The sequence below is a fragment of the Schistocerca cancellata genome, chromosome 10 (genome assembly GCF_023864275.1).
Source record: "Schistocerca cancellata isolate TAMUIC-IGC-003103 chromosome 10, iqSchCanc2.1, whole genome shotgun sequence".
Taxonomy (NCBI): domain Eukaryota; kingdom Metazoa; phylum Arthropoda; class Insecta; order Orthoptera; family Acrididae; genus Schistocerca; species Schistocerca cancellata.
Window position 1 is genome coordinate 15,696,730 of NC_064635.1, and position 72,089 is coordinate 15,768,818.

Consider the following 72,089-nt stretch of genomic DNA (forward strand, 5'->3'; position numbering starts at 1 on the left):
AATGGCTCATAACAAATTACGTCTGATTGCAGTTTCTTAATATTTGGTTCTGTAATTTTTTGATTACATCTCGTATAAGTGAACAATTGGCTTAGATTAAGAAGAAGCAGAGGTTCTGTAATTTTTTGAGTGCATCTCATATAATTGTTGGTGAACAGATAGCTTAGATTAAGAAGAAGCACAATGAGTTATTGAACTTGCTTGCCTATTGAATTGTCGCAGTGCTCGTTGCCCAGTGAAGTGTCAATTATTTAAGCAGAGCTCTGCCTGTAACTGAATAGGACAGAATCTCAGCGTAACTTACTGGAAGTGAAGTACCAGAGTCATTAATTCAATAGTATTGTGCACGGAACCGAACAGGGCACAATCTCAGCATAACCTACTGGAAGTGAAGTAACAGAGTCATTAATTCAATAGGATTGTGGCTGGAACTGAACAGGACAGAAACTCGGAATAACCAGCGGAAACAAAAGTGATTAGAGCATCAAAAATAATTGTGAAACAATGAAATATCGCATTTGCAAACAACTAGTATCTGACATTAGTGGGAAAATGAATGCTATGAACTATTACAATGGCTTAAAGACTGCAGATATTAGTGAACAAGAGCATTGATTGTTGGGGATAAAATTTAATGAGTGACATTAATGGACATTATATTTGTATTCATGTCTATATGTAATGTCTATATGTGTTCTTTATGTTACATATTCGTCATTCTGGAGCATGTGTGGAGACACCATACCCATCGCTGAGGCCGCAGCCCAAACAACCTGAGAGACTGCTGCTTCTATCTGAAGGGGCGAGTCATCTTTTGGCTGCAAGACTCCAGAAACGGAAACTGCAATCTGCGAGACGTTCCACGACGTAGGTGGAGGGCGTCGACGTCGGGAGTTCGCTCGCCTTGCGACCTAGAGGCCGAGCGAGAACGAGCAAACATTCGCCTCAAGTTCATCACTCAAAGACGCTACACAAGAAGCGAGCTGTCTGTTGATGTTAACCGAAAATTTGATCGTCAGTTTAGTCTCGAACATCGCGGAGGTCTACAAGCAGCATTGATATAAATAAGATGAAGAATTTGAAGAAAAAGAAGACCCTATTGCAGAAGATCGTCAGCTGCAGGCAATCCAAAGAACGCATTACGAAGCTTGACACTAGAGACGGAGAATTGGCGAATGGAAAGTGAAGAGAACGAAAAATCTAGTCACACGTCATGTGGCGTGATCATTCAAGAATCTATGCGAAGTGGGGGCCAGTAAGATCCATTGTCACCATGAGTATGCTGCAAATCATAAGAAGAGACAACATGAGTGAAATAGTGAAAATGTTGTGCTTAGCCACTGAAGAAGTGGCACAACATACACAATTATGTTGCAGACTAAAAACAGAAGCAACATGAGTCAAACAATGAAAAAAAAGTGTTGCTTAGCCATTGAAGAGGAGGCACGACAAAAGATGACATAGATTACCCATATTTCATATGTCTCACTGTTGGAGCTGCACAGATGGCCTGCAGAACCCAATGGGGAGGCGAGATGAATGGACATTGCAGACCTCACTGGGCGAAACAGCAGACAAGACTACAACCAAGTTCCAAGATTAGTAATGAAATGTTGCAGACTATACATAGACTGGAAAGTGTAATTAGCATAAACTGACCTATTCAGTAATAGACATAGAGTGATGATTTAAGTTTTTTCTAGTATCTAAAAAGAAAATTTCTGGTTAACTCTAAACTGACTTATTCCATGTAGATATTAAATGAATGAAATATCTAATTAACGTTAGCAAAAATGGAAATATTTAAGATTTAGATAATACTTTGAAATATTTAAGTTAGTTTGTAATGAAGAATCTAGTATATAAGGGACATGTAAAAAAACCTCTTGTAGAAGTTTTGCAATCATCTCGTATCACCCATATATACATATGTATGTGTATGCATAAATATGTAACATACTGTCGCTGCATCATAAAAAGGAAAGACGAAATAAGAAAAAGAAAATAATAAGATCCCACGCAAAGATCCAAACCCTGGTAAAAAATAAAACCGGAATCCTACGTCGACGTCAAACATAGTTAACAAAGAACCCCAACACACCAGGGGAAAATCTGAACAGGCGTAATGTTACATATCTCGTGGTTACCTTAAACGACGACAATTTGATTGAAATAAAGTAGTCGTCGTTACATATTTGATATTTTTTGAAACTAAAATTTATTCGATCTGGCCATGAAAATTCCCATATTTCATATAGAATCACGAATTCCAGTTTTAACGCAGAAAAACTACATAAAAGAGTATTAAGAGCCAATGGAATAGAGTATTTTATGCAAAGTAGCAGGGGGCTTTATTGGAAGAGTTTCTAACGAACGTCCCTTTTGTTTCACAAGTACTATGTAAACCCAACGCACGTATTCTTAATGTCTTTCGCGTCTGGGCGCCTTTGGTGTCCGGGAGTCTTTTGCGTTTGAGATTTCAGTGTCCGAGCTTTTAGCGTTTGAGTCCTCAATATTAGCGACTCTTAAGTTATGCGCTACTGCGTGAAATAGTTAACCTCACTAGAAGGTGGGCTAATTAAAAGTAAATTTCGGTTCTTTTAATTTATTGTCAAAAATACGAAAACTGACAAAACTGTGATAACGCTAACAACCAGACAACATCTCAATCGATAAAAGATTGATATCATTAATTCCAATTTCAGAACTTCAGTTGTTGTCGAAGCTACTATTCAAACACTGTGTTGCAACTTGACCCTCGATTATAGACCCTGTTTGGACATTTATTATCGGGCTTAAGTATGAACATTCAGAGAAGTGAATCGTATCGAAGAAAATGTGTTAATAAAAACCGAGTTAACGAAAAACCGTAATGTTCTACTATTTCGAACTGAGTATGAAGAGCAGTGTACCATGTATTGGATTATCTCTGGATAGTAACAATAACAGTAGTCTATTCCATATTAATAGAAAAGGGAATAATTTTCAACGGACAAAATATCGTGCCATGTCAAATGAACCATATGACCTTAGAAGGAATTAATTCGCATGTGCTACACAAATCAAAGGTATCAATTCGTTGTGAAACGCGAATCGGCCGCCTAGTAACTGTTATGAGCGTCTTTGGTGGCATCAGCTAAACAATGCAGTTAGCGATGGTAATAATTTGAATCTATTGCTCAATAAATGTTGCCTGCAATAGCAGATAGTGTTGTGTCGCCTTCCTTTGACGTATATCGACGATGTGAAGAATACTGGCTAGGCAGAGAAGAAAGGTCATTACTCTTTCGCTGATTGTTGTACTGCCAGTAGGCACCAATAGACGGCGTGAAGCTTGGCAGGCAGAATTGTTACACCAAATTCCTGTATCATTTCTATGCTTACAACACCAACATTTAGCATGTAATCCTTTATCAGATGCTATTGAGAGATGTTAATTATACATGTTATTATTAAATTATTACGAGAGCGCCAACGCTTGAACAGTCTGTCACTTTTTCTGTGTAAGGTTTTCTCTGTTGCGTGGTAGGAAAAGTGACAGCTCAAGGGGGAGGGGGGAGGGGGGTATGTGTATCGGGAATCTGACAGAGTTTCTTTAGAAGTGAGATGAACTTCACACCTCTCCACCCCAGCATCTCGCAAGTTGTTGCTGTTCTTTAACTGAAAACCTGTAATTGACTGATGAATGTTGTGGTAGAGAAAAATTGATTGGTAAAGGTGCATAACGGTGCAAAATATGACGTGAATTAATACTTTCTGTCGCCAGTCAGTGTACAAGATTCAATAACGGTTAAACTAAATGACAATGTTCTGACTGATAAGTCGCAAGCTCCAAATATTTTTCTATACTTACCATTACTTTCTAAGTGTAGGAGGAAACACAGGATTAAATGGTTCAGTTGAAGAAGAAAGAGAATACATTAAAAAAAAGTCGTTCCACTAAGTAAGTAAAATTAATGAGTACCAGCGTCCTTCACTGAAATTAATGAAATTATAAAAGGAAACAAAAACTCTTGTGCGGTTGATGGTATTTCAGAAATAATTCTGAAAAGTAGTTCCAGCTTAACAAGTAATGTCCTTAGTGACGTAAGCAGTGCATCACTGGCTCAGGAAATGTTTCAGGTCAGTTTAAAATACGCAATTATTAAACTATTTCATAAGAAATGTGACAATACAGACTTAAACAATTAGCGATACGATTATTGCAGTGCCTGTGTTATTCTCAATTACGAAGCAAAGTTTCTTTGGAACATGGATGCGTGTCAAAAGGAACAAGGAGTGCAGTGACTACAGCCGTTACGAAATAAATTAAATGTATTCGCAATTACGAATATGGACAACCATCAGCTGTATACTGGAATGACGACAGTGAAAATTTGTACCTGATTGAAACTCGGATCCGTATTTCCCGTTTGTCGTGAAGAGTCGCCCCACCGCTTGGTTACCCGCGCGCGACTGCCGGCCACAGCCACACTTCCATACGTCGTCAACCACGCGTCTCAAACCTGTAGTCCTGCGTCCATTAGCTACATTCCCGTACAGATGAGACAGTGTACTTGAAAATCAACTGCGCGGTGTCTGTGCATAAATAAGATACTGTAGTGCCTGCGTTATTCCGAATTACGATGCAATGTTCCTTCGGAGATGCAGGCGCGTTGTGGCCGTGTAGCCAAACGGTAAGGCGACCGCGCCCGCTAACCTGAAAATACTGGTTCGAGACCCGGTTGGGCCAGAATTTTCATTGTCGTTATTCCACTTTACAGCTGATGTTTGCCCATATTCACACCTGCGAATGCATTTATTGTAAACAATTATCGTCCACTATCCTAACTGCCATCTTTTTTCCGAAATATATTCAACAAAGTAATGTACTCAAGCGTAGTTCACACTTAAGTGGAAAACAATTTGTGCAGCATATCACAGCTTAGATTTCAGAAATGTTGCTGGACGGAGAATGCTATTTGTACATTCAATCGTCAAATAGTTCAAGGCTTAATAGTATATCGCCAGTTGGTATTTTTTATGATCTTTCCGAAGACATCGATTGTGTGGATCATGATACTCTCTTAGAAAATCTCAAGTTTTATGGAATTGATTGGTTTTACACACAGCTAGTGTGAACCATACTTGGCAAACAGAAAGCAAAAGGTTGTGTTTGAATAATTCAAACAACGACAGAAAGGTGGAGTTTTTTAGCGACTGGGATAAAATCAAAAAGGAACTCCCAATACGCTTAATTTGGGGCCCACTCCCTAAATATGAGCATGACCTTCCATTCAACGTTCAAGAGGCATCTGTGGTCTAGGGCTAAAGTCCTTCATCAGTAATCAAAGTGTCCTGGGTTCGAAACTCCCCACTGCTTGCATTTTGATTAATAATCAGCATTGGTGGCTGAAGATTTCTGGAATAAGAAGCCATCCTCATTCTGCCAACGGCCGTGTCAAAGAGGGTGGAGGAGATGACAGAGGTTCAGGGCACTCTCTTGTCCTTGTGGTGGGAAACTGCACCGAAAGGCGTGAGAAAAAAATTGAATAACCAATGAAAGAATAACGTTCTACGAGTCGGGACGTTGAATGTCAGGAGTTTCAACTTGGTAGAGAAGCTAGAAAACCTAAAAGGGGAAATTCTAAGGCTCAATCTAGATATAGTGTGGGTCAATGAAGTGAGATGGAAAGAAGACAAGGATTTCTGGTCAGATGAGATACGGTATATCAACAGCAGCAGGGAATGGTACAACAGGAGTGGGATTCGTTGTGAACTGAAAGGTAGGGCAGGGAATGAGTTAGTGTGAACCGGTCAGTGTTAGGGTTGTTTTCGTCAGAATCGGCAGCAAACCAACACCGACAACGGTAGGGACACATGCCGAGCTCGCAAGCGGAAGATGAACAGATAGAGAAACTATATAAGAGTACTGAACGGCTAATTCAGCACGTCAAGCGAGATGAATGAACTTCAGCTACTTTCCTCTTCGTATAATTGCTAATTTTGGAAACAAACATGAAGACCGCCTGACATAGTTTCCATATTTCCACTCATTAATGTGGTGTGGAATAACTTCGTGGGGTAAGTAATCACTAAGAACCGAAGTACTGTCTGCACAAAAGCGAGCAGTAAAATGACGTTTGGTTTGTGGGGTGCTCAAGTGCACGGTCATCAGTGCCCGTAAAAAGTGCCAAATTTTACACAGTCCAATTCTTTTACACACTTCAGTCTAGCCACTGTCGCGAATGATGATGATGATGATGAAATGATAAGGACAACACAAACACCCAGTCCCCGAGCAGAGAGCAGTAAGAATAATATGAGGTGTTCACCCACAGACGTCATGTAGGTACATCTTCAAGGAGTTAGGCATTTTAACTGTGCTGTCACAATACATATACTCGCTAATGAAATTCGTCACAAATAATCCAACACAATCGGAGCAGAACAGTGATGTAATGTCCGTACCTGTAACAGCAGAGGGAAAAAATGCCCCGTATCACCCAGACAGGTAGTGAAGAAAGTTTTAAATCTAATGTAACATCACTTCTCCTGGACAACTCCTTCTATTGCATTGTCGAATTTGAACTGGAGGCTAGTAGAAAAAGAAGAATCTTTTTAAATGGTAGTTGGGTAGTTGCATGAATAGAAATACAATGGAAATGTGTTCATTAATGTTAACCCTAATCATGTACACATATCCTGTAATGTGCCTCATTCCACATTATTTCGGTAACGGAATCGTTCAGGTGATCTAGACAACATATAACTAACTAGCCCCTGCTTCAGAGAGCAGTGGTGCAAGTGGCTTGTCCAGGTCGTCTTCGTTTTCTATACCGTAACTGTCGTTGGTGCTAGAGCGCGTCCCTTCATATTGCCGGCACAGTTGAGTACACAACAGACCTACTCACCTATACCCACACCTACCTTGACAATCTGCTTCCATTTGCAAGACATAAGCTGAAGCAACCTCTCCAAAGCCAGGGGTTTCAGTGCGGTAATGCAACATAAAGCCCTCCCGTCAGTCTCATATACTGCTGTACTACTTAGACCCAGAGCACTGGGGGTGAAAGCTGATAGAAAATGGGTTGGCCGCCAATACCAAACGGGAACACCAGGTTCCCGAGAGGCTGCTTGGGCTTATATCTTGCAGGCAGAAGAAGCAGTTTACCAAGGTCTGTGAGGCTATAAGTGAGCAGACATTGTGCCTGCAATGTGAAGGCCCACGCTCCAGCATCGACGTCAGTTTTGATGAAGACCTGGGCGAGCCTCCGAATGAAAACAATGGACTCAGACGGTTGCTGTAAAACAATTGACTCAGTCGGCTGGAGCCTTACGTATCCGTTCAATTATTCATTAATTGCTTCGACTGAAACCAGCCTGTGGGAGTAACTGAATGGAAACAATGGTATCAGTCGGCTGTAGTTTTACGTGTCGGCTTGATTGTTATTCATTCATTTTCTTTCGCATGAAATCAGTCCATGCGAGCAACCGAATGAAAAAGACAACACAACCCTGTGGTGTTTTTTGTACTGACTGAGTTATTCTTTCTTTCCGAGCGAAACCAGTGTTTCTCAGTTTTTTTTATCGCTTGAAGCACGTATTCACTGAACGCATTGTCTAGCAGTTTTAGTTGACTGAGCTAGCCAGTTATTCTTCTGAGAGAAAACAGTTTGTAAGTACTTTTATTAGGTGAATTTAACTAGTGACATGCAGTACAAACCGGGGCACACACACCCCCAGAAGGCAGCCCCACCCCCCAGGTTTGCGTGAAGACAGCTCAATGGACACGCTAAAGTTAAAATAAGCAATATACATATTCACTTATGGATGTGTGTGACGTCCTTAGGTTAGCTAGCTTTAAGTAGTTCTAAGTTCTAGGGGACTGATGACCTCAGATAGTGCTCAGAGCCATTTGAACCATTTGAACCATATTCATACCTTCAACTTTTGTTGTCCTGTCTCGCTCAGTTGCGTGTAATTTTACAGTACATTGTTAATTTTTACTTGCTGATCGTCTAACTGCAACGGTATGACACACAATTTTCGTGCCACACGCGTTTCGCCTTTACTCTCTGCAACGTATCAGCAGTGACCTGAAATATTTTTACTATTTGTTTACGTTTCGGGACAATGTATAAACAGTTTACGCGTATGGTAAGAAAATTGTAGTTATACGGTCAACAAGTAAAAATTAACAATATACTGTAATAAACATATTCATTTAATTACGTATTGAAAGACTAATCGTTCATTTCGTCATTTAGAGGTGACAAATAGATTGCTGTGCCAACGGCATAGAATGAAGAAGGCAAGGAGAAACCACTTCATTAAAGATCTAATTAGATTTCTCAAGTATCAACAGCCATAATATGAATATGAAACAAGCTCTAGTAAAAATGCAATCCGGAGTAATAGCCCCTCATTCGGATCTCCGGCAGGGGACTACCAGAGATCTCGTTTCAACAGTTCATAGGAAGAAAGGAAATAAAAAGAGCTATAGTAGAATTGGAACGTGGAACGTCCGCACCTTACTGCAGATGGGGAAGCTCGAAAACCTTAAGCAAGAAACGAAGAAAATGAAGTTGGATATACTAGGAGTGTCTGAAATGAGATGGCCTAACTGCGGAGATTTCTGGAGTGATGAGTACAGGATAATTCACACAGGAACGATAGAAGATAGACCTGGAGCAGGTGGGGTCGGAGTAGTTATGAGTCGAAAATTGGGGCAGAGAGTGAAGGGATATATACCATATGGAGGAAGGATAATACTTGTCAGTCTGGATACCAAACCTACAGAGACGGTTGTGATACAGGTCTATATGCCTACCACAAACCAGGAGGATGAGGAAGTTGAAGCTGTATATGAAGAGTTAAATGGAGCCATGAGAGGAATCAAAGGAGAAACAAACTTAATAATTATAGGAGACTGGAATGCAATAGTAGGAGATAAAGAGGTACAGCCAGCTGTTGGACGCTACGGCCTTGGTAAAAGGAATGATAGAGGAGACCGACTTATAGAATTTTGTAACAGGAACCAACTGATAATATCGAACACGTGGTTTCAACATCACCCCCGTAGAAGATACACCTGGAAGTCACCAGGGGATAGAGAACGATACCAAATTGATTACATTCTAGTCAAAAATAGATTTAGAAATCAACTAAAAGACTCTAGAGCATACGCAAGCCCAGATATTGTGAGTGATCACAACATGGTTGTTGCGGAATGCCGACTCAAGTTTAAATGCATTAGGAAGAAAATAGGAAATGGAAAACTGGATATAGGGAAGCTTGGAAACCGTGAGACGCAGAAGGAGTTCCAAGAAAGGGCTAAGGATCTAATTCAACAGTATCCTATAGAGAATGTAGAACAACATTGGGAAAATATGAGAGATGGCCTAATAAAAGCAGCTGAAGAGATAATTGGAAAACAAAAACCTGAAAAGAGGAAGGAGTGGATAACTGATGAAATAATACTTATGTTTGAGGAAAGAAGGAAGCTCAAAAATAATGAAACGGAAGAAGGGAAAACGGCATACCGAGTGCTTAGGAACAAAATCAACAGGAAGTTGAAGCAAGTAAAAGAAAGATTCCTTGAAGACAGATGCAAAGAAGTTGAAGACCTTCTGAAGAAAGGGAACCTTGAATTAGCATACAAAACAGTGAAACGCTTCTTCTCAGGAGGACAAAGGATTAGATGTAATGCCCTAATAAGAAAGGATAATAAGATGGTGTATAATCATGAAGATATAGCACTTACGTGGAAGGAATACCTAGAGAAATTATATGGAGGCAACGTACAAGATGACATGATTGAAAGTGAGGACGAAGTAGATAAAGATGAACTAGGAGACAGCATACTAAGGTCTGAATTTGATCGGGCACTACAGGCACTTAAGCACGGAAAAGCACCAGGAATTGACTCACTGCCTGCAGAAATCATCAAAGCAGTTGGAACAGAAATAAAAGATATATTGTATAAATTAATCTGCCAAATATATGATACTGGAGAGCTGCCTGAGGACTTCAAAAAGTGTATTATTGTTCCATTACCAAAGAAAATGCCAGCAAAATCGTGTGCACAATACAGAACCCTCAGCCTAACATCACATGCATCAAAAATTTTGACGACCATCCTCCTTAGAAGAATTGAAGGGAACGTGGAATGCATGCTCACAGAAGACCAGTTTGGCTTTAGAAGCCATTATGGCCCTAAGGCTCATAATAGAAAAAAGAATGGAAAAAGGAAAGGACACCTATATAGCATTTATTGACCTCGAAAAAGCCTTTGATAAGGTTGAATGGAAAAAGCTATTCCAGATATTGAGGGAAACTGGAGCTAAGTATAAGGACAGGAGAACGATATGGAACATATACAAAGAAGAGGTAGCAATAGTGAGATGTGGGGAACATCAACAACAAGCAAAAATTAAACAGGGTGTGAGACAGGGATGTGCACTCTCCCCTGTCCTCTTTAATATGTACATACAGAAAGCAATGGACGAGGTCAGAGAAAAGTTAGGACAAGCTAATGGAATCAGGATCCAGGGAAAAATAGTTGATATGCTGCGTTTTGCGGATGACATTGCTGTCCTAGCGGAAAATGAGGAAGAATTACAAGTAGTGTTGGAGGAAATGGAAAACAATCTTGCTACACGGTACAACATGAAAATTAATAAGTCAAAAACAAAAATCTTAGTTGCAAGCAAACAAAATAATCAAGCAATTACGAATATAAGGCTGAATGGAGAGAAGCTGAAAGAAATACAAGACTTTGTCTACTTGGGAAGCAGAATAACATCAGATGGTCGTAGTAGGAAAGATGTAATAAGTAGAATAAATCAGGCAAAGATTGCATTCTATAAAAGGAAAGGAAAGACCTTTGTTGGGAGTGTGCTTCTCTACGGCTGCTAAACCTGGACACTTGGAGAGGATGAAAGAAGAAGGATTGAAGGATTCGAAATGTGGTGTCTGCGAAGGATGTTAAAAATTCCATGGACGGCCAGGATGACAAATGAAGAAGTCCTGCAGAGAGCAGAGGAAGTTCCAGTTCTTTGGAAGACGGTCAAGAAGAGGAGAGATATATGGATGGGACACATTCTGAGACATGAAAGTCTTCTCCACACTATAACGGAAGGCCTTGTGGAGGGCAAAAGGGCAAGAGGCAGACCTAGAAGAAAGTACATAAGCCAGATAATGCAGGACCTAGGATGCGGAAGTTTCACGGAATTGAAGAGGCTGGCCGACAATCGCACTGAATGGAGAGCTGCTGCAAATCAATCTTAGGATTGGCAACTTAAGGAGGAGGCATTAAATTGTTCCAGGTGCACTTAACGCGTAACGAGTAAAAAAGCTTTTCTCTTGGGTGTAGTAGAGAGGGTTGAGGAAGCATAGTTCTCTTAGGGCTGCATGAAGTAGGAGGGGACAAATAAACATTGCCAAATTCTTGCGACCGTCAGCATTCCGTTTTACTGATGTCCGATACTTAATTAATTAAAAATTAAAAAAGATCATACGGCGGCGCTTGCCGCTCGCTCTGCGCGCGCTCCACGTCAGAGTCCAGCTGCTATTAGGGACAGGGTAGCAGCCGGCTCGAGGAGGTGGCGCCGTGGCCAGCCTACTTGCCGCAGGTTCCGCCTGTACTGCGCGTGTGCCGAACTCCGCGCCACCGCCTCGCGACGGCTGCTGCCCTGGCCCTGGTAGAAGCAGGACGTACACGTACGTCGGCCGGCGGCCACCCCCTCCCCCCAACAACGACCGGAAAAGACTGAATCAAAAAAGTATGTAAACATCGCTGAGTGAAAACATTCGTATAACTGACGTAACCAACAAATGCTTGTGTCACTCGAACCTGGAGAGTGAGTGTGGCCACAGACTAGTTAGTAGTTTCATTTCGTTGTTTTATTCGACTGATGAAACCGACTGAATGAAAAAACCTATCGGCTGAACAATCGATTGTTCAAAACAGTCGGTTGTTCCATCACTACTACATGCAAGTACCACTATGTGAAGTACCTGAGGCGACAGTAGGTATTCATCGAATTACTATACTCAATTTTTCTCTCTCATCACTTTTAATCATTCAACTACAGCTTCTTTTTAGCTGAAGAAGAGCAACAACATCTAATTGTTCAGCCTGCACCTTCCAGAGACCCTGATGCTTTCACCCGAACATTTCATTGCCCAAGTCCCTTCAGCTAAACCTTCTACTGTCCGAGAAACATTGCCTGGGCCACAGACAAACGAAGTAAAAGCACTGTGCGCATGACAGTTATCGACAGTTCACTATATAAATTAAAATTCCTTTGTACGCATATACTACCACTAAATTCCTTCTTTCTTTTCCAGATGGAGAATTTACGCGACATCGTGTGCTCGACATTCACTCATTTCATGTAACGCAGAATTTCACATCCATCCTTTTATTCACTGTCATGTACCTAATATGTTGTAAATATAATTTCTTGAAGTTTTCATTAAACAAGCTTTCCCATTAGTCCACTCAAAAGAGTCTCTTTTAATCGTAGTACACCGAAAGGCATTGCGTCGATGAGAGACAGAAAAGCAGGAGGGGTAGTTAGGCTGTAGGGCACAGGGAGCATCTTTCGTAAATTTCGCTTTGCTCGTCAGAAAAATAATGTTGCAGACGTCTTTTGTGGGAAACTTAATAAACTTTCACGTTGGTGTTGGGGTTTTGTCGACAACATGTATATTTTTCGAGCTCTAGCGGATGGGGGTGGGAGATTTTGACGTTTTCGCAGAAGGGCCAAAAAAAATCGCTGTTTTTCTGGACAGCGCCGATACTGCTGGTCAGAAAATAAAACCTCACTAGCGCATTGTGTAGGAAAATTTGTCTAATTTGGTACCGAGTGGTCATCTTTGAAAAACGTGCAGTTTTCTAAATATAAGCGAAAAAATGAAAAACTGCGAAAATTTTGAAGTTTTTTTATTGTTTTGTTGTGAAGCCGACCTCTTACAAGGCAGCAAATCTGAAATTCTGATTCAACACCCTAAAAAAGTATGGAACCGTTGACGAAAAACTTCCGCAATTTTGTTAGGCAAATGGCTCTGAGCACTATGGGACTCAACTGCTGTGGTCATCAGTGTTATATCCTAGCCAGTAATGCCAACCGAGCCCACTGCCAAAAGGTTGGCAGCATCAAAATCCGGACGCCGTCCGCATAAGCAGCGCCAGCGATACAGGAAATCGCCGCAAGTCTGCGCGCGCCACTGCTGGCTTCTGGCTTCTTAAGCGCTGGAGTCGCGAGCGCTAGGACAGTTCTGTATTCGCCGCTCAGTTGTATACTCGCCACCGATTTGTGTACTTGCTAGTCAGTTGTGTGTTCATCGCAGCAGAGTTGTTGTTTGTCGACAGCCGACGCTGACCTAGCCGCTCCGACTCGAACTAGACAGACTTCTGTAGACACGGAGTTCACTACTGTGTTTCTGTATCTTCGTTAATAAAGATAAGTACCGACTTTTATTTAGTCAGAGTGTTTGGGTTTTCATCTTTCTGTTCACTGTTCCAGCGGACCGGTCGGCCCGCTATTAAAAGTGTGGCGGTGACTTCGTAAGCCGTTTCTACAGCGAAGTGTTTGTCGCTACGAACGCCGCCACAAAAATCAGTCCCCTAGGACTTAGAACTACTTAAACCTAACTAACCTAAGGACATCACATACACCCATGCCCGAGGCAGGATTCGAACCTGCGACCATAGCAACAGCGCGGCTACGGACTGGAGCGCCTAGAACCGCACGGCGACCGCGGCCGGCGTAGGAAAATGGCCTTGACCTTAGGTGTTGCACAAACTCTGCGTTGGTGAACGGTTCAAGCAAAAGTAGAGCGGGTGCTTTTGGTTCTCTTTGAACGCAGAATTAATATTCATTTAGTTGTAACATGACGATCCATGGAATTGTTTCTGGTTGCATTGGTATGCACAAGACTTGTGCGACAGTTTAGTATCTTTTGCCTCATCTGGTTTCCCGGTGGCCCACAAACACAAAAGTATTATAGCTGTGTCAGTCATCCCACAAGGGTGCTGGACAATCGTCGTGCTTTCTTCTGTCTGTATGTGCATTCTACATAAATCCTCAGTTCATTTCTATGCCCATCGGAAGTGTTGAATGATCGGAATTAATATCAACCAATGGTTTCCTTTCAACAGACAGTATACTCCTCTAGCTTGCACCTAAGACCTTTTAACAGTATGGGTTCTTGGCACTGTGTGTGTCTCCCACTAACTTACAGGATAATCTCCAGTCCACCGACGCAAATCATAAGCAGTACAGCACTCCTTTATGTGTTACCCTTGCTCCAACCTAATAATAATCTCCGTCCATCGAATTCACTGACATTTTTACACATATTTGTTTGTCCTCTTTTCGTAGTTTTGTAAGGGCGCTTCTGTATGCTAGTAAAACTGAAATCGGTTCCTCGTACTCGGTTAGAAAGCACCCCACAAAGGCCCAAGTCAGACGTAGGAGATGAGCCTGTGGCAGTAAAACACGAGGGGACGGTTCTGACGCCGAATCTGAAGCTATGGAGACCGTCACAGTCGCATTTTCCGGGAGAAATACTGCCTCGAGAAAGAATTCAGTGATTATTATATAGACCTAAATTGTAGGTTGGATATTAATCTGGTTAGGATTAGGGCTACCCCCCACCCCAGCTACCCAACCAAAAATAAACAAAGAATTGTTTTCTGTGTGTAATGCAAAAGCAACGATGAATAATGATTTTGTAGAAGAATATTTCTTTTCTTGTTCGTCACCCTACTAAAAATCCTAAAATATTCTCCAATTTACGACTCAGCAGCCGAGTTTGTAGCTCGAACTGAGGGTTTACCAGGTCCACGTGGTCAAGGGACGCTGATTCAGAGTTCGAAGACCGGTGGCTGCTGCGCAATGCGCCACTCGCATTTTGTTGTGTCACTGCGAACCGTTGTTCTGATGGATTGGAAATTCCACAGTATCACGGCTGTGGCACGGTTTTGGTCGCTTCAGTGAACTAAGTGATGGCACAGGTTGCTGCGGATGTTCGCATAACTGAAATAAGAGGTCCAAAGTTGAGAAAATATATAGCATTCGGTCGCTAATAATGTCTTTATTGCAGATCTGGGTTTCAAGCACTGTGTGGCTATCATCAGAGCTAAGACATATAAGAATACATTATAATGATACATATGCATGAATGAAGAACATATTACAGTTGTATAAGATTTTTACAAGATGACAAAGCACGACATCTGTGAGATGAAAGCCCAATCCTCATTATTTCCTACTACATAGGTGGCCCCTACCAGACTATCTACGAGCAATGCCCCACATTCTTTTTTTTAAAAAGCCATTAATATACACACATAAAGTTTTGCATCACCTCGGTTCCGAGAGTTCCGGAACCTGTACAGAAAATTGGAATGGAGGTCAACATAAACGTTATTTCCGCCCTTTTTATTGCTCATGAAAACCACACATTGCATGCTGTACCACCATACAGCGAGACCTTCACTGGTGGTGGTCAAGACTGCTGCACACACCAGTACCTCTAATAGCCAGTGGCACGTCCTCTTGCATTGATGCATGCCTGTATTTGTCATCGCATACTATCCACAAGTTCATCAAGCCACTGTTGGTCCAGATTGTCCCACTCCTCGATGGCGATACGGCGTGGATGCCTCAGAGTGGCTGGTGGGTCATGTCGTCCATAAGCAGCCCTTTTCAATCTATCTGAGGTATGTTCGATAGGGTTCATGTCTGGAGAACATGCTGGCAACTGTAGTTGAGCGATGTCATTATCCTGAAGGAAGTCATTCACAAGATGTGCAGCCGGCCAGAGTCGCCGTGCGGTTCTAGGCGCTACAGTCTGGAGCCGAGCGACCGCTACGGTCGCAGGTTCGAATCCTGCCTCGGGCATGTATGTGTGTGATGTCCTTAGGTTAGTTAGGTTTAAGTAGTTCTAAGTTCTAGGAGACTGTTGACCTCGGAAGTTAAGTCGCCTAGTGCTCAGAGCCATTTGAACCATTTGAACAAGATGTGCACAGTTTGAGTCGTAACACGACGTCCTGTGGGTACACGAAAAGCATTATTCAACATGGTGGCGTTGCTGTCAGGGCTCCTCCGAGCCATAATCCGAATGTAGCGGTCATCCATTGCAGTAATAGCCCTTGGGCGGCCTGAGCGAGGTATGTCATCGACAGTTCCTATCTCTCTGCATCTCCTCCATGTCCAAACAACATCGCTTTGGTTCAATCCGAGACAGCTGGACACTTCCCTTGTTGAGAGCCCTACCTGGCACAAAGAAAACAATGCGGACGCGATCGAACCGCGGTATTGACCGTCTAGGCATGGTTGAACTACAGAAAAACACGAGCCGCGTACCTCCTTCCTGGTGGAATGACTGGAACTGATCGGCTGTTGAACCCTGTCCATCTAACAGGCGCTGTTCATGCATGGCTGTTTTTATGTTAGGGCAGGTTTAGTGACGTCTCTGAACAGTCAAAGGGGGCTGTGTGTGTGATACAATATTCACAGTATATATATATATATATATATATATATATATATATATATATATATATATATGTGTGTGTGTGTGTGTGTGTGTGTGTGTGTGTGTGTGTAAAGAACGGATACAGTCTCTGTGTACCTGAACATTTATTAGAGTAACGTGTAAAACTTAAAAGTAAATGGGTGAAACAACTAGTAGTCAGAATGCAGCCTGTACCAGATGGTTCTATGCAACTCAAGCCACAGAACAGTTGCGTTTCTTATTCGTATATCAAACATAACTTTTGAAAAAAAGCGTTGTATCTCCATTGAACTGATGAAAGATGCAGTGTTTGTCACTATATGGTAAAACAGTATTTACAATGCAGTCCGTGGCAGATGGTTCTGTATGGCTTAAACTACAGACCAGCATAACAGCTCGTATACAGAAGTGTTACGGGTCAGATAACGTCAATGATGGTGTTGTCCGCACTGCTGCTGTCGGGAGATGTTGATAAACCCACATCAGCAGGTGGCGTCCAGGAGGGGCTGTGGTGCGGTACGGCAGACACCCTGCTGCTGCTAACTCTGCATTCAGTGTGAGAATAAACTCAGTGTAAACATTACACCGTGTACTCTTCCGCGTTTGCTGGAAACTCATTGTATTTCGTTTCGCAGAGAGCGGAAGCTAAGCTGTCTCGAATGCAGTCGAGTGGGATAGTAAGGATACATTTCATGCTGAACTTTACACACACATCGACTCAGCGATGATACAAGACAACAGATGTACTGGTGCATTTAACTACCTAGCTGCTTTGTCCAGCTAACCTACAGTGATGTGAGCTGTAAGTTGCAGTTTAGACATAAAAAGGGACGAGCAGAGAAAAGGTATATAGTCTGTTTGAAATTACTTGATAGTTGACGTGCGTCACTCGCTGCTACGGCGTTGCCACATCGGCCGCCAGCTACCGTTCGGTTACAGGCGACACAACCGCGGCAAGGCACTTCACAAACGCAGGTAATGTGTAACGCGGAGCAGTGTTGTTGGAAGCGACTGCCGCAAGTTATGTCTGAAATGGGGGATGCTCTGTCGACAGGAGAGTTTAAGAAACCAAAGACTGGACTGCAGCAGGAGACGGGTTCTGTACCGCTGAAATTAAACTCATGTCCTAGGTGAACCACAGCCTCGTGATGTGAAATGTAACCAAGAAAGCAGTGGTCAACGATCTGCCGCAGAAGTAAAATCACCATCGCTTTGTTCATGGCTATTAAAGCTAACCTCTACGAGTAAACTCAAAGCAGAAAATGGTCAGTTTCAGCTCTAAAAGCAAACAGTAATTCCTTTCTGTCATTGTTTATCTGAGTGTAACACAAATGCAATGATCACATACGTTCAGTCATGGGTAAAGCAGGTGGTAGACTTCGGTTTCAAATGGTTCAAATGGCTCTGAGCACTATGGGACATAACTGCTGTGGTCATCACTCCCCTAGAACTTAGAACTACTTAAACCTAACTAACCTAAGGACATGACAAACATCCATGCCCGAGGCAGGATTCGAACCTGCGACCGTAGCGGTCGCTCGGCTCCAGACTGTAGCGCCGAGAACCGCTCGGCCACTTCGGCCGGCAGACTTCGGTTTATTGGTAGAATACTGGGGAAGTGCAGTCAAGGAGATTGCTTGCGAATCACTCGTGCGATAGGTTCTGTAATATTGCTTAAGTGTGTGGTACCCGTGTGAGACAGGACTAACAGGGGATACTGAACATATACATAGGAGGGCAGCACGAATTGTCAAAGATTTGTTTAATCCGTGGGAGAGTGTCACAGCGATACTGAAAAAACCGAACACCAGACTCTTGAAGATAGACGTAAACTATCCCGAGAAGGTCTGTTAACAAAGTTTCAATAAACAGCTTTAAATGATTACTCAAAGGACGTACTACAAGTCCCTACGTATGGCTCACACAGGTATCATGAGGATAAGATTAGAATAATTACCGTACGCACAGAGACATTCGAATAATCAATCTTCCCGCTCTCCATTCGTGAATGGAAGGAACCCTAATAACTAGTACAATGGGACGTACCCTCTGCCATGCACCTTACAATGGTCTGCAGAGTATAGATGTAGATGTACCTGAAACTATCCTCTCACTGGTTACACCAGCTGCTACGTTACGAATAGCTGAGCAGTCCTCGATGGCACTTATAGGTGACACAAGGCAGATTGCAGATGAAAAAAAATAATAGGTAGAAAAATAAAGGCAAATAAAAATGTCGATACGACGATGAAAATGACATAGCAAAGAATTACAAAAAAAATTGACTGAATGAAAATGATAATCAAACTCTTTTGATTTATCATCATCTTCATCGTCGTCACCATTATCACCATTTATTGCACATACACAGCGCGTTTAGGCCCACAGCAGAAGAAAAAATATACAATTACAAGACATATACAGAACATAACGAAATGATTAACACATCAAGTACACAAATCATGACAAAATACTTGTAACATGACAGAAATTTATTATAAGTTTGCCCGTTTACTTCTGTGTCGGGCGTCTTCAGTGCTGTCTGTTGGATCTGCTTCTTTCTGGGTCACTGAAATCCTGCCTCTACACTCGTTCGCGGACGACTTCTTGGACGTCTCCCAGTTGGCTAGTGTAGAAATACTCAGAGAAGTGCCCTCTGCTCGCAGAACATGTCCTGCCCAGTCTAGCGTTCTTCGTGCAATCACTCTTCCAATATTTTGGTTAGAATTAGAAATAACAAAATTTCCACCGTATGTGACAAGATTGGAACCTCCGATCTTCAACACGACTACTTTCTGCCAGAACCATTGCGCTAAAGTACAACAGTGACAGAAGCTATGTTTCTGACTGTGATCATGCAGTCGCAATAATGAATTACTTTGACGCAATGGCGTGCGAAACTTGCCTTCATACGAAGCATATCTCCTGTAAGCCGATCTCTGTGATCGTGATAACCACATACGTGACGCTGAATCGCGTCTTATGTGGAAGTATCCAGTGGTGTTTGGTTAGTACTATGTACGAAACGTGTGTAATTCATTAGCATCTTTATGTTTGTGCACGCTGTTTCTCGTGTGGTCATCATCTGTGATGAAATACGAAATTAAAGCGCCAGACCAAAGATTCGGGATCCAAACACATCAAGAGAGCATGTCGAACGAGGAACTGGAAGTCAGCTGACCAACTGTTCGTCACCGGCGAATGGTTCCTCTTTGGAGAAAATGAACTTCAGAGCGTGAACTGTCAAGTGTCACTTAGTTTTAATCAAAGTATAGCTTCGAATGTCGTTTGATTGTGAAACAGAATGAAACGATATACGGCGGAACTGCGACAATACGCTTGTTAGCTAACAAGATGGAAAACATAACATGCTCTCGTTCTTAGCTAACTTAATATTGTAATTAAAAACAAGAGTGATGAAAATTCATAACTTAAACGGAGCGTAATTTTTCTGCATGTTACGTAAGAAAGCATTGCAGGTATTTTGCCATATAGTTCAATATTGAAGCCACTGAAGGTATTAATTACAGACAGTCGTCTGACGTCTGAACTCCTTCCATGTCCAAATCTGAGGAGTGCATTTCATTACTGGAACAGTCATCTGCTACACTGATGACGAGGCGATCAACAGAATCCACGAAGGCAAGCAAGCGCCACACTTTCTCCTCTTCTTTTGTGATGTGCTGTACCACATTCCACCAGTGTTTGGCAGTGAAGTGTGACAAAGCTTCGTGCATTATCGCACTACATCAGCCAGTTTAAATGCCGCTACTTCTCACGACAAAGTCCTTAACTCGGCTCCAGATCGATTCTACAGTGTCGAGGGTGCAGTGGTTCTGTGGCAGCTGTAGGAAATGTAGTATTGCTTTGGTGTCCTCAATATTGTGAAAAATTTTTGTTTTCCTCTTTCCTACGACACTTATCACTCTGGCTCGTGAGAGATGACATGTGTGGTATAAGACAGTGGACATAGTCCAGATAAACAGTATCTAATTTTTCATTTTCCTGCAAAAAAAGAAAAAACTTTGATTGAAAAGAAACATTTTTGGTAGATAGTGTTCCAGTGTAAAGTGAAGCGCCTGCACGACAGGTGGGAACGTTAGAGCAGAGAGGGCTACGAAGAAGACGTCAGCCAATCGCACACTGACCGAACCCTCTCCAGGACGACAACGCAACGGCAGCGCCCTCTACACGAAGAGGACATAAGCTCCGCGCTGCCTGGCCGCAGCCCAGTTCTACGAGTTTCTGCAGAAGCGTCAAGACCAGCGACCTGGATAGAAGCATCCACTGTATTACCACACTTGTATTAGGAATTATATGTACTGAAGAGATTCCTTATTTGCATGTCGCCCCTTGCTTGAGACACATCATTGTAAATTCTCAAAGCTAAGTATTTTCATTGGTTCATCTTCTAATGAAATTCTTTAATATGATTTGCTTCAATTGTTGTCTATCGATCCGAGAAAGCAGGTTTCCTAAGCACCCCATATTTGATGAGTATGGAGGATACAGCACATAGGACCCTGATGTCAATGTCTTTGAGATGTCATGCTATTGGAGAAAATAATTTGATTAATTTGATATTCAGAGAGAGAGACAGATATAAAGTACTCCAATTAGTTAGCCTGGCCATATAACTATTTGCATTTAATTACGTTGTTCACAGGTTATAGGCCATTGTTTGGAGAGTATTTCTGTGTGCCGACGTAAATTCCGGGATAGAAATTTATAGTAGGAACTGCCACCCCCCCGCCCCCTCAATACCCGATTTTAAACTAACAGAACGTAGGAGATACCAAATTGTATGGAGCTAAACCCATGTGTCTGGTGTTTTTTTTTTGTTATAGAGTACATGGTATGAATATAAGCTAACGGCCTTCCCCCAGTGGTAACACTGGTTCCCATCAGATCACCGAAGTTAAGCGCTGTCGGGCTTGGCTAGAACTTGGATGGGTCGCCGTCCAGGTCTGCCAAGTGCGGTTGGCAAGTGTGGTGCACTCAGCCCTTCTGAGGCCAATTGAGCAGTAGTGACGTCAAGAAAACTGAGAATGGCTGGGAGAGCAGTGGGCTGACCACGTGCCCCTCCGTATCTGCAGACGTTGGCACCTAAGAGCCGAGGACGACACGGCGGTCAGTCGGTACCGTTGGGTCTTCCAGGCTTGTTTGGACGGTGGTTGTTTGTTTCCAGTGTGAATATAAGCTGTTTCAAAGCATCAGCGCGTTGAGTGTCTACCAAAAACTGGCTGTTCCAGATATCATTTGTTACAATAAAAGACAGAAAATTGCGTTTCTATAGCTAAAGGCCTGCCATATTTCATGCTTTTAGTGTTGTATCTTCTGTCCTATGAAACTACAGTGTGTCAATAATTAAATTTCCAGTTTCAAAACGCTGCAGACAGAGAATCAGTGCTCTGACTGACGTCAAATTTGAACAGCAGGGGGAAACGTCATGGGGGGAAAAAATTAAGGAAAATTTTACCAAATGGCGCTGTAAGCGTCAAAATGAGCACACCGACAGACGCGCCTGCGGAAGTGACACACGGCTGTCTCTCAGTTTACATGAGAACAGTGGCTGTGCGCCAGTAGCCATGCAGAAGTTCTGGACACTCGAGTGTATGAGGAAAGGCACTGGTCTGATGTCTGCTAAGGGTCTCGAGAAAATGATTACAAAATTCGGAAAGACGAGATCTTCCGAAGTGTAGTGTAGCAGAGGAAGGAAAGCAGTTGATCCGACGACTTTGAAGATATGGCCACAGCGATGCGGGAATGGTCGACCAGTGGTGTGCAAATATGCAGTGCACGAGGAATTGCCCCAACGTTAGACATGCCTGCGGGCACAGCGCAGAAAACCCTACGAAATACCCTGCATTGCTACCAATACAAAATCACCCATGTTCACTTGCCGGGATGGACAAAAACGTTAGCTGTGGAGTTTCTTGTCTGTATGCAACATTCTGTGGACAGACGAAGCCCATTTCTCCAAGGACATGTCAATACCCAGAACTGTAGAATATGGGTAACGAAAAATCCAGTCTCGCATCAACGGGTAACTCATCATTCTGTGTGGTGCGGGTTGACGGCATCGTTTATCGTAGGAGGGCTGCGTTTCTTCGAGGAGATGAGTCCTGCGGATCCTGTTATCTGTACTGTCACTGGTGAACGCTAGGAAGAGTCTTACATGCATACATACATTAATCCTTGTTCCATAGATCATGAATACGAGATTTCGTAATGATGTGGAACGTGTCACTTTAACATAAATTTTCTTTACACAAAATAATTAATTAATTTTTTTTACAGTTACTACTTCGTATCTAAGAATTAATCTGTTGAGTAGAAGGAGTTGTCATTCAGAAATTCTTTTAATTTGCTTTTAAATGTTGGTTGGTTATCTGTCAAACTTTTACTTCTATTTGGCAAATGACCAAAGATTTTTGTGGCAGCATAATTCACCCCTCTCTGTGCTAAAGTGAGATTTAATCGAGAATAGTGAATATCATCCTTTCTTGTAATGTTGTAGCTATGCACTTCGCTGTTATTTTTGAACTGGGATGGGTTATTAATGACAAATTTCATAAGTGAATATATGTATTGCGAAGGTACTGTGAATATCCCAAGTTCCTTAAATAAATATCTGCAAAGGTGATCTTCGGTGGGATCCAGCTATTATTCTGATTATATGGTTTTGTGCAATGAATACTTTCTCTCTTAATGACGAATTGCCCCAAAATATGATGCCACATGAAAGCAGTGAATGAAAACAGGCATAGTAGGCCAATTCACTGATACATTTATCACCAAAATTTGCAATAACCCTAATACCATTAGTAGCTGAACCTGACCGTTTCAGCAGATCATCGATGTGTTTCTTCCAATTCAATTTCTCATCAATGCACACACCCAGAAATTTGGAGTATCCTACCTTAGCAACAGACTTATGTTCATAGTCTATATTTATCATTGATGTTATGCTGTTTGTTGTACAGAATTGTATAAACAGTGTTTTCTCAAAATTTAGTGAGAGTACATTTGCAGAGAACCACTTAATAATTTTGTGAAAGACATTATTTACAATTTCCTCAGCTGATTCTTGCTTCTTGGGTGTGATTACTATACTAGTATCATCAGTAAAAGAACTAACTTTGCATCTTCATGAATATAGAGTGGCAAGTTGTTAATATATATTAAGAATAATAAGGGATCCAAGACTGAACCCTGTGGGACACCATTCTTGGTACCTCCCTAGTTAGAGGACTCTGATGATTTTTGTAGACTATCTGTACTGTTAATTTCAACCTTATGCATTCTTCCAGTTAAGTATGAATTAAATCATTTGTGCACTGTCCCCTCATACCGCAATACTTAAGCTTATCTAGAGAATTTCGTGATTCACACAATCAAAAGCCTTTGAGAGATCACAAAATATCCCAATGGGTGATGTTCGGTTATTCGTTGCATTTAATATTTGATCAGTGAAAGCATATATAGCATCTTCTGTGGAAAAGCCTTTCTGAAAACCCAACTGACATTTTGTTAGTACTTCATTTTTACAAATATGTGATGCTACTCTTGAATACATTACTTTTTCAGGAATTTTGGATAAAGCTGTCAGAAGTGAGATTGGGCAGTAGTTGTCAGCATCAGATCTATCCCCTTTTTATATAATGGTTTAACAATAGCATATTTCAGTCTACCTGGAAAAATTCCCTGTTTCAGTGAGCTACTACATATGTGGCTGAGAATCCCACTTATTTGTTGGGAACAATCTTTTAGTACTCTGTTGGAAACGCCATCAATTCCACTTTTGAGTGAATTTATTATTTTACTAATTTCAGTAGGAGAGGTGGGTTGAATTTCAATTTTATCAAATTGCGTAGGTACTGCCTCTTCCATATACTGCCTCCATTTTCAATGAATAGCTGGAACCTATTTTCTCTACAACACTTAAAAATGATTATTAAACATGTTTTCTACTTCCGACTTCTTGTTAACAAACTTTTCATTGTGTTTGATAGAAATAGTCTTCTTGTGCTCTTGGTTGCCCTGTTTCCCTTTTGACATATTATCAGATGTGCTACTCTCAGACATAATGCACTTCTGGATTTTTAATAACTTTTCTTAATATAGTGCAGTAGTTTTTATAATGTTTCACTGTTTGGGGATCATTACTCCTCCTAGCTATAAGATACATTTCCCTTTTCTGTTTACAAGATATTTTTATCCCTTTAGTAAGCCATGGCTTTTTACATGGTTTCTTATAATTATATTTCACTGTTTTCTTAGGATAACTGTTTTCAAATATACTCACAAAGGTATCATGAAATAGGTTAAATTTTAAATTAGCATCATGTTTCCTGTACACCTCATCCCAGTCTAACTGTTGCAAGCTTTCCCTAAAATTTTGATGTTAAATCGTTAATGGAGGACTGTTTTGCATTACTGTATGGAGCTATATCATATACTGTAACTAGCTGTGCATTGTGATCAGGCAGACCATTCTTAACAGGAAAAGTTTTTATTTGATTGAATTTATCTTGGTCTATGAAAACATTATCTATCAGCATGCTACTTTCCCGTACCACCCGAGTAAGAAAATCAATAACTGCTGTCAAATTGAAAGAACCAAGTAATACTTCAAGGTCAAGCTTTCTATCTGACTCTTTCAGGAAATCTACATTGAAATCCCCACAAACAATAATTTGATTTCCTTTGTCTGACAGGTAGTACAATAAAGAATCCAAGTTTTTCAAAAATAGTCGAAAATTTCCCAATGGGGACCTATACACGGCTACAATTGTAAAAGTGCCTTTATTTAGTTTAAGCTCACATGCACGTGCTTCTATGCATTGCTCTACGCCAAATTTTTTTGTTCCCAATTTTTTCACACTATGACTGATTTTAATATATACAGCAACTCCTCCTCTCTCCATAGTATCTCTACTTACATGTACTGAAAACTTATATCCACCTACATTTACCATTTCAGTACCTGTGACTATATGATGTTCAGACAGGCATAGTACATCTATTCCACCCTTAGTTTCTAAATCTTCCCTTTCCTACTGAAATGCAGGCCATGTCTTGTGAAGTCCCACCTACCAATACCATCAACAGGAACCAAACCTATGCTTGATAAAGTAGATGCCCGAAGCAGCTGATCTAGCTCCATATTGACCCTCCTGACAAAGTTGTTCAATTGGGGCCAGTCATACCGCATGGAAGCAGGAACCAAGCCAACATTTGTATGGTTCGTTGCAGATGCTATTTTTACAGGTCACACTCAATATTGTAGCCCTCATCCCTATCAATACTGTCAGGTCCCCAGAGGATTTAAGTGATAAAATGACATAGCTATTCATAATGTAAAGGTTCAGCCAGTATTTCTTACGCGGACGCCGCGCAGTACCACAGACACGGAAGGAAAAGTGTCACACAGTACAACTAGCCTGAGCTAGTAAACACGTCGAGGATACGAACAGCGCGTCTCCCGGACCTTGAAGGGTGAGAAGGAACTTTCCGTCCGGGACTGGGCCCGACATATCGAAACCAATGTAGGTCCACAGCGACGAAACGTCCGGGAAGACCGAAAAATAAGTTAGAGAAAGCGCATGCGAGGGCTGCGTCCGAGCAGGGCAGACCTTCACAATGGGTATTTAAGGGCATCCACGAGCAGCAAGAGGCAGAGTCGTCGCAGAAGTCGAAGAGGGCACAAGCAGCGCCCAAGGCCCGGCAGCATCGAGAAGGTAGCATCCGCTACTAATGAGTTTATAGTAACTGCAACTACGAGAAGACGGTGATGCTCTGGTGGAATCAACTACAACTGTCACTTAAGTAGAAGTTTTAGCGTGGAATAGCTTTGAACAGGGACAGTTTGTCTCTGTCTCAAGTAGCCTCTACAGCTAGTTCAGCAATAGAAGGAACAAGCCACTGGCTGGTGCTTGTCTCCTGGGGATAGTATAAAGGTCCTTCATATAAAGGAAGAGTAAAGTAGAGATTCTGGCTGAATCTATAGAAGCATACAGAGTAAGGGGAAGGGTCTGACACCTCACATGTTTTGTGATATTAGTTTAATAATTTACGTTAAAGGAAAAATCTCACCTTACTGTTTTTCAGTGCTGTCAATTCCCCCATTGTACCCGCTACCTATTGGAAGTATTGTATAAGGTATCTACACCTCCTACACGCCCTTAGACTGTCCAGGAGATTCTACTCCCTCTCATCTCCGTAATAAAGGCTAGTTAAAGGGAACCGCAAACCCATAATTGTCGTCAACGTCCCGATTGCGCCACGCAGGCTCGACCAACTCTATATTGGCATCCGGGACCTGTGCCGGGACGCGACAATACTGTTTCCCACTCCACCCACTACCACAACATGGTCCTGCTTCGTAAAACCTTTGCACAATGATCCTAAATCCTCTATTACTTGGCTAAGACATTCACTGGGCTTGAAAATACTTGTCACCTGGTACCTGTCACCTAATTTTTCCTGCAAAATCTGCCGCACACCTCTTCCGTGGCAACTACCTAACAACAGAACTTTCCTCCTACTTTCTACTTTTTTTGCAACAGTTAGTTTCCTAGTGAAAGTCTGTTGAGTGCTGACTACACTTTCATCTACTTGAGCCTCTTCCTTAGCTGACTGAGGTAGCAAGGCAAATCTATTGTTTGTGCCAATGATGAAACTGTCTGATACTGTTCTCTTTCTGTGGCCCCTGTTCGTTGCTACCACTTCCCACCTGTCTTCACCCTCCTCCCCCCTTAACCTCATCACTTCCTCCCTAGCACTATCCAGTTCAGCTCGAAGGGCTCTAATCTTTCCTTCCTGTTCCGATATTTTCCTACCCCTTGAACATAATCTGCAATGCTATGGAAGAGACCCATTTACTTCCCCGATTCCCATGCGACTACATTCACCCCAACGTAACCATCTGCCACAACAGCTGCACAGAACCCCAGAACTGACTTTCCTACGGCAGCTCAAACACTTCTCGCTCGTGGTTGTTTACAATATTTTTTTACAAAATTTATCTAGGCAGTAACAATAATATTCTTTTAACTACACATCACAAAAGCCACTAAAGTTATTTGGAACACTAATATATGTGTATACTATTAATATAGTAACGTAACGCAGTTAAACTAACGTTAAAAATCAAAACTTGTATACTTGAAAAATTAGGCCTAAGATTGTGTATGCGCGACACGTACTTCACGCGTTTCGCGTTTTACGCAACAACATCATTCCAACCTTTCAATAGCGTGGATGCGTGGGTAGGGTCAGTTTTATGCACAGTCAGTAAAGCGGCTGATGCAGAGGCATTTTGGAAATAGAAGAATTATCAGCCGTTATTTGCATGTGGCATGGCCATCCAGATCACAAAGGTAATCCGTCTGACTTCTGGCTGACAGTGCAACGTCCATCAGTCCCTGAAACGTGCTCGGTGTCCCCTCTCATCCCCTCGGCGTCCTCTTGTAGTGCTGATAATCAGCACTAAATTCAATTTTCTCCCTACCCTGGGGGGTCCATTACTATCTGCTGGCCTAATCCAATGTGATAAAGTACTTAGTTTTTCCCAGCTGGTCCAGAATTTCCGATACATTCGGGACTGGGAATGACTTACCTTCTGAAATCTTGCTTACTGTGTGATAATCAGTCACCAACCCATATTTTAGTTTCCAGTTGGCATCTGCTTTCTCCAGAACTAGCAGTACTGGCATTTTCCCTGGACTTCAGTGTTCTACAGTAATAGTGTCAATCAACATTTTTTCTCTGTGCTCACGTAATATCTTGTTCTGGGATTCCAGGATCCAATATAGTCTCACAGTTTTAACCTTGTCTGTAAGCTCAGGCAGTATTGAAAGTGTATGATTTACTGCCTTACCTTTCACATGAAGTACATCACAATATTCACTACACAGTTTTTCTGACTCACATTTCTGTTCTTCGTTTAGGTGCTCCATGTACAAAGCGTCTCTGGTTTTCGCTGTATGATTCTTCTAATCTGATGTCTGTCCCTTGGGTTTTATCACTCTTCTTACTGTGGCTTCGTTACGTAAGTGTTCAGTAACTGATTATAATGAACTAACATTATTCTTTACCTCATTCGTGTTCACCATACTAATAACACATTTACCTTGAGGATTTCGTACTAGGGACTCTGAAACGTATACATCCTTTAACACTTCTTCTTTCGGTCCTATTACCTCTTCCCCTTCCTGAATTGTCTCCTGTCTTTCCAATCACATTCTCCTGGTCTTTTCATCTCTATATACACTCCTGGAAATTGAAATAAGAACACCGTGAATTCATTGTCCCAGGAAGGGGAAACTTTATTGACACATTCCTGGGGTCAGATACATCACATGATCACACTGACAGAACCACAGGCACATAGACACAGCCAACAGAGCATGCACAATGTCGGCACTAGTACAGTGTATATCCACCTTTCGCAGCAATGCAGGCTGCTATTCTCCCATGGAGACGATCGTAGAGATGCTGGATGTAGTCCTGTGGAACGGCTTGCCATACCATTTCCACCTGGCGGCTCAGTTGGACCAGCGTTCGTGCTGGACGTGCAGACCGCGTGAGACGACGCTACATCCAGTCCCAAACATGCTCAATGGGGGACAGATCCGGAGATCTTGCTGGCCAGGGTAGTTGACTTACACCTTCTAGAGCACGTTGGGTGGCACGGGATACATGCGGACGTGCATTGTCCTGTTGGAACAGCAAGTTCCCTTGCCGGTCTAGGAATGGTAGAACGATGGGTTCGATGACGGTTTGGATGTACCGTGCACTATTCAGTGTCCCCTCGACGATCACCAGTGGTGTACGGCCAGTGTAGGAGATCGCTCCCCACACCATGATGCCGGGTGTTGGCCCTGTGTGCCTCGGTCGTATGCAGTCCTGATTGTGGCGCTCACCTGCACGGCGCCAAACACGCATACGACCATCATTAGCACCAAGGCAGAAGCGACTCTCATCGCTGAAGACGACACGTCTCCATTCATCCCTCCATTCACGCCTGTCGCGACACCACTGGAGGCGGGCTGCACGATGTTGGGGCGTGAGCGGAAGACGGCCTAACGGTGTGCGGGACCGTAGCCCAGCTTCATGGAGACGGTTGCGAATGGTCCTCGCCGATACCCCAGGAGCAACAGTGTCCCTAATTTGCTGGGAAGTGGCGGTGCGGTCCCCTACGGCACTGCGTAGGATCCTACGGTCTTGGCGTGCATCCGTGCGTCGCTGCGGTCCGGTCCCAGGTCGACGGGCACGTGCACCTTCCGCCGACCACTGGCGACAACATCGATGTACTGTGGAGACCTCACGCCCCACGTGTTGAGCAAGTCGGCGGTACGTCCACCCGGCCTCCCGCATGCCCACTATACGCCCTCGCTCAAAGTCCGTCAACTGCACATACGGTTCACGTCCACGCTGTCGCGGCATGCTACCAGTGTTAAAGACTGCGATGGAGCTCCGTATGCCACGGCAAACTGGCTGACACTGACGGCGGCGGTGCACAAATGCTGCGCAGCTAGCGCCATTCGACGGCCAACACCGCGGTTCCTGGTGTGTCCGCTGTGCCGTGCGTGTGATCATTGCTTGTACAGCCCTCTCGCAGTGTCCGGAGCAAGTATGGTGGGTCTGACACACCGGTGTCAATGTGTTCTTTTTTCCATTTCCAGGAGTGTAGTATCATTTCCTTTGGACCACAACCTTCCATTTATTTCTCAAGAGCCTCTTCTTCCCTGGAGTATTGCTTTAATCCGTTAATTCCCTTGCTAGCATGCTATTTCTTTAAATTACTACGGCATCGTTTCACCTCCTGGAACTCGTTCATGCTTTTCTTATTTTACTGACACTTTTTCGTGACTCTATATCGATCATATAGTTTTTTAAAAATGGCTCTCAGCACTATGGGACTCAACATCTTAGGTCATAAGTCCCCTAGAACTACTTAAACCTAACTTAACCTAAGGACATCACACACACCCATGCCCGAGGCAGGATTCGAACCTGCGACCGTAGTATAGTTTTTTAGTTACCTCCATCCTGGTTACATCTCGTCTTCTGGTACTGTCAACAACAAAATGTCATATCCATTCACTCTTGTTTCTCTCTGGCTATACTCAACGACAGGTCTCTGTTTTTGTAAGAAATTCCTATTTACTAGACCATTATTTGGTTATTCTTAAGTATTCTTAAGTTTATTATACCCAGTGTATTCATTGTATCATTTGTTATCCCTTTTAACATTCATACTTGTTACTTCTTTACTGGTATTTCTGTGGTTATTGCTTCTTCCTTGAGCAGACTGATATCAGCTCTTGTATCTACTGAGAAATTCCGTTCTCTACCGATTTCCCTGCAGTAAATCGTCAGTACATCGTTTTATGCCTCATAGGCTGAGAGACTGCAGGGCACTCTCACTTCTGATTTGGTGTAGGGAATACGATCTATGGCGATTTCAATTCATACATTGTGATGAGATGGTGGGCAGCAGTTTATGGTGTTGTTTGCGTGCTCTAGGGAAAGAAATACGGTAAGCTTTACCTGCGTTGAAAGGAACAGGGTGCCGACTTAAACGACTGCAGTAAAAGCACGGCGTTGGTGGCTACGACAAAGCGCGTTTTTTTTTGGAGAACAGTGAGGAGACATTTCCAGGCAGGCCGTGCTGCTGTCGCATTGTGCAGAAACACGTTAAGCTTTGGCGCCAGACGTCCAGGTATACAGCCTAGCGCCCAAAAGTCGCAGACAGCGCATTGTAGGCCATGTTAGCGAGCAAGCCTCCAAAAGAAGTGTAAACGTTCTGCAAACGTCCATGGGACAGGAAAACTGGCGCCCAGACGTACAGACTCTGTTTCAAAACATGTTTTGTCAATTCAATTTTATGGCCGTTCCCTGCAAACTTTGGAATGGACGCAGCAGGGGAGATAACAAGCTGTTTATGGAGGGCTGTGCTTTCGCCCTGTGTTGTGTTAACAAAAGACACGGCAAACATGTGGGAAAGAGGCCGCGAAGCTGAATTTTTTTTCCGTTTTCTGCCAATTAACTTTAAGTCTTTGATTGGTCAAATCGGTTTGCAGTTTAAAGACCATTCACCGAGGTTAGAATGCCGGGCTCCAGCTCGTGATTGGCTTGTGCGAAATTGGGGGAAGTCAAAAAAGAGAAATGTGCTTTTAGAACACAGGTGAGGAGGCAAAACAGAGAAAGGGAGATCGTCACTCTTGTACAAGTCTCTTGTGCTGGCGCTTCGCTCGTAAAGAACTGCAGGTCACTACCTAAACGGTGAGACTTGTGTCCTTTGCTAGGGTGCGAATTAGAGCCTTTGTGAGTCACCTTCTGAACCATCAGAGGTACTGCTTATATCATCACGGTCACAACGAGTGATGTGCGGGTGTACTTATTTCTCTTGAGTCGGCCGTCTAAACATTTGACGTATTCTGACACGCACAGTCGTGGCACGGAGTCAAATTGGTTTGGCAGACCAGCAGACGGGTCCACCTGCACACTGGAATCCGTCGGGGTTTCAGAGGCTCTTAGGGAAGTACCTGCGTTCTGAATTAACCGAACGTGAGACTGTGTACTTGCATTTTTCGGGAACGCCCATTTAATAACAGATTTCCGCCGGCCGTGACTTCAGTCACCGAATGCATCGTAGTGTGCCACCTTGATCAGTAGGATGGTAAAGTATTCGCTGCTGCGACGTAGGACTATAATATCTATTTCTCAGCACCTTGTTCTTTTGCACCATATTTTTCCTTTTTTTTTTGTATGGTAGAATATAGATGCTAGGTGGTGGCGTAGTTTGATGCCATAACCTGGATTCACGTGTATGAAGTGAGATGAAGTGAGTAGTGTTCTGGTTAGTGTCGTGTGTCGGTCCCCAGCAGATCACTTTGTCCACCATAGATCCCATTTTAGTAAGGCTTTCGTTAAATAAATATGTTTTTGTTTGATGATTCTTTAATAATTTTGTTGTCTTGTCTTGTTTAAGATCAATAAATCAATTGTGCATTAGACTACAACTTCTCCCTGAGGTGTAGTTAACAGTTCCTTTGCATTTTTATGGCAGTCTAGATCAGAAAGATAAGGAGTATCTTTTTCGTTTGGTGTCCACTGCGTGGATCTTTTACTTCATTAACAGTAATCGTCTTTCAAGCCGACTAACCTCACCTTGGGCATTTAATGGTGGCTGTGTATGACAGCTACCCATACCAGCTGTTTCGTTTCCTATTCTTTTCCTCAGAATCTTTCCTATATTTTCTCTAGACTGGGGCGCTGTGTCTTCATATTTAGTACGCCTACAACACATGGTTTTCTTTGCGTCCACTCCTCTGACAGTTTTCACATATAATAATGTCACCATATTGCAGCCATATTATTCTGCCAAATTATTCCCCTCGACGGTTGACTTTTTCCTTTCTTTGACATGATCACACTCTCTTCTTGTTGGTCTGTTTCCAATTCTTCACTTAAGTTAATGTTTACACCCTGACTGTGTACAATCATTATTCAGTAATTGGCTAACCCTTGAACAAAACATGCACACTTTGTGCCATAAACCATTCTGTGGGACCCTTTAGTTGCTCCATATCCATTACTCACTCCATGAAAGCCCGCAATGATTTGGATAGGTCGTCTGTCCTATTTCCCCAGGAGGCAATTGATCCCCCAGAATACTGTCAGGCTTGAAACATCCTACAAGCATTGAAATCTATGGTTCTTTTGTCGGAACAGTCCCCCTCTAAAATGTTTCTCACTTCGGGCCAGTTACCCATATTATCCAATACTAACAGTTTTGCTCTAGCTACGCCATTTATTTTCGATTTCACACATTGAAATAATAATTTTGAATCCTCAGACTTCACTACTCCAAAAGCAGCTTTCATGTTTTCAGTTCATTCTTGAAATTCTCGTTTGTTGCCATCAAACTTCTTCAACACTAAACTATTGTTAGACCAGTACCAATGCTACTGCTGCCGGAGAACGTCATTGTGTTACAAACCAGGGGATCTGATTCCTAATTCATCGCACTGGCTTGCCTGTCGTGCTATCTTGCTGCCCCCATTCTTCTGCTGACCTGCTGAGCTCTGCTCCACTGCTGAGTCTTCGGCACCGCTGCTCGCGTCCTTCACAGTCTGCTGGGCTCTTGAAGATGACGGGCCCTGCTACTGAAATGGGCTTCTTCTTCTTCTTCTTCTTCTTCTTCTTCTTCTTTCAGTGAGAGTCAGTGACACAACTGCTACAATTTGTTTCCCTTCTTACTATCCTTTCATAACCATCCTCATTATTCCCTCACAACAATTTGCTAATGCACTCTCCATATGCTTGACAACACATTTTTATGTTGTGTCCCGGCTCAGGTCGTCCACGTGTGCGTGGCGCGTTCAGGACATTGACGACGTTGTGGGTTCAGAGTGCTTTGTTATGAGCCTTTATAGTGGAGGTGAGAGGGAGAAAGTGTCCTTGGTTGGAGGGGGTTAGGTTACAGAAGATTCGGAACTCTCGCGCAGTTGGCAGGACTGGTTTTCTGAAGCAGCAAGTTATTACTCTTTCAATCAATTATTTTCTATAACTAACGCATTTCCCTAGTGAGGTGTCAGACCGAAACCCCTTAACAGAAGTTCAGATGCTTTCAATAATTAGTAGAATGAACTCTATTAGAGACAAATGGTTGACTGTCACTAAGTCGGCTGACTACTGACAACTTGCCCTAACTGATCACTCACTGACACTATGAACTACACAAGTATTCACAGGCACTTTTCCTGCCTCACAAGAGGCATGTACCAAGTAGTAACTTCTTCCTGTTCTTGACTGGAATTCCGCTATTCCAACTCTTTGAGACAGAAACAGCCAGTCCCTGTTTAGCGCTATTTCAGGGAAACGCTACTGAGCTTGCAGTTGCCGTGTGTCCACCGTCTTCTCGTAGTCGAAGTGTTTACTGCTCCATCAGGTGCTGCTGCTACATGATTCTTTAAATAGTCTTAATTGACAGTGGGTGATCTTTTCAGTCTCTTTGTGGAACATTCGCTTCGATCCTTCCTTCGACATGTGAGCATCTTAATGTTTGATTATCTTTCCAAATCGTTCTCGGGATTCTTTCATTATGCACATCGGAAAGTTTCCTATTATTCCAGTGACCTAGACCTTCGGCGCCGTTGGCAAGGTGTCAAGCTTGCTACTCGCTGATGCGTCTGACCAGCCTCAAAGAAGCAGATATTGTCCAGCTGTTTTGGGAAGCAATATCTGACCTCCGATAACCTTTTTGACTTATCTCTGTTATACACGTGAGCCATCTTGCATACGAAACCCATGTCACTTCACTGATTATGATCTGACACGTAACAAAAGTATGAAACATTTCTAAGACCAGGGCAATAAGGACACCAATGGCTCATTCAGCCTGCTGCTGTCAGTAAAGCACTGTACAGCTCGTTTAAATTCACCACACCTGAATGTTTAATGTATGTGACTGCTTCCTCAGATTTTAACACAAGCACTGCCTCTCCATCTTTTCGACAACTGATGTCTCAACCTTTAACATGCCGACGTTAATAGGCGTATGCATGAGTTGTATTCAGTCGTTGTCTTTCCCTCTATGAATTCTAACTCTATGAACTCATACTACATGGGTAATCCTATTGACGCCACGAATACTGCACTCTGTTGCCAAGATGTTGAACTTTCTGTACTTCAGTCACCACATGAAGCTCTCTGTGAGATGCTAGGCCTTCGTTCACACTAAAGATCCATTTGCAGTTAAATTGTAGGTACTGGTGAACACCAATATGCTGCTAACACCTTGCTGAAACTGAATACCCGGTAGCTGCTGCTGTGACTCTGCTACTACACAGTCGAACAGCACAAGCTCCGATAGCTGGGGAAGACACCTTGTGGACAATGACTGCTGCTGCTGTGGTTCAGGCACGAACTTCTGCGTCTCCTCATCTGAAACAATAACAACAGAGCCCTGAGTACAGGGAAACAACAATAATTACAGATACATGAGTACTGAACGTCTCCTTTGTACACTACTCGCCATTAAAATTGCTACACCAAGAAGAAATGCATATGATAAACGGGTATTGATTGGACGAATATATTATACTAGAACTGACATGTGATTACATTTTCACGGAATTTGGGTGCATAGCTCCTGAGAAATCAGTACCCAGAACAACTACCTCTGGCTGTAATAACGGCCTTGATACGACTTGGCATTGAGTCATACAGAGCTTGGATGGCGTGTACAGGTACAGCTGCCCATGCAGCTTCAACACGATAACACAGTTCATCTAGAATAGTTACTGGCGTATTGTGACGAGCCAATTGCTCGGCCACCACTGACCAAACGTTTTCAATTGGTGAGAGATATGGAGAACGTGCTGGCCAGGGCAGCAGTCCAACATTTTCTGTATCAAGAAAGGCCCGTACAAGACCTGCAACATGCGGTCGTGCATTACCCTGCTGAAATGTAGGGTTTCGCAGGTTCAAAAATGGCTCTGAGCACTATGGGACTTAACATCTCAGGTCATCAGTCCCGTAGAACTTAGATGTACTTAAACCTAACTAACCTAAGTACATCACGCACGTCCATGCCCGATGCAGGATTCGCGCGGTCGCGCGGTTCCAGCCTGAAACGCGTACAACCGCTCGGCCATCAGCGGCCGGCGGTTTCGCAGGGACCGAATGAAGGGTGGAGCTACGGGTCGTAACACATCAGGAATGTAACGACCACTGTTCAAAGTGCCGTCAATGCGAACAAGAGGTGACCGAGACGTGTAACCAATGGCACCCCATACCATGACGCCGCGTGATACACCAGTATGGTGAAGACGAATACACGCTTCCAATGTGCGTTCACCGCGATGTCGCCAAACACGGATACGACCATCATGATGCTGTAAAGAGAACCTGGATTCATCCGAAAAAATGACGTTTTGCTATTCGTGCACTCAGGTTCGTCGTCGAGTACACCATCGCAGGCGCTCCTGTCTTGTGATGCAGCGTCAGGGGTAACCGCAGCCACGGTCTCCGAGCTGATAGTCCATGCTGCTGCAAACGTCGTTGAACTGTTCGTGAGGATGGTTGTGGTCTTGCAAACGTCCCCATCTGTTGAGTCAGGGATCGAGACGTGGCTGCACGATCCGTTATAGGCATGAGGATAAGATGCCTGTCATCTCGACTGCTAGTGATACGAGGCCGTTGGGATCCAGCACGACGTTCCGTATTATCCTCCTGAACCCACCGATTCCATATTCTGCTAACAGTCATTGGATCTCGACCAACGCGAGCAGCAATGTCGGGATACGATAAACCGCAATCGCGATAGGCTACAATTCGACCTTTATCAAAGTCGGAAACGTGATGCTACGCATTTTTCCTCCTTACACGAGGCGTGACAACAACGTTTCACCAGGCAACGGCAGTCAACTGCTGTTTGTGTATGAGAAATTGGTTGAGAACTTTCCTCATGTCAGCACGTTGTAGGTGTCGCCACTGGCGCCAACCTTGTGTGAATGCTCTGAAAAGCTAATCATTTGCATATCAGAGCATCTTCTTCCTGTCGGTTAAATTTCGCGTCTGTAGCACGTCACCTTCGTGGTGTGGCAATTTTAATGGCCAGTAGTGTAGCTATTCACTGCTGTTGTTGGTGGCGCTTCATACTGTACGGACGTATAGACAGCAAATGACACCGCATAACCAATCGAACTATAAAAACTAAAATTGTTTGAAGGGTGGGGAGGCAAGCTCGGACGTCTTTGGCGCCCCAGGAGTGCATTGGTGTAACGTCATTGGCTACATGCAGAGTGGGAGGGATGATATTGGCCGAGCACCGGATGCAGGGGCAACCGTTCCAGATAAGCTGATGCTGATGTCATCGGTTCCAGGAATTCTGCTGCTGATGCAGCGACTTTCTGCCCAGAACCCCTACTGCCCTGTTACGTATGAAGTACACACTGTCTAAAGGCTGTATCTACAAATGTCATTATCTGATATTTAGCTTGACAAATTGTACCAAAAAACAATCCATGCTTAAAGTTCCAGTTTCTAATTCACATCAAACTGGAACAGCATATTATTGACACAGGGGGAAACGTCATGGAAAAAAAAAGAATAACGATAATTTTAATTATTGAGGTCAGCCTCAGCAACCAGAGACAGTGGTCATGTGTATATGAGTTGCAACTACGCGAATGTGTGTGTGTGCGTGTGTGTGTTGTGTGTGTGTGTGTGTGTATGTGTGTGTGTGTGTGTGTGTGTGTGTGTGTGTACGTGTGCCTTTTGTGCGAAAGCTTATCCTACCTGTTAACCAGTCTCTTTGATGTGCCATCTGCGACTCAGCATCTCCACTACATGGTAAGTAGCAATCCATCATTTTCATAACATTATCAGAATCAATGAAGGGCGATGTAAAACAACCATGTAGCAATGACCAGAGACTGTATTAGGTCCAGTAGCGAGCATCCAGAGGACAGTGTCAATCTGAGGAGAATAGTTGATATTAAAAATAAGATTTGGCAAGGGATACAGATTACTCCATGATTAAATTCAATCCTTTGAGATAATAACGTCACAAACGAAACGATAAGAATGTATAAAAAATGATAGTAGAAAGCTTTTCTATATAGAGGAGAGAGGTTCTGTAAACAAGAAAAGCCATGAAAAGGTCAATTACTGACCATGAAAATAGATTACTGAAAACACAGTGCTGGGGGTCTCAAAATTAAAGCACATCAGAAATGAAGAAATCACAAAAATAATGGAAAGGAGTTGAATGGAAGAGGTTAGTATCACTTAAAATGCATGGATGACAATAGATGCCTGAAGAAGGGCGAAGGTGGAACCCAGAGGGAAAAAGGTTCTGTGGTCGACTAACTGGAAGAAGGGTTATAAGTTTACTGACCTGTTTATTTTGATGTTCCATATTATGTTCCTCGATTGTCTTCTTACCTCACTGATTAATCAATAAATGCTTTGAATCGTTATCAAATAACTTGAAAGAACATAGATAATTTCAGTTTTACTTCACTTACATATATTGTGTCTCAAGCACATTTATGACGATCGGCTTGTGTATAAACTTAGAAATATGCAAGTCTCTTAAAAACAGTTCAGCAGCTTGCGTACACTCCATATTTAGTCTAATGTAAGTCTTTAAGTTGTAATACTGACTGTCCCCATTTGATGCAGATCGCAGATCCTCATAGCAACTATACTCAATAAATACTAAACTTTGATTACCTCTACCTTTCTATGTGTCTACAATATATACAAAGTGTAGGGAAGCTTTTGGATACATTCAAATAATGGTCTAATTATACATTCAATAATAATATAATATACACAGACAATAGGTAAAACATATATGCACTAGACAGGAGAGTTTTTTGTTTAATTGAAAAGTGTGTAATCCAAAAAAGACAAAATTACTAGTATTGTTTTAAAGTGTGCAATTTTGAATGTGTAATTTGACCTACCAAATATTTTCTGGAATCTTGTTATTTCTAATCTGAATATTTAATAAAGTAACATGTTATTTAGATGAAATTATAAATTTTTAGTTTCTTAGCTACAGAAATACACTATATTTGGGAAAGAATAGCTTTTGTAGATTTGAACATTCTGTAATATGTTAACTGCAAATAAGAATAATTTATGAAATATTACTTTTTCGGTAAAGAGAAATTATTTTTGAGAACGAGAATGATGGTTTTCAAACACGGTATGTCAATCTTAAACAGTTCTTAGAGGATTCGGATTTTAAGTGCATGTTGTTTGTGGATAGTGTAAAAGTTGAAAATATCATCAAATAAAATATGTATACTGAAACTAACTACCCCATTAGAATCAGTGATGTCAAATACTTAGTCAATAATAACTTTTACACAGAACAATACAGAGATTTCAGACATACATCATGTATTTGTCATGTATTTAAAGAAACCAGAAAAAGGGGAAAAATTTGTATCAGGTGTAGTGTAAAAAACAATTAGGACACCGCCACGTTGATACACTACATGGTCACAGATGTCAAGGAGGCAATGCTTTCCAGGAATCTCTCACACTGAGGTTAAGAAGACTGTAAACTATGGAGATTGAGGGGCAAGAAAAGGCATTAGCTGTGAACAGCTCAGAAAATATGTGATACATATCGTTCAGTAGTTACAGAGTATGCAAAGGGACTGAAAGAGCCCTACACTGGGCATCAAATTCTAGTAACATGGGAAGGGCGTAACACTAATTACATTTATTCATTTTGATATAAATGTCCCAAGACTGATTTGATCAGGCATACCCATGATTCAGTAATAGGGCATCTAAGAGGAATTAACTATTTAATCTCACCAATGGTAGAACCAGCCATGCGCGAGGACATATATGGGTGAGTCTTGACATCCTGGCAGTCGTCTGGTCGCTTAGAGACAGCTGGAGGCTTTTATGTCCACATCTCTGTGTACTTGCAGCTTTTCAGGTAATGCATGGACGCGCTTCAACTGCTCTCTGTCCAAAGTTTCCTACTTAGTCGTTCTTCAGTGAAACCATCACCCATTCACAGCTTCCATTTGGTATCTTCTGATAACTCGTACAGCGTCTTGTCTGCAGCAATGAGATTGCGGAGGTGGTGTCTCAGTTGTATTTGGAGGCTGAGGTCTGGTAGCAAAAACATATTTTGGGACCGAACGTTGGACCAGACGGAAAGACATCCATAATGGACTAGGAACTGAGGATATCACAAACGACACTATGTATCATAATTAATATAAAAATTAGATCAAACTGAAAAAAACCGAGAAGCATACAGACTGATATGACTCCAGAAAGCAAAGCCAGAATGTCATTATGCCTGCAGGATGTAGTATCAAGAATGAAGAAGTTTCAGAAACTGCAAGCAATATGAGAATAAAAATCAGCAGATTATGACTCGGAATCATAGCAGCTCAGTACGCTCTTTAACCTGACTCCTAGGATGACCTCACAATCTGCTAGACAGAACTATTTACAAGGAGCCCATGACTCTTCTGCTCAGTTTTGATCTCCTTCCACAAAGTCTTGTCTCTGAGTGCTCTGAACTTCTCATTGTATCGTGTTGTCATTAGTGGGCTCAATTTACAACACCCTTGAATGAACGGTAGGTGGTGGGTTTCTGTGCCCTGTCAGTCTTGGCGACCGTGTGCTAACCTTTCCAGCCTCCATGAAAGATCTCTGGATCTTCTTTTGCAGTTTGTGCGGTGCTTCTCTCAATTAGTCGTCAAATAGGACACCCCATTTATAGTGAAGGTCAACACTTGCAATTTGCACCTGCCCATTTTCCGTGGATTGGGGAAAATCTGACAGTAATAAGGTGTGGCTTACCTGTAACCCTTCTCTCCAGAGTACTGTGGTGCCAAGTATTACAGTACACAGAGAGGAAGCAAAACACAATCAAAAAAGTGCTTTATTTTCCATTCCAAATGGTTCAAATGGCTCTGAGCACTATGGGACTCAACTGCTGTGGTCATAAGTCCCCTAGAACTTAGAACTACTTAAACCTAACTAACCTAAGGACAGCACACAACACCCAGCCATCACGAGGCAGAGAAAATCCCTGACCCCGCCGGGAATCGAACCCGGGAACCCGGGCGTGGGAAGCGAGAACGCTACCGCACGACCACGAGATGCGGGCTTCCATTCCAAATATTGATATTTTTATGTACTCAATTTCTTGGACAAATAAGTTTTGATGTTTTGAAATGCCTGAACGACATTTTTCCATGTCTTTCACATCTCAGCAGTGTAAAAGATATGCCACATGAGCGCTCTCATGAACACTGGTTATGTATTTTGCTATGGCTATTAATAAACTCTGTGACTGAGTTCCTTAATTTTGATACTGTACGCCAGCGTTTTATATCGCAGTATCCTTCAGACTTTCACTGGTTTTTTCAGTTTTCATAGCATAGCTTTTGAGACTTTAGTTGATCATTTCAATTTTCGTTGTATAGCTTTTGGGGCTTTTGTTGGTCATTTCAGTTTTTATAGTGTAGCTTTTGAGGCATCATCTCTGTGTGCATGTAAGCTAGTAATTTCTTGCACAATTTACGTCCATATTTTTACTCTCATGCATTTTTTTAGCAATTATGAGGATGACTGCATTTATCCATCATCTTTTTTAAAATAAAAGCATTTGGAAGTTCCATCTGTTTCATCTAAGATTTAGCTGTCTTGTTTTATCTATAACCAGAAACCCATACCGTGTGTAATTCTGGAAGTCCATACATATTGTTGTAAATTCATTTGACGGCATGTCAGTTCTTGATAAACGTGTTTCAGGTTCGCACTATCTTGTTTGAAAGCAATAATGAGGTCTGTTATCTCTCATCAACCACTCTGGAATCCTCAAGTATGTTTGACTAAAATTAAATTTCTATCCCTATGGGATGACGGAAGCAGATATATTTTTGTACTCCATTTTGATTTTCTGATACGATGTTGTCGAACATAAACACAATATTCAGCTTTACTCTCTGTGGTGGTGAGACATTTCCATGTTTACTGACTGTTTTGTATGTTACACCATCAATGCCTGATATTACCTTTTGTAGTAACAGGTATTTAGGCTGAAATAATGTTTTTGAAAATACATGTATGATACCTCACAACTAACTTCAGGATGGCTTTAAGGGAAACACATGGAAGGTGGACTCACATATTCGTCATTTCTTGTTTCATGTAATACACTTTATTACTTAGGAACAACATTAACATTACAATTGAAAAACTTTCTAAAAGAATCAGAATTCTCACCAGAACTTAAACAGACTTAAATAATTAAAAAAAAACTTTAATAGTTAAGACTTTGCCTGTCGACGGTGGACCAATTCTACATTGTCCCTAGCCCGTTGCCAATTTTCCTCAAGGGTATCAGGAGTGACAGATGTGGGCAGAATATCAGAATCCACAAGTTCGATAGTGGAGACTTGAGATGGTACGATAAGATAAGGGCGGCAGGAGCACCCTTCGAAGCCTCATATGGAGCGTAATTAGGCGTGAACTTGTGTATCCCATGAACTCGGGGACTTATCATGGTACACAATCAAGGCCGACTTAACATGACGGTTCACTGCTTCAGCAAAGGGCGTCTGAGGATAACATTGTCTGGTGTGGTGTATTTCATTACGGAAACAGAACTGTTTAAATTGTTTAGGAACAAAGGCAGCAGCGTTATCGCTCACGAGAGCCCTAGGAGGGCCAAACCACAAGGTGATGATGAGGTGTCTGGCAGTAAAGAAGGCAGTAACACCTCGGCTAGGAACGAGCCGAACAAATAACGAAAACGCGTCGGCAACCACAAGGACATAGCGATTCCCTTTCTTAGGGGCCCACGAAGTCAATGAAAATTCTATCCATAGGGTACCTCTTGCGCTCAGATAGTAATCACCCACTCGGCTGGTTGTTATTCGGTTTCCCCTTTCTACAAGAGTCGCACTCGCCATCCAGACGCTGGATATACCTGTACAAAAATGACCAGGTGAGGTGAGCTTGTGTCTTTGCCAAGGTCTTGTACAGTCCTAAATTCCCACCTAAAAAGGAACTGTGGGAGTAATCTACATCTACATTCATACTCCGCAAGCCACCTGACGGTGTGTGGTGGAGAGTACCTTGAGTCCCTCTATCCGTTCACCCTCCCTATTCCAGTCTCGTATTGTTCGTGGAAAGAAATATGGTCGGTATGCCTCTGTGTGGGCTCTAATCTCTCTGATTTTATCCTCATCGTCTCCTCGCGAGACATACGTAGGAGGGAGCAATATACTTCTTGACTCCTCAGTGAAGGTATGTTCTCGAAACTTCAACAAAAGCCCGTACCGAGCTACTGAGGGTCTCTCTTGCAGAGTCTTCTACTGGAGCATCTTCGTAACGCTTTCGCGATTACTAAATAATCTTGTAACGAAGCGCGCTGCTCTCCGTTGGATCTTCTCTATCTCTTCTATCAACCCTATCTGGTACGGATCCAACACTGGTGAGCAATATTCAAGCAATGGGCGAACAAGCGTACTGTAACGTACTTCCTTTGTTTTCGGATTGCATTTCCTTAGGATTCTTCCAACGAATCTCAGTCTGGCATCTGCTTTACCAACGATTAATTTTATATGGTCATTCCATTTTAAATCCCTCCTAATGCCTACTCCAAGATAATTGAAGGAATTAACTGCTTCCAGTTGCTGACCTGCTATATTATAGCTAAATGATAAGGGATCTTTCTTTCTATGTATTCGCAGCACATTACACTTGTCTACATTGAGATTCAGTTGCCATTCCCTGCACCACTCGTCAACTCGCTGCAGATCCTCCTGCATTTCAGTACAATTTTCCATTGTTACAACCTCTCGATATACTACAGCATCATCCGCAAAAAGCCTCAGTGAACTTCCGATGTTAACCACAAGGTCATTTACATATATTGTGAATAGGAACGGTCCTACGACACTCCCCTGCGGCACACCTGAAATCACTCTTACTTCTGAATACTTCTCTCCATTGACAATGACATGCTGCGTTCTGTTATCCAGGAACTCTTCAATCCAATCACACAACAGGTATGATAGTCCATATGCTCTTACTTTGTTCATTAGACGACTGTGGGCAACTGTATCAAACGCCTTGCGGAAGTCAAGAAACATGGCATCTACCTGGGAACCCCCGTGTCTATGTCCCTCTGAGTCTCGTGGACGAATAGCGCGAGCTGGGTTACTCACGATGAAAGACGGAGGGGGGCTATCTCAAGAGGCAAGCAAATCCTGAATTATTCAGGTTCTCCCACTTGTTTACACAATATACCAGTCTTCTAAGAAAACCTTGGCACCTCCTTTCCGGAAAACAACTGCCTCCCAATGTTCGTGTTTAACCTTAAGGTCAGCAAATAATTGGGGCACTTCGTTCAGAACGGTACAGGCAAGATCACTGGAGCCACTGGTTCCACCTCCTTCAGTGGTATCTTCCTGCTGTAACATGTGATTAACCGCATCGGCTACCTAGTTTTCGGAGCGCCTTGAACGTGTCGCACCTTATAGTCCAGGCAAATCAGGAAACATCGGGGAAAATTTATAAATTTTCGAAACTTTGGAGAAATACTCTTAAGAGGATGAAGAAGTAAAAAACAGAAAAGTTCCCTCCCCTATATGGGGAGCTTCTCCCTCCCCCACCCCTTAATGTAATTTATTTTCCTTTTTCCAAACTTCACGAAAAACGGTTCATTTAACCAACTTATCTATACAGGGTGTTACAAAAAGGTACGGCCGAACTTTCAGGAAACATTCCTCACACACAAAGAAAGAAAATATGTTATGTGGACATGTGTCCAGAAACGCTTACTTTCCATGTTAGAGCTCATTTCATTACTTATCTTCAAATCACATTAATCATGGAATGGAAACAAACAGCAACAGAACGTACCAGCGTGACTTCAAACACTTTGTTACAGGAAATGTTCAAAATGTCATCCGTTAGCGAGGATACATGCATACACCCTCCGTCGCATGGAATCCCTGATGCGCTGATGCAGCCCTGGAGAATGGCGTATTGTATCACAGCCGTCCACAATACGAGCACGAAGAGTCTCTACATTTGGTACCGGGGTTGCGTAGACGAGAGCTTTCAAATGCCTCCATAAATGAAAGTCAAGAGGGTAGAGATCAGGAAAGCGTGGAGGCCATGGAATTGGTCCGCTTCTACCAATCCATCGGTCACCGAATCTGTTGTCGAGAAGCGTACGAACACTTCGACTGAAATGTGCAGGAGCTCCATCGTGCATGAACCGCATGTTGTGTCGTACTTGTAAAGGCACATGTTCTAGCAGCACATGTAGAGTATCCCGTATGAAATCATGATAACGTGCTCCAGTTAGCGTAGGTGGAAGAACATGGGGCCCAATCAAGACATCACCAACAATGCCTGCCCAAACGTTCACAGAAAATCTGTGTTGATGACGTGATTGCACAATTGCGTGCGGATTCTCGTGACCCCACACATGTTGATTGTGAAAACTTACAATTTGATCACGTTGGAATGAAGCCTCATCCGTAAAGAGAACATTTGCACTGAAATGAGGATTGACGCTGACATTAGGGTTATCGTCAACTGCACGAAGAAATGCCTCGTCCATTGCAGGTGTCCTCGTCGTTCTAGGTCTTCCCCAGTTGCGAGTCATAGGCTGGAATGTTCCGTGGTCCCTAAGACGCCGATCAATTGCTTCGAACGTCTTCCTGTCGGGACACCTTCGTTCTGGAAATCTGTCTCTATACAAACGTAATGCGCCACGGCTATTGCCCCGTGCTAATCCATACATCAAATGGGCGTCTGGCAACTCCGCATTTGTAAACATTGCACTGACTGCAAAACCACGTTCGTGATGATCACTAACCTGTTGATGCTACGTACTGATGTGCTTGATGCTAGTTCTGTAGAGCAATGAGTCGCATGTCAAGACAAGCACCGAAGTCAACATTACCTTCCTTCAATTGGGCCAACTGGCGGTGAATCGAGGAAGTACAGTACATACTGACGAAACTAAAATGAGCTCTAACATGGAAATTAAGCGTTTCCGGACACATGTCCACATAACATCTTTTCTATATTTGTATGTGAGGAATGTTTCCTGAAAGTTTGGCCGTACCTTTTTGTAACACCCTGTATAACAGAAAATATTTCTGGTGAAATTCTACTCAGAAAAGGTCAAATGCATGTTTAAGCAAGGTAATTAGTATATGAGTGCTAAAATTTTTGATTAAAAAAGTTAAATTTCTTTTAAAACAGACTTATTTATAGAGAACAATTTAGCTTTATAATCTTTTACTTTAGATCTATGCAACTTAAATTATTGGAATGAAAATCTTTTTCATGAAAATTAAAAATTATTGTAAAATTAATCAACAATGACTTTTGTTGTAATATATTTACAATCATATGTACAGCACGTAGACAATGAAAATACCACAATATCTATGAAACAATAAATTCTTGTAAATTTCTTTTAATATAAAATCGTCATCCAGATCTTCTGTCAAATCACAGCACTAGTGCAGCTTTGTCCACGACAGTTTCTGCACATTGTTATGCAACGCAGGTCATCCACCACACATCCGCACTTTCTTCCGCAGCCTTGAGTGCATCCGCACGAAACCAGCAACAGTATTTTCTGTGGAGCAGGGGTCGTTCCATGTGAATCGCGGAGAGGGATGAGTTTGATTCCCTCCTGCCCCAGTTTCTGGGATTCAAGTCGTTCCCCAGCCAAAGCCGGACTTGTAAGTAAACTCGGCAAGAGTGGAGGCGTCCTGCATGAGTAGTGGGTGGCAAACGAGAGAGTATGACAGCGTTGTTTGCCTGACGCACGAGTGCGTCACAACATTTAAATCGAATGGCATTTAAGTTATCACCAGGACTCTCTACTGTTTTTGTGTAGAGAGAGTGTATAAATTTCTCTCCTGATTTTGCAATGGTATCAAGCGAGGAAACAGTATCGTTGAATATCTCTGGAATATTATGAAGTTGGGGATACCAGTTGAGTAGTTGGAAAACTTGCAGCTTTCCTTTCCCCAACAAGGCTGAAGTGCTGGCGCAACCACTTACTGCATGAAGAAACAGTATTGAATGCTTGCATTCATGAATGAGTGAGGAGTTACGTACATCTTTAGAACTGTAACATCTTGTTCTGATGCTTCCTTCACCTTCATTCATCAGTATTATATCTGTGTCATCTAGAGTAAGAGTGATAAGTAGCACAAAAAGATCTACATCTTGAGCCACTATAACAACTTGTTGGTAAAATTTTGAGGAATTTATTGCTTTTGCGACAATTTTAACATCTGCATCGTCATCCGCAATCCTGGTTTTATTACCAAAACTCTCTACTTTTTGCACGAGCTGCATAATGAACATTTCGTTATTGCTGAGGTTACTAAGAAAGGCAGACTCTGATTCAATGCACAACGCCTGGTCATTAAAGAAAATTTCACGTGAGGTCCGCTTTATCGCTCGCCTTTGGCTTTCTGAGTATCCGCCAAATACATCAGCAACATCATATTTATAATGGCTCTGAATGTAGGCTATTAAGGTTCTATAAATGGCACCAAAAGTTCCATTCTCGGGCCACACGAAGTGTTGGATGAGAAACCCTCCATCTATAACAAAGAACTTCGATTCATTACTGTCAATACTCCTTTCAGGTACTTGATTGAAAAGATTGTACAGTGACAACTTTTTTGTTTTCCTCGTCAATCTCTGTCAATCAGAGACATTGGTACACTCGATAATACGTATGTGAACCAATCCTTTAAATCATTGGGTGAATGAAACATCCACAGTATTCCTGAAATAACTGAGTTGTATCTGCTTCAGTTATATTTTTTTCAAGCCTAACACTTGACATGCACATTGTCTGAAGCATGCTGGATCGCTTAAGCTTCAGAGAACCAAATTTTGACGAGACCGTAACAATTGTTCTAAGAGCTTCTTCACCAACAGACACAGCTATGCAGCAGTTTAACTCCTGAAAAGCTACTAAGCCAGATCCTAATGAATAGGTTCTTCATAAGCGTTCGCTGTATCGTGATGTCGGTCCATGCTCCACACCAATACTTACCAAAGTGTCGAACCGTGAAGAAGCTGTCTTTGGTGAATTTATCGAACCCCACGGGTTTCGTGGTTTTGTTTCAGTTTTTGCATGTCGTGGAGGTACAAATGACACGTCTTATCATAAGGAAAGTGTCCAGTTGCTTGGAATGTTGGGAGCACAGAAGAATGCTGAAGATTAGATGGGTAGTTCACGTAACTAACGAGGAGGTACTGAATAGAATTGTGGAGAAGAGAAATTTGTGGCACAACGTGACTAGAAGAAGGGACCGGTTGGTAGGACATGTTCTGGGGCATCAAGGGATGACCAATTTAGTATTTGAGGGCAAAAATCGTAGAGGGAGACCAAGAAATGAATACATTAAGCAGAGTCAGAAGGATGTAGGTTGCAGTAGGTACTGGGAGATGAAGAAGCTTGCACAGGCTAGAGTAGCATGGAGAGCTGCATCTGGTTCCTTTGAAAGGGCACGGCCGACTTCCTTCCCCGTCCTTCTCTAATCGGATGAGACCGATGACCTCGCTGTCTGGTCTCCTTCCCCAAACAACCCAACCCAAATCATCGAGGTGCCATGAGGTATTGTTAATAAATATTATTATTATTTACAGTGCAAGCCGCACTTTTTTTGGAAGGAGCAAATGTGAAATGTGTCAGGTACTGCCGGCCGGAGTGGCCGTGCGGTTCTAGGCGCTACAGTCTGGAACCGCGCGACCACTACGGTCGCAGGTTCGACTCCTGCCTCGAGCATGGATGTGTGTGATGTCCTTAGGTTAGTTAGGTTTAAGTAGTTCTAAGTTCTAGGGGACTGATGACCTCAGATGTTGAGTCCCATAGTGCTCAGAGCCATTTGTCAGGTACTGACCCCCCCCCCCCCCCCCACACACACACAGATTGTTTTCACAAACTTGTGACGACTGGCAATGTGAGATATGTCAGTCAGAGTTGCCGTCAAGATACGTCACTTGGTCGAGCAAATCGGCACACTGGACTCGCATTTGAGAGGACAATGGTTTAAACCCATGTCCAGCCATCCTGATTTATGTTTTCCATGATTTCCCTAAATCGCTTCAGGCAAATGCCAGAAGGGTTACATTGAAAGAGCATGGCCGACTTGCTTCCTCATCCTTGCCTAATCTGATAGGACCAGTAACCTCGCTGTCTGGTCCCTGCCCCCAGATCAACCAACCGACGAACCAACCGATGTCAGCTGAAGCAGGAGGAAGCAGCTTGCAGTTATCTACAGTAAGACACAGTACTGCCATCAGCAGTGCAGGAGATGTGATACGGGGAGGGTGAGGCAGGGTTGCTAGTGAGTGAGTCACCGGTAGCAGCCCTCGCAGTGAGATGAAACTCTGGGGAGCAGACACAGACAGAGGGTGGGGGTGGTCGGCTCTGCGTGTGTGAGTCGCACAGCTTCCCCTCGGAGGCTGTCACAGCCTCGGCTGTGTGTGGAGGTGGAGGCGACGCCACTTGGGCTGCCCGAAGCATCGCTGCACTGGCTCGGATAGGCGGTAGAGGGACAGCACTACAGCCGCTCAAGATGGCCGCCAGATGTGGTCCTGCACTGGGGTAGCCGCAGACGGTTTGCAGCACCAGTCTTAGACATTTTAACTGGGCATCTCCTCGCTCCAGGTACAATCCTGCGCTAATGCATGTCAAAGCATCACAATTGTTTAAATACACTAAAATTGCTACACCACGAAGGTGACGTGCTACAGACGCGAAATTTAACCGACAGGAAGAAGATGCTCTGATATGCATATGATTAGATTTTCAGAGCATTCACACGAGGTTTTCGCCGGAGACGACACCTACAACGTGCTGACATGAGGAAAGTTTCTACCCGATTTCTCAAACACAAACAGCAGTTGACCGGCGTTGCCTGGTGAAACGTTGTTGTGATGCCTCGTGTAAGAAGGAGAAATGGGTATCATCACGTTTCCTACTTTGATAAAGGTCGGATTGTAGCCTATCGCGATTGAGGTTTATCGTATCGCGACATTGCTGCTCGCGTTGGTCGAGATCCAATGACTCTTAGCAGAATATGGAATCGGTGCGTTCAGGAGGGTAATACGGAACGCCGTGCTGGATCCCAACGGCCTCGTATCACTAGCAGTCGAGATGACAGGCATCTTATCCGCATGCCTGTAGCGGATCGTGCAGCCACGTCTCGATCCCTGAGTCAACAGATGCGGACGTTTGTAAGACAACAACCATCTGCACGAACAGTTCGACGACGTTTGCAGCAGCATGGACCATCAGCTCGGAGACCGTGGCTGCGGCTACCCTTGACACTGCATCACAGACAGGAACGCCTGCGATGGTGTACTGAACGACGAACCTGAGTGCACGAATGGCAATACGCCATTTATTCGGATGAATCCAGGTTCTGTTTACAGCATCATGATGGTCGCATCTGTGTTTGGTGACAAAGCAGTGAACGCACATTGGAAGCGTGTATTCGTCATCGCCATACTGACGTATCACCCGGCGTGATGGTATAGGGCACCATTGGTTACACGTCTCGGTCACTTCTTGTTCGCATTGACGGCACTTTAAACAGTGGACGTTACATTTCAGATGTGTTACGACCCGTGGCTCTACCCTTCATTCGATCCCTGCGAAACCCTAGATTTCAGCAGGATAATGCACGACCGCATGTTGCAGGTGCTGTACGGGCCTTTCTGGATACAGAAAATGTTCGACTGCTGCCCTGGCCAGCACATTCTCCGGATGTCTCACGAATTGAAAAGTCTGGTCAATGGTGGCCGAAAAATTGGCTCGTCAGAATACGCCAGTCACTACTCCTGATGAACTGTGGTATCGTGTTGAAGTTGCATGGGCAGCTGTACCTGTACACGCCATCCAAGCTCTGTTTGACTCAATACCCAGGCGTATCAAGGCCGTTATTACGGCCAGAGGTGGTTATTCTGGGTACTGATTTCTAAGGATCTGTGCACCCAAATTGCGTGAAAATCTAATCACATGTCAGTTCTAGTATAATATATTTGTCCAATGAATGTGCATTTCCTCTTGGTGTAGCAATTTTAATTGCCAGTAGTGTAAATAAATAAACAGTAATAACAACTTTTATAATAAATAAATACGAAGTTTCGTATCAGATCAATAAAAATGTTGTCCCTCACATTTCTGCTCCAGCATAACTGTTAACAAAATGAATTCCGCACATGTGGGCTAGATCACCTGTTGTTCTTGGGTTGTCAGCCATCTTGTTTTGTGGACGGGAATGGGAGAGGCAAGAGAAGAGGGGGAGAGGGAAGGATAAGAAACCTGGCAACGCTTTTTAGGGGAGTGGGGCGTGTGAGGGAGAAATTTAGCGACAAGGCCACCTTTTCCCATACTCTCCTTTATCCACTGCTTGGAGTTCGCTATTTTAGTCATTTTGGGGGTAGAAAAATAAGGGTTTAATTTATGTGGAGAATTACGTGTCTGAAGCGGAAGCAGAAGTGTATCCACGTTTCTGGTGCCCTGAGAATACCGATGAGGTATGACACAATGGCAAAAATATTAGTGGTGTGTCTACGTCTACGTGATTACTCTGCTATTCACGATAAAGTGCCTGGCAGAGGGTTCAATGAACCACCTTCATGCTCTCTCTCTAGCGTTCCACTCGCGAACGGCACGCGGGAAAAACGAGCACTTACATTTTTCCGTGCGAGCCCTGATTTCTCCTGTTTTATCTTCATGATCATTTCTCCCTTTGTATGGTGGGTGCCAACACAATGTTTTCGCAATCGGAGGAGAAAACTGGTGATTGAAATTTCATGAGAAGATCCCGTCGCAACGAAGAACGCCTTTGTTTTAATGATTGCTACTTCAATTCACGTATCATGTCTGTGACACTATCTCCCCTGTTTCGCAATAATACAAAACGAGCTGCCCTTCTTTGTACTGTTTCGATGTCATCCGTCAGTCCCACCTGATGCGGATCCCACACAGCACAGCAGTACTCCAGAATAGGGCGGACAAGCGTGGTGTGAGCAGTGTCTTTGGTACACCCGTTGCACCTTCTAAGTGTTCTGCCAATCAATCGCAGTCTTTGCATGGCTCTACCCACAATATTATCTATGTGATCGTTCCAATTTAGGTTATTTGTAATTGTAATCCCTAAGTGTATAGTTGAATTTACAGCCCTCAGATTTGTGTGGCTTATCGCGTAATCGAAATTTAGCTAATTTCTTTTAATACTCATGTGAATAACTTCACACTTTTCTTTATTCAGGGTCAATTGCCACTTTTCGCACCATACAGATATCTTATCTAAATCATTTTGCAAGTCGTTTTGATCAACTGATGACTTTAACAATATAAGACGGCTACTCAGATTGTCTCCTATGTCGATAATATAGATCGGGAACAATAGAGGGCCTAAACACTTCCTTGGGGAACGCCGGATATTACTTCTGTTTTGCTCGATGACTTTCCGTCTATTACTACGAACTGTGACCTTTCTGACACGAAATCCGCTGCAGTCCGGAATCGCGGGACTGCTACGGTCGCAGGTTCGAATCCTGCCTCGGGCATGGGTGTGTGTGATGTCCTTAGGTTAGTTAGGTTTAAGTAGTTCTAAGTTATAGGGGACTTATGACCTAAGATGTTGAGTCCCATAGTGCTCAGAGCCATTTGAACCATTTGACACGAAATCAGGAATCCAGTCGCACAGCTGAGGCGATACTCCGTAGGCACGTAGTTTGATTGGAAGACGCTTGTGAGGAACGGTGTCGAAAGCCTTCAGGAAATCTAAACATATATGGAATCAAATGGTTCAAATGGCTCTGAGCACTATGGGACTCAATATCTTAGGTCATAAGTCCCCTAAAACTTAGAACTACTTAAACCTAACTAACCTAAGGACAACACACACACCCATGCCCGAGGCAGGATTCGAACCTACGACCGTAGCAGCCCCGCGGTTCCGGACTGCAGCGCCAGAACCGCACGACCACTGCGGCCGGCTATATGGAATCAGTTTGACATACCCTATCGATAGCACTTATTACTTCGTGAGTATAAAGAGTTAGGGGTGAAAGTAAACTGGTTACTGATGTTGGTGAAGGTGGCGCAGCAGTGGGCACATCGGGTGGAGATACAGTTATTAAGCATAAATTTGGGAGTTGCAAAAGAGAGAAAGAGAGTGGCGCGTTAACTAACGACTCAGGGTACGTGCCGATTTTACACTACAACAGCGAACGATCGTGAGTTACTGCCACAGGTAGTGAAACTTCCCCTTCAAAAATTAAGAATTACTGTGCTGGTAAACTTCTACGTTATTTGATTTTTAAACAGCTGAGTAAAACTGGACGTATTCAGACAGTTCTCTCTTTACTTATTCTCATCATGACTGAATTGACACACAATATTTTTTAGCGCAACGCAATCTGACTTTCAATAATCCCTACAAAAGAATGGCCCTGACTAACAATAACCTATACCTTTCATGAATCACTCACCTCACAAAAATCTTCGTTACTTGAACTACTGCAATACAGCGAGCGCCACTACTGTCAGCTAAATAAAAGATTCAAAACTACGGAAGGCACTAACTACTGATAGGCATAGTTAGCAAATGAAAGATTTTAATAGAGAACGAACAATGTATTTACCTTAATAGTGTTCAAAAGTCATAATATATATATCAGTTCTTGACATCCAGTCTTACAAATTTCCTTTTTCCGACGGACACACGTCCTGATCGTCCGCTCTCAAAACTCCGCCATCTCTCTCCCCACACCCACCACTGCTGGCGGCTCACCTCCAACTGCACAACGCTACGCGCTGTTCACATCCAACTGACCAACAATGTTGTTGTTGTTGTTGTGGTCTTCAGTCCTGAGACTGGTTTGATGCAGCTCTCCATGATACTCTATCCTGTGCAAGCTTCTTCATCTCCCAGTACTTACTGCAACCTACATCCTTCTGAATCTGCTTAGTGTATTCATCTCTTGGTCTCCCTCTATGATTTTTACCCTCCACGCTGCCATCCAATGCTAAATTTGTGATTCCCTGATGCCTCAGAACATGTCCTACCAACCGGTCCCTTCCTCTTGTCAAGTTGTGCCACAAACTTCTCTTCTCCCCAATTCTATTCAATACCTCCTCATTAGTTATGTGATCTACGCATCTAACCTTCCGCATTCTTCTGTAGCGCCACATTTCGAAAACTTCTCTGCTCTACTTGTCCAAACTATTTATCGTCGATGTTTCACTTCCATGCATGGCTACACTCCATAGAAATTCTCTCAGAAACGAGTTCCTGACAAATCTATACTCGATGTTAACAAATTTCTCTTCTTCAGAAACGCTTTCCTTGCCATTCCGAATCTACATTTTATATACTCTCTACTTCGAGCATCATCAGTTATTTTGCTCCGCAAATAGCAAAACTCCTTTACTACTTTAAGTGTCTCATTTCCCAATATAATTCCATCAGCATCACCCGACTTAATTCGACTACATTCCATTATCCTCGTTTTGCTTTTGTTGATGTTCATCTTATACCCTCCTATCAAGACACTGTCCATTCCGTTCAACTGCTCTTCCAAGTCCTTTTCTGTCTCTGACAGAATTACAATGTCATCGGTGAACCTCAAAGTATTTATTTCTTCTCCATGGATTTTAATACCTACTCCGAACTTTTCTTTTGTTTCATTTACTGCTTGCTCAATATACAGATTGAATAACATCGGGGACAGGCTACAACTCTGTCTCACTCCCTTCCCAACCGCTGCTTCCCTTTCATGCCCCTCGACTCTTATAACTGCCATGTGGTTTCTGTACAAATTGTAAATAGCCTTTCGCTCCCTGTATTTTACCCCTGCCACCTTTAGAATTTGAAAGAGAGTAGTCCAGTCAACATTGTCAAAAGCTTTCTCTAAGTCTACAAATGCTAGAGAAGTAGGTTTGCGTTTCCTTGCTTAACACTACACAAGCGAGTATTCCAACAATGAGTCCATTCAGCCACAGACTGCGTACAGTGCAATCAGCGATTCTCATACTGAGCACTACGTGGCGTTACCAACATAGAAACCTAAACAGCCTACTTACAGTAGAAGTGGAAGATGATATAGATCACGGCTTCCCAACCTTTTCAGCTGGCGGACCCCTTCCTCAGTCTAAAATCCATGGCGGACCCCTAGTCAGTCAAGAGCACAGTAACTTCAAATTTCAGAGCGAAACCCATGGGAAATGAAAGCTTCTTAATGCAAGTGCCATGTTCCCAATGATCATAACAACACGGCTATATGAGATTTTCTGCAATGGTATGAGCTTTGCCTGTTTTTGCCACTCGATAATTAACCAAGAAAGAAGCTTTTAATGAATTTTCATTAATTGTTTTTGCATGAGTTTTCATGCAATGCTGAGAATCAGCACTCTTCCTTTTGAAAAAAATCGATGTCTTTAGCCTGGAAATCCGGAGGAGTACCTTCAAAATGACGGTGTAATTTAACTGGAACCATTGAACGGTTCGGAAGGACTCGCGCACGAATTACACACTGAGCTTTACCTCCTTTGTCTCCATAAAGCCCATTTATAAATAGCTTCTTGGTTATTCCACTTCCACAGGATATTGCAACCAATGGAGTACTTGCAGCGTTTTCACATAATAAATCTGGCTGTGAAGCTTCTTGTGATTGTTCTTCCTTTCGTCGTCTAATCTCCTCATTCTTGTCAACTGGAAACTTCCCTTGTTGCGAATGCGATGGAGAAACTGTACCCTTCTTCAATGATCCCGACTTCAGCCACCGATCCATGTTAGAAGTAATAAACTGGTCAAAAAACTACTTATGAAATAGGTAGTGCACTGACAAAGCAAGTTTAACATTTAATGATTCCTGGGGCCGCGTAAGTGCCAGCTAGCGCGGTGATTGGTCGACAAAGCTCGCTCGGCACATGCGTAAAAGGTTTCAGCGCATCTAGCGCCTTGATCCGGCGCATAAAACGACCCCCGTATTGTTGCGAAACAGTCGATCAGAGAAGCTGCATTCTCCGGCACTAAACTGTGTATGGGTTCTCACTTAGGAACCGCAGAGGCTGCTTGGGAATACGACCTGAAGTAAAAGTCCACGTGTTTTTCACACGAAAAAAAAAGTGATGAATTTGATTTTGACATTTTTATTCAATAATTTTACTCATTATTTTACACGATTTGGTGAAAGGTGGCCGCGGACCCTCTAGAAAGAGCCGGCGGACCCCTAAGGGGTCCGCGGACCACACGTTGGGAAGCCCTGATATAGATAATAACATCTATGTGAGGATAATGTTGTGGCACCTACGATCGAAACTTGAAATGAGAGAATCACTGAGTTTGTTTCTAAAATTCTGGACAATTGGACTAGATCTGCCATTTCTCTTGTCAGACATCGTGTGTTTTTGGTAAGGGGAGGTGGATAAGAAGGGGTGGCAAAACGAACCGCTCCGAGCTGTGTCAGCTGCTGCAGGTTTGACGAGCGCGCTCAGGGGTTTACTGGCACCACCCCATTCTCTGCAGTCGTGTTGGAGGGGGGGTGGGGGGGGGGGGAGCGGTGTGGTGAGGGGAGTGTCAGCGCAGGGGAGTGAGCGATGGGGGAGGGTTGGGGTGACGTCCCAGGGGTCTGCGCTGTGACTGCCAGTATTACGGGGTAGATATAGAGCGCGGCACGGACGGGCAGAGCTCCCCGCGTTGATGACCCTCCACCGCTCCATCATCACAAGCCAGCCGGCCTGCGCTTCTCGGAGATGTCGGTCATGAAACGGAGGCTGCAGCAGACTGGAGATGGGCAAACTCATTCATCCTTGGGAACTAGTTCACTGCTGATCGTTCTTTCTTGGGAACGGTTCATTTCTACTCGTTCACCGTTCATTTGTGCATAGTATATGGTTCTTACGAAAAACTGAAAACTAGTAGTGTAGGTGACTGAAGGATGGAGGGCACCAAGAGGGGGCACTTGTCTCCCTCCTGGACTATAGGCTTTTTATTCATTACAGAACTATTACACACTATTAGAAATAATTTATGTGATTCTGCAGAACCTCTCGTTTAGCCAACCGTAGCTTTGTGTGGCTGATCGCAGGGAAATAATATAGCGTGGCGCACGGAAAACCGGCCCCGAGTACAGACTGCTCGCCAATGGGTTGCCCGTTACGAGCAGATACAACAGACAGACAAACATGTAACAATTGGGCAGTGAAGAAATAACAACCTAATGCAATCAACAATTGCGAAACAATCGATGACGATGTGTAGAGAGCTGGAGAAGAGAACATGAAAATCTCACGCGACGTGCATGGGCTATAGCTCATTGTAGTCTTGTAAACCTGTTGGTGGCTGTTTCGCAACTTAATAGACCACAAGTGTCTTGTATGAAATTCTCCGTTTCCGTTTCCACTACATAGCTATGCTACGTTGTAAACAATAATCGTTTACATCCTATATATATTTCACGTTGTCTCTGAGTTTGTAGGCGAAGTAGAGACTTTATAGAAGCATAAAATAAAATGTAGTTTTCTCATAGCTGCATCACACACTTTAGTTAAAATTAGGTTTTTATGTTGCATTATTAACGTTAATTCAGCAATAATAATAATAATAATTATTAAGTTCCTAGTAATAAAGTTTTTGGTTTGAAAGCTCCTTCTGAACAAATGTTTTTGACATAATAAGTAAATATGATTTTATGGCAATCTATGTCCTTTCAAATGGAGAGGCATCGCTTTTCCTACTGAGCCAAAATGACCCACAACTCACTTTTCTTTTTTTTTAAAGAAACCACACTAGCAGGTAATGCAAACTGGAAACAACCAAACTTAAAAATAATTAGAGCCTTCCTAAATGTAATGTTTTGTATATGTAAGATAAACGAAAATCGTTTTATATGAATTTTCTTACACTAAAAATTAAGCAAATTACTGAAAGTTAGCTGCTAAATCAAGTCGATGAAACCAAAAAATATATGAATAACAAAAAAACTTGCCTTGTTATAAGTATGTCTTCTGCTGTTCATCGATATAATGAAATGAGCTGATGTGCCCTTTTGTTACCTGAAAAGACGTACCTATCACATACAACGTAATTTTTATATAATTTACGTAACTATAAAATACTTTTTGATTACCGGTCGTGGACGCTGAATAGCCAGAACCAAGTGCAAGAACAGTTTGGAACACGTGTAAAATAGGCGAGCGCAGTGAACGAAACGAACAACTGGATACTGAACTAGCTAGGAGCAGTCGGCAGTGGAACTGAGACAGGTGGTCATGCGAAGAACGACGAGTGTGGCCGAGGGAGACCGGGAACTATAAGTAGACCGTCGCGACTGAAGTGAACTATGAACCGATCGTTCCTCGTACCCGGGAACTATAAGTAGACTGTCGCGACCGAAACGAACTATGAACCGATCGTTCCTCGTTCCTGGGAACTATAAATAGACCGTCGCGACCGAAGTGAACTATGAACTCATCGTTCCTCGTTCCTGGAATCTATAAGTAGACCGCTGCGACCGAAGTGAACTATGAACTGATCGTTCCTTGGAATTCGTTCCTCGGTCCTTTCGTTCATCTTGGTGAACCGTTCCTTTGCATCCGTTCGTTCGCGAACTACCCACCTCTACAGTAGACAGGGCAGTGAGACAGCTTTGCAGTCCATCCTCCAACTCATTTAGCCTGCACACGGACCAGCCTTAAAAGAAGCTGAGGAGAAATCTGGAAAGGGAATTAAAATTCAAAGGGAAAACACAGGTACTTTTCCACTGACATTGTGACTGTGTCAGAGATTACAAAAATGGTTCAAATGGCTCTGAGCAATATGGGACTTAACATCTGAAGTGATCAGTCCCCTAGAACTTAGAACTACTTAAACCTAACTAACCTAAGGACGTCACACACATCCATGCCCGAAGCACACACCGTAGAGGTCGCGCGGTTCCAGACTGTAGCGCCTAGAAACGCTCGGCCACCCCGGCCGGCACAGAGATTACAGAGGAGTAGCAATTGCGGTTGAACTGAATGGATGGTGTCTTGAAAAAAAAAATGGTTTCAAGGTGGGCATCAATGAAAGTAAACGTGCCGAATGGAATGAAGTGGAAATGAGAGGCCTGAGGCTCTAAAAGCAGTAAATGGCCTTGTTACTGGGACAGTGAAATAACTGATGAAATGTAGAGTGGAAACATTAGGAAAAGCTTTTCACTGGAAGAAAAGTATGATAAAATCGATTGTAAATTCATGCACTGGAAATCTCCTAACTGAAAGTATTTGTTGGCAGCACAGTATTGTATGGTAGTGAAGCACGGGCAGTAAACAGTTCACGCAAAAGGCGAATAGGAGCTTCTTGGCGTAACAGAAGAATGTTGAAGATAGGCAGTTAGATCAGATAAGTAATGAAGATTCACTTTACTGGATTTGGAAGAATGAGCGTTGTGTGACAACTTGACCAAAAGGAGGGACAGGTTGATGAGAAAATTACTGGCACACCGAGGAACGGTCAATTTGGTAATGGAAGGCAGTGTCAGGGCGAAAATTGGTGATTACACTGACTACGCAAATCATTATGACCACCTGAACAGCTTTGGGAAGCAATACAGTGTCGAATCCGCGTGGCGTGTATTCAGAAAGTCGTTGATAAGTTTTCGGAGGAATGTGGCAGTAGATTTCTACTCACAGGTATTGCAATACCCGAAAATAGCAGGGCTGTGGTTTGTGGCGCCCGATAGCAGCCCTGCTGTGTCCCACTGGGTTCAGATGAGGCAGATTGGCCCAGACATCGACGTCGTGTTGCTCAGACCACTGTAGCGCAGTTCTCGTCCTCTGACACACAGACAGTTATCCTGCTGGAATATGCCATCACTGCAGGGGAGCACATCGCCCATGGAGGGTTGCAGGTGGTCCACAGTAATGTCCACATAGTTGTCATGGTGACTTCGACTATTACGACAGGTACCACGTAAGCCCAAGTGAATGTACCCCGTAGTATTACTACTGCTCCCAGTGGCTTGCATCCATGATGCAGTGCCGGCCGGGGTGGCCGAGCGGTTATAGGCGCCACAGTCTGGAACCGCGCGACCGCTACGGTCGCAGGTTCGATTCCTGCCTCGGGCATGGATGTGTGTGATGTCCCTAGGTCAGTTAGGTTTAAGTAGTTCTAAGTTCTAGGGAACTGATGACCTCAGAAGCTAAGTCCCATAGTGCTCAGAGCCATTTGAACCATGATGCAGTGTGTGTTTGGAGCAGCCGTGGCTGACAGTGCATACGGACGCAATCATCGACCTGGTGTAACAGCAAATGTGATTCATCGGACCAGTCGACGTGATTCCATTGCTCCACGGTCCAATCTCGATGACCTCATGCCCACTGCAATCGTAATTAAAGATGTCGTTGACTCAATGTGGAAACACACAGAGGTCGTATGCTGTGGAGCCACGTGTTCGACAATATGCGCTGTGCTCCAGAACGGCTTTGCCTGCACCAGCGTTGTACTCCGTCATCAGGTCTGCCAAAGATCGCCGGTTATCCCACTTTGCAGACGAGGCAAACCTCCGAGCTCCCGTTCTGCGAAGAGATTTTGACGCCCGCCGTATTGTCGCCTGTTCGTGTTTTCACCACCCTTCATCAATTTTCCACAGAGGCTCGTAACACTAGCACGCGATCAACCAACCAGTTTCGCCGTTGCCAGATCCCCATTCCCAGGCGCTGGATCATAACACGTGCCCTTTGTCAGAGTCACTTGAAGGCAGGGGATTTACCCTTACGTGGCTCATGCCACCTCCAGACTGGCTCCCCATCCGCCTCTTGTCCGCTTGCGTACTTTCCTTGCTGCATTACGCATCCGCAACGCCACCATGTGCTATTCAGTGTCGGAGTGGGGAAAGATGATAGTAATGAACATTTTAGGGTGACAGGAATGGAACGGAAACGGGATAGGAAAGAGACAGGAACGAGATGACGACATCCAGCCGCACAGGATGTTGTGGCAATGCAGTGGCGAGAGTTGAAAATTTGCGCCCGACCGGGATTCGAAGCCACATGCTCTGCGTCTCTAGAACACTTGCCTTAACAGCCTCGACCATACAGACAGGCTTTATGTCAGAGTCAAATTCTCAGCTTCCCACTCGCCGCAAGAACTTCCACCCATTCACTGCCTACTCGCAGACTTCTGATTCCAGTAAGAATTCGCATGTTGGTTGTGCATCTGCACTGATACTTTTTCATCAAAGAGCCATCGCGACCATAGAATTATATATATATGAGCGGGTGTTTGTTCTGTTGGACATGTCCGGCAGAACGGGCACCACTCATATCTACGAGGGTGAGTCAAATGAAAATCTTAAATATTTTTTTAAATTTTATTTATTGTGCAGAAGTGGTACAAAGCTGTATCACTTTTCAACATAATCTCTCCCACGCAAGTCCTCCAGCGCTTACAAAGTGCATAAATTCCTTTAGAAGAAAATTCATTTGGTAGTCTGCGCAACCACTCATGCGCCGCGTGGAGTACCTCTTCATCAGAACGAAACGTCTTTCCTCACATTGCGCCTTTGAGTGGACCAAACATGTGGAAATCACTTGGGGCAAGGCCTGGTAAGTATGGTGGATGAGGAAGACACTCAAAATACAGGTCTGTGATTGTTGCAGCTGTTGTACGGGCAGTGTGGGGCCTTGCATTGTCATGCTGCAAAAGGACACCTGCTGGCACCAATCCACGTCGCTTCGATTTGATTGCAGGCCGCAGATTATTTTTAGAAGATCTGCGTATGATGCACTGGTGACAGTGGTCCCTCTAGGCATGCAATGCCCCAAAATGACGCCTTTTTCGTCCCAAAAGAGTGTCAGCATAATCTTCCCTGCTGATGGTTCTGTTCGAAACTTCTTTGGTTTTGGTGATGAGGAATGCAGCCATTCCTTGCTCGCTCTCTTCGTTTCCTGTTGGTGGAAGTGAACCCAGGTTTCGTCCCCAGTAACGATTCTTGGAAGAGAGCCATCACCTTCTCGTTCAAAGCGCCGAAGAAGTTCTTCACCAGCATCAACACGTCGTTATTTCAGGAATCAGCTGCCGTGGCACCCATCTTGCAGACATTTCGTGAAACTGGAGCACATCATGCACAATGTGGTGTGCTGACCCATGACTAATCTGTAAGCATACTGCAATGTCATTTAGTGTCACTCGTCGGCTTTCCTTCACTACGGCTTCAACTGCTGCAATGTTCTGTGGAGTCAAAACTCGTTGTGCCTGACCTGGACGAGGAGCATCTTCCACTGAAGTCACGCCATTTGCGAACTTCCTACTCAATTCGTAGACTTGCTGCTGTAACAAACATGTATCACCGTCCTGAAAATTTATCGTCGATGAAGTTCAATAGGTTTCACACCTTCACTACGCAAAAACCGAGTAACAGAACGCTGTTCTTCCCTGGTGCAAGTCACAAGTGGGGCGGCCATCTTTATACTGATACTGCGACGGTATGTGTGCATCTGCACCATGCTGCCACCTACAGGCCACTCTGCACACTGTTTGTAGCACGCTTACCAACTTACAGGATAACGGTGAGATATTTCGATTTGTTATTACAAATTTAATGTTTTCATTTGACTCGCCCTCGTATAATGATGATAATGGTGTGTGTCATGTGGAATCGAATGGGAGCAGCAGCTGGGCACAAATAAAAAGAGTTGACGTCAGCGTCAAATCGGTGGTCCGGCTGATCAGTACTTCGAAACAACGGGACAAAGTGCAGTGCCGCGCGGGGTAGCCACGCGGTCTAAGCGCCTAGCCACGGTTCGCGCGGCTGCCCCCGTCGGAGGTTCGAGTCCTCCCTCGGGCATTGGTATGTGTGTTGTCCTTATCGTAAGTTAGTTTAAATTAGATTAACTAGTATGTAAGCCTAGGGACCGATGACCTCAGCAGTTTGGTCCCACAGGATCTTACAACAAATTTCCAATTTTTTTCCAAAGTTTAGTATATTCGTGACAGGAGCAGGTACAAATGGTTAGACAGCTTGTAGCCTTACCGGACTCTCCATGCCATCATTAACGGGTACGATGGAGAGGGCACATAGTGTCCTCAGCTTATCCATTAACTGCTGATCCACATAAGGAAGCATGTGTAGGGGCTGATTCTTACTGATTTTACCTTGGGAATCTCAAATTCGTCCCATAATTCTACATTTCCAAGAAGCTTTCGATATTGTTCTACTCAATCAGCATACAATCAAGCTGCGTGCCTATGGAGTATCGTCTCAGTTCTGTTACTGGATTCGTGATTTCCTGTGGGAAAGATCACAGCCCGAAGTAATTCGTGGAAAGTCATCGAGTAAAACATCTGGCGTTCCCCAAGAAATGTTATAGGCTCTCTGCTGTTCACAGTCAATACAGGGTGCTCAGAATCGGTCTGAGAAACTTGTAAGGATGTTGCAAAGTAAGTTGATCTGAGAACTAAAAGAAAAAGTTCGGTATGTTGAGCCGCTTCCGAGTTAATTAGCACTGAAGACAGACAGTCAGGCGGTTGCTTCTCAGAGACTGGGTCGCCAAATGTGTTCATCCTAAAAGTTAGCAAGATAACGTGAAGGGTATCTACGTAAAATAGAAAGGTTTTCAGTGAATAGATGAACGGTGGTAGGTAGTTAAACAGGGCTGAATTTGAAAAGGTTTATCGCATACAATAAAAATATGATTATTTTAAATCAATTAATGTCTGTAAATAAGTTAACAGGAACAGGAGCAAGTGGTAAGACGAATTTCACAGTATTACTGGTATACTGAGCATAATAAGCAACGTGGCTGTCAGAATTATGCACAGTGCATATATGAGAGTGTGTGGGATTGCAATGCTTGGTTTACCGGCTATGCACATTAATTAGCATGTGACTAACTTAACCCTAGGACGCCCAAGACTTTTTTCCAAATTTGGATGCCTATGGGGGGGGGGGGGGGGGTTCGGCGAGCCCACAGGTATTAAGTAAGTTTACTGACGAAAAATTACAACTTTCAAAATGGTTTATGTATTTTAACTAAGGCATCAGTTTATAAATGTTGTTAATTGTTATAAATATTGAACTGAGCGAATAAAAAATTGACATATTACAATACAAAATACAGATGAGTTCATATACAATAGACTACTCTGAGTCCTCAACTTCAAGGCAAGAGACACACTTCACAGTTTTTTCTGAATGTGTGTGAGACACATGTTTATGACACTGTCCACAATACTGTTTTGGTTTACTTAGATTGTTGTACTTTTGCTTCTTTGTTTTAGCTTCTCTAACACAAATATGGCGCCGACCTTTCCCTGCAGCAGGCTGACGTGCTTCTGTTGTCACTTCTTTGATTTTCTTTTGTAGAATAGTCTCCATTGATTGAACAATTTGGTTACATAACCCACTTGCGTTGGCACTTCTTTCTTCTAGCTGCAGTTTCACTAGTTCCATCCCAGCTTGCAGAAGGTAAAGTTTCCGTTTCTTGTGTTTCTTTTAATTCAATCTTGGATGTTGCTGGATGAATATGGTGGTTGCATTGATAGCACAAATGTCGATGAGAGAGTAAAATACAGATAGAGGCCATCTCTTTGTTCCCCTCTTGCAGGTGTACATACGCGCCATTTGATCAATGGTATCAATTCCACCTTTAGTGAAATTATAATATGCATTTATCTCGATTTTATTCTTCTCTCCTCCAACTGTGCCTTTATCTTGGTGCATTGTTGACATCAGTAAGTTTATACTTGGTTTCCTTTTTGCTATGTAGGACACCAAAGTTACTGGAGGCCTACCTGTTGATGGGTCTGTGAACAAGAACATTGATGAATATAGCTCTCGATTTGACGTGTTCTTCATTATGTCTGGAATATGCTTCCTGTTTGACTGGAGAGTTCCTACTGTAGTAAATTTGTAGTCTCGGTATAACTCTTCCGCCAAATCCACCGATGTGTAGTATCTGTCTGTAGTAATATTTCGACCAGTATTTTTCACAGGTGCTACAAGAGATTTTGACAACAGCTGCTGAACCCCGTTCTTCTTTCGACAAATTCTGAGCATTACCTGCATAGGGTTCCATATTCAAGACGTATCTATCAACTGCATCGGACGTCATACGTATAAGGATGCCATACTTGCCCGGTTAATCCTTCATAAATACTTTGAAGGGGCAGCGACCTCTAAACAAGCTGAGCATCTCATCAATGGTGAGGTGGACCGTAGTGGAAACCTATCATTCACTTTGTTGAAAACATCACGGATTGCTGTGAACTTGTCTGCTTCCCTTCTTAGCTGGCGGGTACTTTTGTCATCAAACCTTACGATTGCAACAAGTTCCTTGAAACGTTCTCTTGCCATAATACCCTTGTAAACTGGCCGACCCATTAGGTCTGACCAAAGATCGTGTACGCTGACAGAATTGTCCTTATTTACCCCCATAAGTACCAGGATTCCTATAAAGGGATACAATTATTTCTCATTAGTCAAAGTAACATTTCGCCTAACTGCCTCTTCATTTGAATGTTTTACTATAACATCCATGATGTCAGGCGTAAGAAGTAACTTCAAGGCTTCTCCAGGTGAATGGCAAACACCAGCTGGACTTACTCCTGCCTGCTCTCTTACTATATTAGCAACAGACCTCCGAGGAATTCTAGGCTGTGTGGTTACGTAATTTCTTCCAGACTTGGCCACAATAACATCCTGATGGCCACTGCCTGAAGCTGCGCTATCTTCGTCTTCTCTAACATCCACATCACTTTCCCGATCTGAGTCACACTCCATAACACCATCCTCATATTCACTTTCACTCCCCAAGTCAGAATCTTCATCTAAAATTTCATTCAGAACTCTTTCTAAAGACGAGTCACGTATTGTTTTAGTCATTTCCAAGACTGGGTGTGAACAGTAGGGAACTGCACTAACTCACTGCAAGTTTACAAGATAAATAACAGCTGAGTGACATAAACAATCACTTGCTGTGAAAGTAAACCCATTGTTGTGAATATCAAGAATACCAACCAACAAGAAACTAACTTGCATTGTTGTAGAGATGAGAAATACGAAATCCTACTAAGGGAAATTTTCTACAGTGTGGAAGCCCAAGGGGGGAGGAGGGTTTGTTGGACCCCTTAATAAGTTTATTTCTTTTTTCTTTCAAAGCAGGAATTTTCTATAAAATATATTGACACTAACGTTTCATAAAATAGCCAACAAACAATAACTCAAAGGGAATATGTAGTATGAAAGTTACTTGGGCAAAAGCAGGGGACATAAAAAATTTGTTCAACGAACCCCCCCCCCCCATTAGGCGCCCTAGGGTTAATAAGAATGAAATAATAAAAGACCTGATTTAATCCAAGCGTGGAACCAGTTTTAAGTTGTACACATATAATCCAGTAACTGCACCTGGAATTCAACTCAACGTGAGCTGAACACTTTATTTGTGAAATAAGTTCGCGAGATGCGAGAACATTAACATGCAATTGGCCTCAGCTGGTGGCGCCTGCTTCATTATAAATGAGTAACAGAGCTGACCTTATAGCTTGTGGACAGTAAATAGTTGGCAAAATGAGAATGGTGGAATGGGCAGGAACACAAGCGCACTTCGACATTCACACTAGTTCAATACAGACTGGGGAAAATAACGAGAAGAATAGGAACCTGCACCACAAGCATACACAGCAGGCAAAGGAGACGTGCTCCCACAGCCAGACATATCAATAGCGGAACATACAGAAATCGCAGATTGAGACTGAATAAGAAGGCAAAGACAGAATTTAGATTAGAATCAAACGTACAGCAGAATGTGGTTCAACTGAACGGACCACAAATGAAACACGTGGCCGAACAGATTGACACGCAGAAAGACATGCAAAAGACCAGAGTTACAAAGACGTTAGCGGTACCGACATGCCACATACAACGGGCAAAGCGACCCTTTTCCCCCCTTGTGAAAATAGAATTATTTGATCCTAATGTCATTAAATTATCCAATATTTTTAATAGTCGCAGATTACAATCAGTCATTTTATGCATGTACGTCTACTGCTACTCAGCTCAAAAAACAGCAGTACCTTAGTCCAGCCACTTTACCTGGCTCTCCACTAATGCTTTACCACTGGCTACAAAAACTCGTAATCTATTTCTAATTCTTTCGAGATAGCTTTCTTCTGCTACCTAGAGTTTCTTTAGTCTGTATCGAACCTTACTGAGTTCGTCTAACGGGTATGTCAGAGGACATCCTAAACGACAGCTCCAAATGGAACTGTCCTTCGATGTCCTCTAACCCTCCTGTTGAACGAACCAAATAATGATTCAGAATTGACGAAAACAACTCTACATAGGTAAAGGTATGTTTCTTGAGTGGACGTGAAATTAAAGTTGAATGATATAAATTACAAGATTCACTGCTTTCCTCAGTGAAAGTGACGAAGAATTACAGGACCCACTTAAAGGGGCAAACAGCCTACTGAATGCAAGATATGGATTAAGAATAAAAGAAAGACGAAAGTATGAAGGAACCACAGAACTCAGTTTGACGATAAACTTCGTATGAAAATTAGCGGGAATATAGACGATGAAGTTAAAGAATTCTGCTACCTCTGCAGCAAAATAACGCATAAGGAACGAAGTAAGAACAAGAAAAGTACTACGGTTGGAGAGAGCATTACTCGGTAAAAAGAAATGTTTACCTGTTGAACATAGACCTCCGTTCGAGGAAGAAATTTCTGAGAACATACATCTGAGTTATGGTATTGTATGGAAGTAAATCACATACTTTGAGAAAATGAGAAAAGAAGAGAATCGAACCAGGATGCTGAAAATTAAGTCAAAGATAAAATAAAAAATGAGGGGATTATCCGCAGAGTCGGTATGCAGAGGAACCTGTGGAAAATTGAAAAGAAGAAGGGACATGGTGGTACGACATGTGTTGAGCGGTGACATGCGCCAGACACATAGTCTCACGTTATCAAATTGTGTGCTTAAGATATTAAAGATCAACAAGTTAAATTGAGTGTAGTAATGTGTAATCAACTTTAAATTCACTTTTCAAGAATTTTATTCGAATTTTGAAATTATTACAAAATTATCAATTTCAGCACATCTGTAATTATTTACGTTCCTTTTCCTCAGAGTTTATTTAACCAATCACTGCCAAACTTAAACAGTGTCATGTCTACATCCATATAAACAGTTGTATGCATGCAGTTTTGAATGTTTGATAACAAAGATTTTATAACGTTTTGCATCTTTTTGGTATGAGACACTGCAATAATTCCAGAACATTTATCTACATATCTAAGCATAAACGAAAAATTTGAGAATTTATCTCTATGTGCTTGTTTCTTGCACTGTGAGAGGTGTATGGACCAGATTTCAAGGCATTATACCATATTACAGATGTTCTGAGAAGAAGGTACATAGGTATTAGAAAATGTAGTTTCTGGGAAAATCACTTTAAAGATTAAAATTATATTTCATTCAATTAATACAACTGACAAAATTGAGAGGCAAAGCCCAAGGCAACGGGAGGATATTAATTTAATAACTAACTAGTGAAATAATTTAAGTGGATCAAGTACATGGATTTGTATTGGTCATATTGATTCCATCGATCTTTTGGGGTGTACAAAAATACATAAAGGAATTACATACATCTGAGTTACGCGTAAGCGTAATTTGTAACAAGGTCTCCCACTGGTTTAAAATAAAAACACTCTTACTCCTGCATCCACACTAATAAGACGGTTGTCCAGCAAGTAAGTTCCGATCGGTCGCGAAATGGAAACCACTGTGAAAATCATGTAAATCTTTGCACAGGTGTGTTGGGTAGTGTCTGTAGTTAGCCCATCGATCGTGTCGCGTCGATCTTTTCAGTTTTGAGTGAACAGTGAGCACGTAAATATGCGTAGGGAATAGTGTCTCCGGCCAAGTATGAGGGCCTGGTTAGAGATTTCGCCTGTGTCATGCAGCCCACATAACACAACTGTCGCGCAGTTCCCTTTTCATGCCAATTCTCGGCCGCACACTGCAGGGGCAATAAAGACGCTCCTGCAGCGTTTCCGATGAGAAGTGTTTGACCATCCACAATACAGTCCGTAATTGGCTCCCCCTGAGTCTCATCTCTGCTCACCAGAACCGCTGACTATGAAGACAAATTTTTTCCACAGACAACGAGCTGCAGACCAGTGCAGATGACTGGCGGCTGCTTTCTATGACGAGGGTATGGAAAGTTGATACAACACTACGACAAATCTCGTAGTTGGAGCTGCGACTAGGTAGAGAAGCAGCTGGAAGGTGTACCTAATTGTTGCAAATAAAACGTTTCTGCTTTTCACTGTGGTTTCCATTCCGCGGTCGATCGGAACTTACTTTCTGGACAACCCTCGTATTTCGCCAGTTGTGCTGCCTAAACGTACCAAAACTGCGTCGCGAGGAGTTGGGTTGCTACCCCAGCAACAGCAGAAGTGTTCTGCACCACAAGTGCTGACTCGCGCCGGACTCCGTCTGCAAGTCGAAAGCGAAGTCTCTCCATCACGCCCATGGCCAGAAGTTTTCTGTCCCCGTCCAGAAGACAGGTGTTCATGAAACAACACTCATCTCTGTTCTCTTGCGGAGTAGCTGCAAAACACTGCTTGTTGACCAGTCTGACGGACTGTTTTACAACACTGCCAACGAGAGGTGCGGTAGCAAACGCTGCCCCCTGCCTTCCGAAAGGTTTAACGCCAAATCACGCTGGCCGTCACGGCGCCGCCGTCACGTCTCGCTGTATTCACGCTGTCCGTCACGTCAAGTTAATTCACGTCACGTGATCTCAACTCGCATGGCTGCCCTCAACTGTTGCCTCGCGGGATTTGTGGTCTTCGTAAGGTGATTCTCAACTGCTTTTGTGTGGTAAGTGTACATCTACAACGCGGAATCGTATATACGTGGATGCAGGAGTCCACACTTGTACGAAAATGACATTTTTCGATCTCAAATGGTTTGCAGACGACAGCTTGTACATTAGAGGAGAAAGAATGAAGTTGAAACAACGCTATAAAGAGCGAAAAATGATGTCGTTACATGGTACAGAGGGGGAGCTTCACACACTACAAGGTATTCGAGGAAGAGCGATATACATTTTACAAATACTTTAGAAAATCGAAGCATCAGTTTTTTCATTTGTTATGTCCCTGCGAAAAATTGATTTGTTTATAAGGTTAAGTTTAGTTGCAGGTCCAGTGCAAAGTTTCGTGCAGTAGGTATACCTCCCTCAATACATTTCCTTCCAAGATTTATAGGTTTCCTTTACAGTCTTATTTGGCTTTTAATAGTTAAAGTGCCTTATTTGCATTGGGTTTAACTAGTGAAACCACACGAATACTGACCGCTGATACTTGCGAAACTCTTTTACACACAACCATTTAGCTACTTAAGAATAATATCTAAGCCTTCCAGAAATATATATTTAAACAAAACAACTTTATGTGTACTTTAAAAAACAATTGCCACTCTTGCAATGTGTGAAGCTTTCAGTCCATTTCTTCATCAAATATTACAATTGCGTGATAAGATACGAATAAATTCCACTTACTGATCAACCTGATTCATCGACAGTATTTTTTTACCTTCAGGTTGCAGCCATATTGCAATCCATTTCATTGTAAAATATTAAATACCAGTATGTACAAAAGTCCACTTTATAAATGCAGTAGATGGTACCTAATGTAGAAGTGTTACTCGAAATCTATTTCTGGCACATGAGAATTGCAAGACAAAAAAAAAGGGTTTAACTGTTTAGGGATCAGACGTCACACATTCTTTATTTGCCCCACACTGCTTGTTTCGCAACAGAGTTTGAGTACCTCCTGTCACTCATGTCTTACAGTTCGGACTACGACACCACTACTTCAATCAGTCTTTCGTCATTCATTATAAAATTATAAATTTCAACAAAAGAAATCTACAACAAATACAAAACTAACGAATAACAAAGACTTAGAATGACAACTGACATCAACCACAAAATAAACGCGACGAAACTAGGTGTGGAGGATGAACGCACGGCTGTGTGTGTAGAGGAAATGAGATTTTGGAGTCACGTGATCAAAAAGATCGAAGACGTCATCGGTCAAAACATTTTTCCCCGATAAATATTGACAGGCCGTGATGTGAAGGAACGGCTGCCATTTCAAATGTATTGCTAGAACTTTTGACGTGGCGGTCAATGTAATTTGGCCTTTACTCTTACTGGAGCCAGTTTCTTAACTTTTTACTGTAAACTCACTTGGAACGATTCTGTAGGAAACACGATTGTTCTTCTTATTATAGAAATTCATTCGCCCAGGTCGCACTAATATACACAATGATTACTAGTTTCAGCGAAATTAAATTGCCATTTTGAGATCATTTTTACGGGGCCAATCTATTTCGTCGACTGTTCACTGTAATGTACATAAATGCACATTTATGGAAAACAGTAACGTCAAACGAACATAAAATGCATACGAATTCAAAGTAAAGATACCTTACAGAGACGATAGTCCATAGTACTGTTCCTCATCATATACAGAAAATAAATAAATGTCGTGTGACTAGGGCCTGCCGTCGGGCAGACCGTTCGCCGGGTGCAAACTCTTCCGATTTGACGCCACTTCGGCGACTTGCGCGTCGAATCATATGCAATAAGGTAATAGCTGTGCGAACAGTAATCAATAGTTACAAATAAAATACATAAGATACGTACAAATGTGGTGCTACAGAAGAATGCTGAAGATTAGAAGGGTAGATCACATAACTAATGAGGAGGTATTGAACAGAATTGGGGGGAAGAGGAGTTTGTGGCACAACTTGACTAGAAGAAGGGATCGGTTGGTAGGACATGTTCTGAGGCATCAAGAGATCACCAATTTAGTATTGGAGGGCAGCGTGGAGGGTAAAAATCATAGAGGGAGACCGTGAGATGAGTACACTAAGCAGATTCAGAAGGATGTAGGCTGCAGTAGGTACTGGGA

At 42.9% G+C, this 72,089-nt stretch overlaps 1 pseudogene; it reads left to right on the forward strand.

Annotated features, from left to right (window-relative positions):
* The first annotated feature begins 21,379 nt into the window (after positions 1-21,379).
* On the forward strand, positions 21,380-21,498 carry LOC126106942 (5S ribosomal RNA; annotated as a pseudogene).
* The last annotated feature ends 50,591 nt before the right edge of the window (positions 21,499-72,089 follow it).